Source organism: Carex rostrata, chromosome 13 (genome assembly GCF_964058835.1).
Source record: "Carex rostrata chromosome 13, lpCarRost1.2, whole genome shotgun sequence".
NCBI lineage: Eukaryota > Viridiplantae > Streptophyta > Magnoliopsida > Poales > Cyperaceae > Carex > Carex rostrata.
This window is the reverse complement of record NC_135930.1, coordinates 3,031,982-3,097,353: the sequence shown is the minus strand read 5'-3', so window position 1 is coordinate 3,097,353 and position 65,372 is coordinate 3,031,982. Positions and strand designations below refer to the sequence as shown.

General features: G+C 32.9%; 6 protein-coding genes and 2 long non-coding RNA genes across 11 annotated transcripts; 6 read left to right on the top strand and 2 right to left on the bottom strand.

Annotated features, from left to right (window-relative positions):
* Positions 1-4,758: 4,758 nt before the first annotated feature.
* Positions 4,759-5,794, top strand: LOC144564788 (polygalacturonase inhibitor 2-like). Its single transcript, XM_078314389.1, has one exon. The coding sequence runs from the start codon at positions 4,769-4,771 to the stop codon at positions 5,792-5,794; it is 1,026 nt and encodes a 341-aa protein (XP_078170515.1). The 5' UTR covers positions 4,759-4,768.
* A 6,537-nt stretch (positions 5,795-12,331) lies between these two features.
* Positions 12,332-18,867, top strand: LOC144564604 (uncharacterized). The gene is made up of 19 exons (XM_078314213.1): positions 12,332-12,383; positions 12,736-12,856; positions 13,134-13,302; positions 13,397-13,468; positions 13,550-13,621; positions 13,719-13,816; positions 14,119-14,329; positions 14,424-14,483; positions 15,132-15,232; positions 15,326-15,461; positions 16,239-16,307; positions 16,406-16,507; positions 16,610-16,732; positions 17,040-17,162; positions 17,290-17,412; positions 17,563-17,764; positions 18,253-18,335; positions 18,434-18,492; positions 18,575-18,867. The coding sequence occupies exons 2-19, from the start codon at positions 12,743-12,745 to the stop codon at positions 18,671-18,673; spliced, it is 2,016 nt and encodes a 671-aa protein (XP_078170339.1). The 5' UTR covers positions 12,332-12,383; positions 12,736-12,742; the 3' UTR covers positions 18,674-18,867.
* Positions 18,868-20,754: 1,887 nt separating this feature from the next.
* Positions 20,755-22,471, top strand: LOC144564406 (uncharacterized). Its single transcript, XR_013514622.1, has 2 exons — positions 20,755-20,867; positions 21,658-22,471. It is a non-coding gene; the product is annotated as an uncharacterized LOC144564406 (long non-coding RNA).
* Positions 22,472-25,165: 2,694 nt separating this feature from the next.
* On the bottom strand, positions 25,166-27,307 carry LOC144564614 (uncharacterized). The gene is made up of 3 exons (XM_078314220.1): positions 27,125-27,307; positions 26,067-26,246; positions 25,166-25,721 (listed from the first exon to the last, which is right to left on the bottom strand). The coding sequence occupies exons 2-3, from the start codon at positions 26,220-26,222 to the stop codon at positions 25,554-25,556; spliced, it is 324 nt and encodes a 107-aa protein (XP_078170346.1). The 5' UTR covers positions 26,223-26,246; positions 27,125-27,307; the 3' UTR covers positions 25,166-25,553.
* Positions 27,308-30,408: 3,101 nt separating this feature from the next.
* On the top strand, positions 30,409-32,859 carry LOC144564616 (uncharacterized). Its single transcript, XM_078314223.1, has 2 exons — positions 30,409-30,705; positions 32,444-32,859. Exons 1-2 carry the CDS (start codon positions 30,510-30,512, stop codon positions 32,635-32,637), a joined length of 390 nt encoding a protein of 129 aa, XP_078170349.1. The 5' UTR covers positions 30,409-30,509; the 3' UTR covers positions 32,638-32,859.
* Positions 32,860-33,954: 1,095 nt separating this feature from the next.
* On the top strand, positions 33,955-46,554 carry DWA1 (DWD (DDB1-binding WD40 protein) hypersensitive to ABA 1). 3 transcript variants are annotated; one of them, XM_078313956.1, is made up of 13 exons: positions 33,955-34,264; positions 34,627-34,670; positions 34,793-34,900; positions 36,202-36,263; positions 36,352-36,397; positions 36,522-36,582; positions 36,711-36,764; positions 37,416-37,496; positions 37,858-37,897; positions 38,023-38,132; positions 38,248-38,358; positions 38,532-38,648; positions 39,266-39,487. In XM_078313956.1, the coding sequence occupies exons 1-13, from the start codon at positions 33,989-33,991 to the stop codon at positions 39,365-39,367; spliced, it is 1,212 nt and encodes a 403-aa protein (XP_078170082.1). In that variant the 5' UTR covers positions 33,955-33,988; the 3' UTR covers positions 39,368-39,487. The 3 variants fall into 3 exon arrangements, with proteins under 3 accessions (XP_078170082.1, XP_078170081.1, XP_078170083.1); XM_078313955.1 differs by having other exon boundaries at positions 34,624-34,670; XM_078313957.1 differs by lacking the exons at positions 38,248-38,358; positions 38,532-38,648; positions 39,266-39,487 and adding exons at positions 46,071-46,181; positions 46,360-46,554 and having other exon boundaries at positions 34,624-34,670.
* Positions 46,555-47,892: 1,338 nt separating this feature from the next.
* Positions 47,893-52,463, bottom strand: LOC144563802 (uncharacterized). 2 transcript variants are annotated; one of them, XR_013514442.1, is made up of 4 exons: positions 52,016-52,463; positions 51,328-51,982; positions 49,445-51,064; positions 47,893-48,648 (listed from the first exon to the last, which is right to left on the bottom strand). It is a non-coding gene; the product is annotated as an uncharacterized LOC144563802 (long non-coding RNA). The 2 variants fall into 2 exon arrangements; XR_013514441.1 differs by having other exon boundaries at positions 51,328-52,463.
* A 6,492-nt stretch (positions 52,464-58,955) lies between these two features.
* Positions 58,956-64,156, top strand: LOC144564473 (IAA-amino acid hydrolase ILR1-like 7). The gene is made up of 6 exons (XM_078314069.1): positions 58,956-59,255; positions 60,571-60,696; positions 61,227-61,360; positions 62,413-62,614; positions 62,923-63,054; positions 63,617-64,156. Exons 1-6 carry the CDS (start codon positions 58,998-59,000, stop codon positions 63,998-64,000), a joined length of 1,236 nt encoding a protein of 411 aa, XP_078170195.1. The 5' UTR covers positions 58,956-58,997; the 3' UTR covers positions 64,001-64,156.
* The last annotated feature ends 1,216 nt before the right edge of the window (positions 64,157-65,372 follow it).

The following is a 65,372-nucleotide window of genomic DNA, read 5'->3' as shown; positions in this document are numbered from 1 at the left end:
CAAGAGTTTCTTTGGCATTAAAGTGGATAGAATTTGATGGTCCATAAATAAATAGATATACAAAATTTAATACTACACCTTTACATATATTAAATGCATATTTAATATTGCTTAATATTAAATTTCGAATTAAATATTATTTTAAAAATCGTTAAAAATAGTATAATAAATAAATAATTGTGTATTCCTTTCTTCATATTGTTTGATCATAATTTAGATCAATTCAGCTCACGCCTGTAATACACAGAGCTCCTTACAATTTTAAAATTTTAAAATTTGTGTTAATATGTAACGAAAGGAGAATTTAAGCTCAAACCATGCGTTAACGCTGAAGATATGAATTCAGCTTGAATCTAGCTGACTAAAATCTCCAGCAAAAAAACAGATCCATGGCCCATGGGCCTTAATTCTATTTTTTTTCATTCTATGTGGATTAGAGCAAATTGACACAAAGAAAGAGAGAAAAAGAATAACATTACGAGATTTTCAGGCTGTGAGAGAAACTAATTTTATTTTCATATGCATGTTTTAATATTAATCAAGTGATTTAATTTTTTTATTCATATTAAATTAATATTTTTTATATCTCGGTACCTCATCAAAGAATATTTAACTTGTATGAATTTTGATTTTTGACCTATTTGTATATTCAATTATAAACAACATACATGTAAATTTATGTTAATTTCGCAATCTTATTTGAATTAATCAATTTGAGAATATATTGTTAATACTATTAAATAAATCAGTATTAACTAATCTCTTATCTTGGGATAATATTTAAATGGTTTGAATAATATTCTTGAGATATATATTACCTTAATATGCAACATCATTTTGTTCGATTAACACAGTTGTGTGTCTTTCAGATCATATCTCATGGTTCCCAATTCGCAGCATATTTAAAGGTCGTGGTGGATCTTAATGCATGCAATGCGAATTTCAATTAAGCAAAAAAAATGCTCGTTAATTTTTATTTGTTCCTTAGTATAAAACCACTGTTTTAATATTTTAGAATCTTTGAAGATCACTGTTTTAATATTTAAAAAACAGTGATTTTAAAAATTCTAGTTAAATAAATTAAAAAAAAATGAAAACTTTTGGTCTCAAGCACATTTTAATATGGAGATTATGTTGAATGTTTCGAATTGACTATTTAAACTTTGAAAATGAGAATATGTACAAGAAGTAAAACAACATCTTTATTTTTCACAACACCATAGTCCTCTCATAATTCTAATATCATAAAAACGAATGTGAATAAATTAACTAAAGTTAAAACTAAATTCCAATCAACTAATACAAACTACTGAAATTGAATGGTAAAGATATTGACATAGCAGTTTTTGCTTGATGCAGCGCAGTAAGTCATTTGTGGTGATGTTTCGACTCTATTGTCCTGAGCGCTGCATAAACAAAACTACTCTGTCAATGAATGTCATTACCTTTCTTTATCAGCTGGGTCCTACAGAGAGATTAAGTTACTTGCGGAACCCACCTCAACCAGTAGTTCACTTCATGAAACTACCAGAAAATATGTAACAGAGAAAAAAAGCTTTCTTTTTCATTTTGTCAAAAGCAGCTGTACTGGTACATGAGGAAAAAAGCTTTCTTTATGTGAACCTACGATTGCTTGACTATAGAGTACAATAAATGTGGCAGCTGTAACTTGTACCGATATTTGTTTTATATCAATGTATATACAAACTGTATTGCAAGTTAAACTAGGTTTTATGTGATGCATACTTGTGAAATCAATTATAAAACCCTTGTCTTTTAGTAAAAAATAAATGATAAAATATTAGTCACTGAGTTCAATAATATCATCGGACAAAAATATATGTCCCTATAAATCTCTACAAAGTTTTAAGTGTTTTTCTTAACTGAACTAATTAAGTTCTCAAGCTGAAACAATAATTTGACTCAAAAGTACTCTCAAAATAATCAATACTTTGCTCAACCATTAATTGTGAGACCAAATAACTTGCAAGAAACAAAACCATTAAAAAGTTCAATTCATCTGTAATTCAAAAACAAAGAACCATAACAAGTATTGTATGTTGTGAAAATTAGAATCACAAAAAATACATGGAATTGTAATATGTATCATCCCTCTAGAAACGATGTCAATGCCAATAATTCTATTTTGCAAATTGACAACGCAATAATCTATGCCTTGAGCATTTCGTACAGATATCGTCTATTTTTTTTTTTAATTGAGAAGAACTGACTTCAAATGATGTTCTTCTCATTTCAATGCTGATCGGAATCAAGAAGCATATGATTTCAATTCAATTCAATTCAGTAAAGATTACTTCAATAGAAACAAATTAGAATTTAAATTTTCAGATTGGAAAGAATGTTTCCACTGAGAAGAATTCATTTGATGACAATAAAAATTAGTAAATATTTAAATTACTTAATTATTAACTATGCGCCAAAGAGAAAAAAATATGTTTTGTTAACATTTTAATTTTATGGAAGTGCTCAATCTAAACCAAAGAACATAAATTTGTTACGTTTTTTAAAATATTTTAACAGTTGTCTAATATTAATATTGTCAGAGACATAGAATAAGCTAGGTACGTAGGCCTGTATACAACTTTATATGATCCTTGAGTACTGGAAGCAAGACAAATTACATAATGCATGGTATATATATATATACCAAGTACATATGCAATCAATCTTACTATCTTCTTGTCCCATGTTACTATATATGTACTAGAATTTACCAAGAGGATTTGCATGCAAAATTCTTCAAAGCAAGAAGAAGAAGGTTACTTTGTTACCTGCCGATTCAGATAAGAGAGGCAAGAGATGTACTGTAAACTACTACTGCAAGAATAGAAGTACCAAGAGATGCATAGGTAAAGGTTGGTACAGATTTGCACAGATAAATGGACTGAAACAAGGGGATCTTTGCCTTTTTGAACTAAGAAAGCAAGATAAACGGGGGATTCTGACCATGATAGTTCATTTCAATCACAAGTAGGTAAGGCATAAATAGCGGTTACAGTTTGTTAATTACTTTCGAAAGTAGAAAATTAGGTGTAATTTGCAAAGGCCTCAATGCTAAATATATGCATCTGGAATGCTAGCTCATGTGTATTGTACAAATTATGTGCTGGTAATAATGCATATGCTTTTGTATTAGGTGTGAAAACAAATTTGTTGTAATTGTTAAACAAACTAGATATGGTGATGAACGGTGTTTATTGTTAGTTAACATGCCTTTGGTAGTAAATTATTAAGGCTACCAATGGATACAAATATTATTTATTAGCGTTTGTTAATATAGTTTCTGATAACATAAAAGGTTAATTAATATAATTGTCAGACAACCCATCTTCTGATTGTTCGATCAGATCGGATCCAGAATAATTAATCAGGCTCGATGAGATATCATGTATTTCATTGGGTATCACACTTTTTCTATCGTCGCATTAATAATTAAGAAGCTTGATACATATATATTTCATTTATAAATTAAACACCAATTACATTCCATATTAACTTTTATTAGACAGTTTGTACTACGGTTAATTAGTACGCTAACAAGACATGTACTCTTAATGAATACAAACTTATTATCTCTCTTTAGCCTTCACGACAATTTTTGTGCTTCTTGAATGTCTAAATATATTTATTTTTCAGTTGAGAGTTGACATTTAAGTTGTTATCTCTTTAGCCTTCATAGAACTCTGTGCTTCTTGGATCTACCAAATAGTTTTTCTTTTTTTCTTTCCAGTTTAGAGTTCACATTTAGCATTTTAAATTTGAATAGCTCTCCAGGTGTTCTTAATTATGGTATGGTAAGTCAATGATAATGACTCATAAATAACATTCAGAAACAAAATTAAAATATTTAAACTCAGTTATGGCATGAGACGTACATGGAATAAAATCTCCTCTAAATTCATCTACAAATTAGAATTTTTCTTTTTGAAAGTTAGTGACTTTTATGCATGCCTTCTAATTAATTAGTACGCTAACAAGACATGTACTCTTAAATCTTAATGATCAATACCAACTTATTATCCCTCTCTTTAGCCTTCATAACAATTTTTGTGCTTCTTGAATATTAAAATATATTTATTTTTCAGATTAGAGAGTTGACATTGAAGTTGTTATCTCTTTAATTAGCCTTCATCAAACTCTGTGCTTCTTGGATCTACCAAATATATAGTTTTTCTTTTTGACTTTCCAGTTTAGAATTGACATTAATCATTTTAAATGTGAATAGCTCTTCAGCTTTTCTTATGGCATGGTAAGTAAAAAACACAGAAATAACATATAAAAAATAAAATTAAAAATATTCAAACTCGGTTATGGCTGAAATGTACATGGAATAAAATATCTTCTAAGAGCATTTGAAGTTTCAATCGGATGTTATAGTATGGATTTGTACCTTCAGATCATATACGAAAAAAGTGAAAAACTAAACCACTTCAATTTTTTTTTTTTTTTTTTGGTTTCATAACGTACCCTATTAAATACTTCCAAATTCTAATTAACGCAAAATTTTAGAATGACACGTGAAGCAGTTTAATTAACTGCAAGTGCACTAATTGTCCTCTGAAAGTCTTCCCATCTCCTTATTACTATATTTTGTGCATTAACATTAGTACAAATTAAAAATGACAAAATTAAATGCATACTTTTTTTTAAACAAAAATTGTTTGTGATTTATATATATCTTTCACGGTTGTCCACTTCTAAAACAGCATCTATTCATAAACCCAAAAGAACAAAAAGAGATATATAAATGTCTTCAATTTTCTTCCTGCTGCTCCTCTCTTTTACTGCCTCTTCTGTGTTGTCTACTAAAGATGATGAAATTGCGCTACTCAAAATCAAGAAGCAACTAGGCAACCCCGATGGTCTCCGTTGGTGGGTCAAAGGATTCGACTTCTGTGATATCAATGCCAATGAAGTACCGCAAAACTCATTTATAACATGTACCAGCACAGGTCGTGTTAGAACTCTCCAGTTTGAAAACTTAGCCATCACCACCTCCTTTCCTGATGCCATTTGTAGCTTAACCGAAATAGATTTTTTACAGATTAGTAATATTCCTGGATTTTATGGTTCGATTCCATCATGCATTACCAAACTTTCCAATCTTCGTACTTTGAATATATTTGACACATCTCTCTCCGGCCCTGTGCCCAGTTTTTACAACCATACCAATATGATAGGCATCTATCTAGCACGTAACCATCTATCTGGTACTATTCCACCATCCCTCTCTACCTTACCAAACTTGGCTTACTTGGAACTTCCATCAAATTATCTCACAGGTACCATACCACCTGGGATTTTTCATAGGTCATCTCACACACTTGACCTTTCCAACAATAGCTTAACTGGTGAAATACCAAAATGTTACGGATTGGTAGATTTCTGGATAATTCTCTTGGCAAACAACCGACTCAGTGGTGATGCTTCTGTTTTATTTGGAAAAGATAAGATGACAGGTAAAATTGATCTGGCTAATAATGACTTGGAATTCGATTTGAGTCACGTAGAATTCTCGAATAATTTATACGAGTTTGATCTAAGCCACAATAAAATATATGGGAAAGTGCCGAACTCACTTGCTACAGCTGCTGGATTATATTTTCCAAATCTATCATTCAACAAGCTCTGTGGGGAGCTACCTCAGGGTGGTAACATGTGGCGATTTAATGCGGCGTTTTTCGCTGACAATGCATGCCTTTGTGGAAATCCACTACCATCATGCTCCATTTTAGCACCTGCACCTGCGTTCGCATCTGAACCACCATTTTGATTCAACACATTGAGTTCCTCTTCTATTTTCATTTGATCAAAGATATCAGGCATTGTCATGTCATGTTGTTTCTCTTTTATTTATAAGTAAAATTTATCTATTCATATCAGTAAAATTTATCTATTCATATAATGGGAAGTTTTGCCATGTTTGTCACATTTACCAGATTTAGTTTATTTTGTTTCATCTCTAACACTCTAATTCTAACAAGTACGCCGGTCAAACCATACATATTTTTTGTACACAGCATGCAATCTAACAGGTTCTGGAACAAGAACCTGTAATTTTATCAGTCCAGGACTCATTTGACCAGGTATAGTAATTAGGCTAAGGTATCAACGAGCTGTGAGGCCTTGTGGAAAACAACATTGGATTGAAAATTATAATTAAGTGATTGTGTTGTATTGTATTGTCGTAGAGATAAATATGTAACATTATGTCATGTAATTTGACAATGGTAGGCTGGTAGCTGTGTAAATTGAGCACATAAGCTATAGAGCTTGCATGCGATAGTACTGCAATCATCCAAGGCAGCTATAAGCTATAGAGCTTGCATGCGATAGCACACAAGGCAGCCATTTAATTGCACATGATGCATTGCAAGTGGAGGCAGTGGCCTTGAATCAGATCCTTGAACAAATAAAGAACAGGGCATACACAAGTCAGGAATGTACTTACCAGGTGATATCAGACTCCAAGATCCTGGTGAAGGCCATCTACAACAAATCGCTAGATAAGGTTCCCTCTTGGCGAAACCAAGTAAATGTCAAACACAAAGGGAGGAACTATGTGAATTGAGCAAGAATCAGGAGATTTAATTTTAATGGAAAACCGAGTTCAAGATTCATGGAAGAGCTCGGCTTGCAAGATTCATGGAGGTATGACTACTGGTACGAAATCAGAGCTTTAGGAGGGGACACCAGGGCAAAATACGGAGTTACTGGTAAGAAGGAAGCTTGTCAGATAGTTTAAAGGAAAGTTACAAGGAACCCCTCCATTTGTTTTAGTTTTACGAAAAAGGAATAGGCGGGTTAGATGAGGGGTCGCTTTTTAGTTTTTAAGTTGTCAGCTTTCTAGTTTTTTAATATCATTTGCAATTTCGATTTTTAGTTTTTATGCTATGATAATGTAATTCCGGTAAGACTTTCGTTTTTATTAATAGAGTATGTCTATGGGTTTTCATAAAAAAAAAAACAAATTCTATATATTCTATTGTACCTTATAATCACTGTCGAACTGGTACATGTTTAAATATTAATCAAGTGATTTAATTTTTTTAATGATATGAAATTAATATATTTTATTGTATCGTACCTAATCAAATAATATTTAATTTGTATGAAATTTGATTTTTGTATTATTTGTATATCCAATTATATTAATGTGAGAATATATTATTGTTAAAGTTATTAAATAAATCAGTATTAAGTAATCTATTCTCTTGGAATAATATTTAAATGGTTTGGATATTTGCCGATTTTTTTAAAAATACCCAAAAAAATAAATAAATTATTAATAATAACCAGTTTTTTGAAAAAATTTAAAAAATGCCCAAACCGCCTCAAAATTCGGCGGTCCTGAGCTTTTATTCCGAACCGCGGTCATTCCGATTTTTTTTTTTTTTTTTTTTTGTTCAAAACCACGGTTCGAGAATTTTTTTTTTTTTTTTTTTTTGCATTTTTTTGCAAATCAAATTTGCACCTCTGGTTAACATAGCAAAACACCTTCAAAAATCGTGAAAATTGACCGACATGCAGTCTTGACATCGTAGAACAGGACTGTGAAGTTTCATACAAAATCTCCAAACAAGTCGTGAGATATCAGCTCTCAAAAATTGCCCGAACTGCTGAATATTTCATTATCAGCCCAATTTTTGAGAGCTGATATCTCACGACCTGTTCGGAGATTTTGTATGAAACTTCACAGTCCTGTTCTACGATGTCAAGACTGCATGTCGGTCAATTTTCACGATTTTTGAAGGTGTTTTGCTATGTTAACCAGAGGTGCAAATTTGATTTGCAAAAAAATGCAAAAAAAAAAAAATTCTCAGACTGCCGATAAATTCGGCGGTTTTGAACAAAAAAAAAAAAAATCGGAATGACCGCGGTTCGGAATAAAACCTCAGGACTGCCGAATTTTGAGGCGGTTTGGGCAGTTTTAAAAAATTTTCAAAAAACTGGTTATTATTAATAATTTATTTATTTTTTTGGGTATTTTTAAAAAAATCGGGATATTTGTCTTGAGATATTACCTTAATATTCATCATCATTTTGTTTTATTAACACAGTTGTGTGTCTTTCAGATCATATCTGATGGTTCACAACTCGCAACATATTTAAAGGCTATGGCGGATTTTATACAATTCAAAGGTACTTAGCTATCCTTGTGGTTTTGAAATTTTTAATTATATATATTGATATTTAATTGATTTTTTTCTTTTAATTTTTTATATAGTTTAATCTCCACTAGCCTAGAATTCTACATTGTAGTTGTTAAAGACTTGAGTTCAAATCTCACATTTCACACAATCAAACGGTGTAGGCTAATTTAGATAAATCTCTTCGCATCAGTAGAATTTCTTCAGCATTAAAGGGAAAATAACTTGATGGTCCATAAATAAATAGATATACAAAATTTATTACTACACCATTACATATATTACATGCCTATTTAATATGAGGGATCCACTTACAACATTTGTAAGTTACAACATCTTATAACAATTCGATTTTGCGGTTTTCAAAGTCCAAATAGTCGATCCAAACTGTTCAACATGATCTTTATATTAAAATGTGCTTTGAGATCAAATTTTTTATTTTTATGAATTTTTTTTACTATTTATTAAGTATTTTACAAAATTGTTGTTTTTCAATGGTCCAAAATTGTTTAAAATCAATAGTTTTGTAAAATATGTAATAAATAGCAAGGTTTTACATAGCGATTATTGCGTCATAATGGAAAGGCTAAAAAAAGCTATTGTGAATGGCATAGTTATAACGAAAGCTATCATACAAATTAAGTGTTTTTTATTTAAAAATTATATTTTATATTTCTATTAATTATATTTTAGAAAATTACTTGATCTGAAAATTCTGGACCATCCAAAAACAGGGATTTTTAATAAATCTAAAAAAATAGTAAAAAAATTTCAAAAAATATATAATTGTGTCTCCAAACACATATTAATATGGAGAACAAGATGAACGGTTCGGATCGACTGTTAGGATTTTGAAAACTCGAATATTGAGCCGTAGCACGGACCAACCCGTGATATGCATAGTACCATTGACTCACTCATAAAATAATTGTAAAAGCTGACATGTTGATTATAATTTTAATTGTCTGAATACAAAATAATTATTAGTTTTGTAACTTGTTTAAGTATCATTCGACGTACAATTATAATGTAAAATTTTAAATTACAAAATTAGGACTAAATTTAAAAATAAAATCAATTGCAAAAAATAAGCATAATATAAAATTTAATTAAAAGTAATTGCTATAATAACTGCTATCACAAATTAATCATCTTTGGTAAATTTCTGAAACGAAAGTGCTCTAATCAAATCATTCATCAAGTCCCAACACATCAACTTTTACTTTTCACCACATAAACATGTTTCTTTCTTTCTTTGTATAAACCTCATTAGTATAATGTACACAATCAAGTTACTATTAAACCCTGTTCTCCACTTTGTTGTCTTACCTGCTTGTCTGCCTTTCTAAGGTAAAGATATGGACGGAGCTGATTTAACTTGATAGGAACAACATAGTCAAATGAAAATATATATTGATACGCTGCATGAAGGCAAATCTACTCTGTTGATATATTTACCTACCTTTGTATGAGTATGAATACTACGAAGCAGTGTTGTAAATAACGATATGTGGTTGTCGGACGACAAGGTACCGCTAAGCGGTTAATTAGGAATAATCGTCCGATTACTCGGAAAAATTCATGATGGTTTGGTCACTGCCAACAACTAATTGGCCGATTAATCGATCTAAAATGGACGTTTTTTACAGCACTGCTACGAAGTATCTCAAATTTTGAGTTTGGATCCGGATTGTCTAGTTAGATTCTGGACCAATTCGGCCGAGATGAAATGCACATGGTCTCTTTAAGATTCGTACCAGAGCAAATCCGATGGTCCGAAACTATACTCAAAATTTGAGCTACTTTAGGTGATATGAATTCCCTTTGTACTCTATGATGGGGCGAACCCACATTCATCCACGGAAGACAGCTGCCCCCTCTGGATTTCGACTTTTTTTTATTTTAGTGAAAAATTTTCAAAAAATTTAACGTTTGTTTTTTTTCTGAAATGGATTTGTCCCTTGTTAAACCCCTCCCTCCCGAGAGAATTAAATCCTGCATCCGCGCCTGACTTTATATAATTCTCTTCCTCCTCCCAAATCTAATTCTCTCTCCAAATTAATGTCAAATGGTTTTAATTACTCTGAAATTAGGAGATAGCTCCATCTATCAATGGTTTTAATTACTCTGAAATTAGGAGATAGCTCCATCCATTAATGGTTTTAATTACTCTGAAATTATGAGGGCAACTGGAATGATTGATACAACATCTCTTTATTAAATAAAGAAAAAAGTAGAATGGGCGTATAAGAACCAATCAATTTTTTTTATTTTTATCATTGAGCTTTGTCATAAGTTTTGTTTGAAACATTTCTTTTCTCATTAGTAAAGTAGTTGTAAAGGCTGATTAAATTATTACAATTTTAATTGTCTGGATATAGGTAAAATAATTATTAATTTTGTAACATGTTTAATTAATAATCTATATATCTAAAACTGTCATATCGATCGACTTACAATTAGTTTGTAATTGCCAATTACAATTTCGTATTTCAAATTAACAAAGTACTTAATTTATAATATTTTTTTAAAATTGTCATATCGATCGAAAATATCGGCCTTTTACTTTTTAACAACTAATTTCTTTTTTCAGATTTCATGTCCTTCAAAATTACGTTTTTTTCTCTTCTAAAATTTATAATATCATACTTATCCTTCTAAATTTAAAGAACTCACAAATTTATTCAATTTATTATATTTTTATCAAAATAATAAAAAAGATATTGCCTTTACTAAAAATTTATCCATTTCTTCTTATTTCTTTTGTTTCTCACGAACCTCATGATTACTAATTAATGTAGCGTGCGTGTCCCCTCAGATATAGAAGAGATACAATTAAAATATGGACGGACCAGATTAGTCTCAGTCAGACCAGACTTTAATCCAGTGCCTATATAAAACATGGGATTCGTTTCGAGATTCGTGTAAGGATAAATAAACGGTCCCGATCTAACTCATTGCACATCAGTTATTGCACTGGATGAGAATTTAATGATATATGTACCCATCATTGATCAGAATTCGTATCCTCTGAGATATCTCAAACTTTGCTTGACTTTGTGGAAAATCCCAATCGTTTAAATACGTTCTGCACGAATCTCAAAGCACAAATAATAAGGACCCTACATCACCCCCGAATAGGCACCGGACACATCGGTCACGCAAAAGTTGAGATATCTCAGAGGATACACACTCTCATTGATCATTCCATCTCTCTCTCTCCTTCCTTCCTCCTGAGACTGCTACTTTTGGGGGTACATTTAGGAGCTTCTCAACTGAAGGTTTCTCCTACCTTAAACAGCTTAAAATTGTTCCTTGAAATGAGGAAAAGGCAATCTCAAGTGAATTTGATCCGAAATTTTTATTAATACCTTTTCAAAAAAAAATAAACAAAAAAAATTCTTATTACAAGGTATTCGAAAAATAATCGGGCTGCAACGACAACTAGCGGTCCCATTTTTTAGAGTCGCAAATTGTCATTGCGGCCCCGCAAAAACTAAAAAATCCAGCTTATTAGGTTGAATTTTGAAATTTTTGTGGGACCGCAACGATAAATGGCAGCCCCAAGAATAGAACCACCAATTAATTATCATTGCAGTCCGAATATTTTTCGAATTCTCCAAAATAAAATGTTATTTTTTTTTACAGAGGTACATTTAAAAATTTCAGAAATTTGATAATTGTAACGTGAAAAGTTTGACGGGCTAAATAAGAGAGGTCATAATGCCTCTATTTATTATATGTCTTTGTTATTTTTGTTATGTTTTTATTTTTTGTTATGTTATTTTTTATTTTTCACAAAATGTCAGTTTGTTGTGCACCGGGTGCAGTAAAGAAAATGCATAGGCGATTTGGCAATATATAATGTGCGGAAGGCTTATATTGGGCCAAATCAGGCCCAGGAAACACTCCAACTTGATCGTTATTCACTTACAAGCTGCCAGTGAGGAATTCATTTCCTTTGAGTTAACTCATTATTTGAGTTTAGATCCGAATCATCCGATCAGATGTGGCACGGATATTAAAGAATCCTTGTACGTTCCATCTCCAATCGAATCGGTCTGGATTCTGATCGGACGGTGTATATTCAATTACCTCAGAGGATATGGATTCTTCAGGTGAGAGCGTTTTTTTTCAAAATTAAAAAACAAAATTAAGAACCGAAAGAGAAAGCGAGGGAAGAGGGTGGCGGAGCGAGGCGGCGATTGAGAGGTGAGCCTATATTAAATTCCTTTCTAATAGACGGGATCGATCGATCTCAGTGTCTCAGTTACAGCTTACTCCCTTCTTCGTAATTTCTAGTGTTACTCCATCTCTTCCTCCTCCTCTAATCGAAATCCCAGTAAAGGAGGATCGATTAATAACAAAATTGAAACGGAATGGTGGAATTTCATATAAACAAATTGACCGTATATTTCCAGAAAGCACAATGACACAAATCAAATGGTGAGATGAGGTTTTAGCGTCCTTAATTACTGTAGCAATTACTTTCTGTCAAAAATCAAATGGTATTTGTATTCATATATTTTTCTTGCACATATATGTTTGCCTGTGGTTGTTGTAGGAGGAGCATGGAAGTAGACACCAATGGACGGAGATGGAGAGTGACTTACACAAAACATTTAAAACAGAAAAGAAAGGTTTATCATGATGGTTTTCTCGAGATTAGTGCATCTGGTGACAAGGTAGGCAGTATTGCTTTCATCTACCATTTAGTATTTCCATCTAAAAAAAATAGTAAAAAAATTCTAAAAAATGTAAAATTTGATTTACAAGTACATTTTCGTATGGAGATCATGTTGAATGTCTCATATCAATTGTTTGAACTTTTAAAATGTAGATATTGATCCATAGTACGGACCAATATATGCTATGCATAGTACCATAGCCTCACTCTTCCATCTATGTATCTATGCATAGTACAGTCAATTGAGTGCTTGAATTGTGGATTCACTCATTTAGGTTCGGTTGTATGATGAGAGCGAGAACCTGATAGAGATCAAAATCCTAGGCAAGGCTGACTCAGTTGAGTGCGGCAAATCCTTCACCATGAATTCTCATCTTGTTGACATTGCCGATGCTGTCAACCTTTCATCTAATCCTACTGTTACTCCCCTTGCACAACAAAATGGTAATCTTCATTTTTTCTTCTTCGGGTTGTGTCATTCATTCTCTAAAGGTGATAACATGCTAGCGCTCACTGGTATAAAATCCAAAATTCGCAGGAAACAAGAGGAACTCTTTCCATAGGAAATCATTGCACCAGGTCTCTAACATGGTGGAAAGCAACACCAATGGTCAGTAAATATCATCACCCGTATATGTTTCTTGTTTTTTTTTTTATATATTTTTTATTTTTTTATTTTGAATATCGGCAGGAAAGAAGGCTGAACCTTGTACCACTGGTGCGCCATCAAGCAATTCATCTTTTCCACAGTTGCTTCTTGAAGGTTCTATAACTTTCTCCTTTTCTGTTTATCTTTCTTTTCCTTTAAATCATGTTCCGTTGCATTTTATTTATTCATCATGGTTTTTCATTTAATGTAGAGTGGAGCGTGTTGTATACAGCCCAACTAACACAAAAGGCAAAGAAGTACCATGACGGCACATTGCGACTTTCCCAACTTGGTTCCCACACAAAACAGGTTAAAATTTTGCTGGGCAATTTTTTTTCAAATGTGAGTTAAAACTGTGGTGGATTGTATAGTTTTTTCCATTCAATGATGCAAAATGCATACTGGTACAGTGTAGAGATACAGAGAGAAGATAAATTGACTAAATGATACTTTCGTATTTTCATTGATTGATTTCTGTTGTACAAGATACTGTCTATTTTAGACACAGGGTTACACAATTACAATAACCTAACTAACTAACTAACTTCTGTTAGGAGTCCTAATCAATCTTGTTTGATGATTCTTCTAATAAATGGGTAGCAATGGAGCAGGTGCAGCTATATGATGAAAATGAGAGGCTTCTAGAAAGCAAGGTCTTAGGAAAAGATGACGTGCTCGAGTCCGGCCAAACTCTTATCATGCAAGCTCATCTTGTCGACATCAGTCTCTCTACAATTAAAGTCGGGAAAGAGAACTGCTCAGTCTCATCCGTCAGAAAACCATTTCAGAAACCCGCTTCTCCTATCCACAGTTTTGTTGATAGTACTAATCTTTTTGTTTCATTTTTACACTATTTTTTTTTTAAGAGCTTCTTGATAAAGTTCTTCTTCTATACTGACATATGTTTACGGTGCAGCCAGGAAGGAGGCAGCCTCTGTTGAGCCTAGTAGACCAGGAACCAATTCCATTTTGAAAGGTTAATATCCCTCGTAATTTCTTGTACATCACTGCATGTGTTGTTTTGTTAGAAGTAATCAGTATCATCCAACTTCTTTCCACCCACTGACGAGTAGGGTTAATAGGCCCCATTGTTTTTGTGCCCCAATCTTGCCTTGCATCTTTATCTCCGTTTTAAAAGTCCAAACAGTGGATCTGAACTGCTGAACAAGATCTCCATACTAAAATGTGCTTGGAGATTGATTATATTTTTTTTTGTAAATTTTTTTAAATAGGTACAAATTCACTGTTTTTGAATGGTCTAGAATCTTCCGAAAAGCTGTGATTTTGTACCGTCTAAACAAATAGTAAAAAAATTACAAAAAAATATAAAATTTGGTCTCCAAGCAAATTTTAATATGGAGATCATGTTGAGCGGTTCGGACCGACTGTTCGGACTTTGAAAACAGAGATAAGGATGTGAGGCATGGGGGGCACAAAAACAATGGGGCATTTTAACCCTACTCTAACATAAATGCCTCCTACTGATTTGATGAGTTTTATGTTCCATACATACAAAAACAGATCTGTGTATTCTACTTCTGATCGCCATCTCTCATGAGGCACCCACTTTTACTGTTTCAATGGAGGATAGACTTATCACAGAATTGTACTTGAATGAGTGCAGAATGGAATGTTTTGTACACGACCCAACTAAATAAGAAGGCTAAGACATATCATGACGGCATCTTGCGACTTTCCCAAGCTACAAATTCACTCACAAAACAGGTTGCTGTTGTGAATTTAGTATGAATTAAATTCTTCTTTATGGTAAATGAATGTCTTAGTTGCCTTAAGCTATTTTAACCCTTTTCTTTTTAGATCACCTTAGCAAGTGAAGATAGTCAAATATTAGGTAGTCGACATATGAAGTCATTTGAATGTATAGAAAGCGGTGCTGAGTGCGAACTACCTGGATATATGGTTCAAGTTTATGACCTACGTGTCTGTCAAGAAGGTCATTTTTATCTCTTCATTCTATTTTCATTTGAAATATGTATCGGTCTTACTTCAAGCATACTAGAAATAAAGTATAGGTGGAAGTGTGGAACAATCATTTTAAACAGCTCATTTGTTGAATGTTAATTTGTCCCCAAGTAAAATGGGTAAAACTTCCCTTGTTTTTTTATCAAATAGGACCAAAAAAGTGATTCTGGCTTTGAAGCATAAGTAGGGGTGTAAACGGTCGGATACGGATCGGATAGTGGTCTTACCGTATCCGTATCCGTTATAATTTTTCGGATACGGATACGGATTCGGATAGTCTCGGATACGGATACGGATCGGATATTAAATGTTACGGATACGGATCGGATATCGGACGGATACGGATATTTTTCATAATTAGCTTGTTAGTTACAAAACATCTATTATATTATTAAAATATTAGTCACTAATTATGTCATAGTGTTATATTGTTCATCAAAATATATATCTATATGCAATTTAATAAATTATTCGTACAATATGCAATTTAATAAATCAATTTAAAAAACATATATCACATTTGTTGTGGTTTAAAATATAAACGGTCGGATACGGATAGTAAAATGTCTTACCGTATCCGTATCCGTTATAATTTTTCGGATACGGATACGGATACGGATAGTCTCGGATACGGATACGGATCGGATAATTTAAGTACTTTTCCGGATTCGGATTCGGACGAAATCGGATATTATCCGATCCGTTTACACCCCTAAGCATAAGTCTTTAAATGGGGTAGGATATGCAGGTTCTAATCAAAGGAGCCCTTTGAAGCAATTTGTGAAGTCAAAGACATTGATGAAAAACACATCTACAAGTGAGAAGGAAAATATATTTTTTTTTCTGTTTGATCAATCAGAAAAATTACCAAAAAGGATATTTAACAACCTTTATTGTATGCGTGTTTTTTTAAAGATGGTGTAGACTATGGAATCAAGAAAGAACAAGTAAAGGGTACAAGCACACAGACTGGTAACAGCACGGAGATGAAAAACTTGATCAAAAGCATACCTACAAGTGAGAAGTAAAATATATATTTTTTTTCTTTTTGCATGATGAGTCAGTAAAAGTCCAGAAAGGATTTTAAAGAACCTTTATTGTATGTGTTTTATTTTAAAGATGGTTTAGACTATGGAACAAAGAAAGAACAAGTAAAGAGTATGAGCACACAGACTGGTAACAGCACAGAGATGAAAAAATCAACAAACACTAAGGATTGTGTCACTGTTGCTAGACGAGATGGTGTGTTTTCTTGATCACGTGATGTTTTCATATTCTGTTAGGAGTGAGGCTATGGTACTATGCATAGCGCATATTGGTCCGTACTATGGATCAATTTGTCCATTTTCAAAGTTCAAACAGTCAATCTGAACCATTCAACATGATTTCCATATGAAAATATACTTGTTGATCAAATTTTACATTTTTACTATGCATAGGACCATAGTTTCACTCTTCTGTTAGTATCATGATGTTTTCGTATTCTGTTTGTATCAATTCGTGTCTTAAAGTTACCAAAGAGAATGTTTAAGAACCTTTTTTTTATAAGATGGTGTAGACTATGGAACAAGGAAAGAACAAGTAAACAGTACAAGCACACAGACCGGTAACAGCTCGGAGTTGAAAAAATCAACAAACATTAAGGAGTGTGTCACTGTTGCTCGACGAGATGGTGTGCTTCCTTTACTTATTTTGTCAATATCATGATGTTTCGTATACTGTTGGTATCAGTTCATTTTGGAAATAACAACTTTTGTGAAGTCATCAGGCTCACTATCCATAATTTTTTTTTTAAAAAGATGGTGTAGAGTATGGAACAAAGAAAGAACAAGTAAAGAGTATGAGCATAGAGACCAGTAACAGCATGGAGATGAAAAAATCAACGAACACTAAGGAGTGCGTCACTGTTGCTCGACGAGACGGTGTGTGCTTCCTTTACTTATCACATGACATTGTCATATTTTTTTAGGGTTTATGGGTCTGTGTGATTAGCCTATATACCAAGGATGAAACAACTACTTTGTGAAGTCTTTAGTAAATACTAAATACTGACTATTTATACACTTTTACAGCTCGTCAGATACTGTCAGTGCTAAAGAAACCAACAGCAGTGCCAAAGAGAGAGACAGTGCAAGTAGCGAAGAAGGCTCATCTCTCTTCGCACCTTATACAAATTGATTACAGTATAGGTGAAGAGAAGCGTCCAACAGTAGAAGGGTCGTATGATAAAGATCGGAATGCTTATCACCGCTCCTTGACTTCTCTACCTTTTATGTAATAAGCTTCATGTCTCTCTTTTCTATATTTGCTCATTTGAAAACTTAGCAGTTTTTGCTTCTGCCAAGGTTTAAAAAAAAACTTAGCAGTTTTATGCCATCAGGGAACAATTGAAGCATACTCAATCAGTTTTTTTGTGCAGAAGGCAGGCTGTTTTATTTGAGAAATATCATTGACACGATATTAATTGCAGGCTCCGTGAGATAAACAGAAAAAGAGTGAGGCTATGGTACTATGCATAGCACATATTAGTCCATACTATGGATCAATATCTTCATTTTCAAAGTAAAAACAATTGATGAGAACCGTTCAGCATGATTTCCATATGAAAATGTAGTTGTAGATCAAATTTTACATTTTTCAGAATTTTTGTACTATTTTTTTAGATAGGGAGAAAGGGACCAATCTGCACCATACATAGTACCATTTAGATTAGTGTAGATTACCTAACATTATGTTATGTTTTTATTTTTTGTTGGATATAGGGAATCAGGAACCCAAGCTTCAGAAATGCAAATGAGGGTCAAAGAGAATTGTACCAGTTCCGGCATGCACAACAGTTCATCAGGTTAGCATGTCGACAAATGAGATTTTGTAGTTTAATTAGCAGTAATGCCTTCAACTTTATGTTTTTCTTTATTTTCATGAATATCAAATAATTTGCAGTTTTAAGTGATATTACCATCTCAGCTTCATACGAGGGCAGATGTGAAGGCGTAAACTTGGTATGAAACCTAATATCCTAAGATAAAAATACTTTCACATTGTATCAGATTGATACATATATTATTTTGATTTTTGTTCTAGCAGGATTTGGAGAAGGCAAATGGAACAGCAGGCACTGTGGAGGTATTATTTGCTGATTCTGACAACTTTGATTTCCCTTCATTTGATCTTGGATTCTAGGTATTAATAATGTGCGATTTTATTTGAATTTTTGTAACTTGTTGAGTCTTCAGAAATGGATGAACATTTTTAATCAAAGAATTAGATAGTTAATATTGGAAATTTATAATTCTGATTTTTAGTTTAACAGAAAATTTTGTTTGATTGGCAACTCTCTGGATTTGTTGATTTAAGAACGGAATGGTTATTGAAAAGGAAAAAAAAAAAAAAAAAAAGATCTCCAGAGTAATTTGTAACCTTTTAAGAGGAAAATAGAAAAGGACAAATAGCTTTTTCAACTATTTCAATTTTTTTTAAATCTAAATCTTTTTGAAGTATTGAAGATCAAATTAAACAATTGTTTATCTTGTCGTTTCAACGCAAAGTAGAGCCAATTTGAAAACTACAGCTCTTATTAATAATTTTGGCGACTCAATAAGCTTGAAGCTTCATTTTATCTAAAAGAAATAAGAATTTGATTCTAAACTAGAGGGTGTAAAATGGAATAGATATTATTTGTAATGGATCCAACTATTATAAAAATTTTAATAAAATAAAAAACTTTATTTATCATGTATCATATTTCATTCAAATAAAAATGATATATATATATATATATATATATATATATATATGAGATGGGCTATGGTGCATTGCAATGCATGAACCCCCTTATGCATTGCACTATAATCACGGATTTAAAGTCCAAACGACCGATCCGAACCGTTAGATGTTTAATCCATATAGAAATGTGCTTGGAGACCAAATTTTACATTTTTTGGAATTTTTTTACTATTTATTAAGCATTTTTTTAAATTGCTGTTTTGCTGTGAACAGTAAAAAACAGTTAAATTTTCTGGACCATCAGATCAGCGACTTTCAAAATTGCTTAATAAATAGTAAAAAAATTCCAAAAAATGTCAAATTTGGTCCCCAAGCACATATTAATATGAAGAACAAGATGAACGGTTCGGATTGGTCGTTTGGACTTTAAATCCATGATTTAGAGTACAATGCATAAAAGGTTTCATGCATTGCAATGCACCATAGCCCATCTATATATATATATATATAGAGAGAGAGAGAGAGTGGCTAAGCTCAAATCGTTTGTTCCTGGGCTCAGGAACAAACGATTGGGTTCTCCAATTTCCGAAGTTCAAACGGTCGATCCAAACCGTTAAATGTTTAATCTATATTAAAATGTGCTTGGAGACAAAATTTCATATTTTTTGGAATTTTTTTACTATTTATTAAGAGGGTTTGAAAGTCGCTGTTTTTTTATGGTGCAGAATTTTAATAAAAACAACAACTTTCAAATCCTTTTAATAAATAGTAAAAAAAATTCCAAAAAATATGAAATTTTGTCCCCAAGCACATTTTAATATAAATTAAACATCTAACGGTTTGGATCGGCCATTTGAACTTCGGAAATTGGAGAACCCAATCGTTTGTTCCTGAGCCCAGGAACAAACGATTTGAGCTTAGCCATTCTATATATATATATATATATATATATATATATATATAATTTTATTTTTAAAATTATCTTATACGAAAATGAGTTAGTACCTAATAAGTTAACAAAAAAAATATTATTATCTATGTTTTCGAATACGATAGAGGTATCCGCATGCATGAAATTATATTTATTTTTCTAAAGAAATTTTTCCTTTAAAATTCGTGTCAATTTATAGAAAATCCTATGCGAGTCCAAATGCCATACTTGGCAAAAACCAATTGCCCTCTCCAGTCCGTACGAATCACAAAACCCGTGACGCTCTCATACACGGGTCCCGATCTCTAAAGTAAGTCAAATTTTGATAACGATTCGGACCGTCCGATCAGAACTCGGAAACTCAATATTTGTGTTATCTTAAGGACCGAATTAGGGTTTCATGATTTCGTATCCTCCGATATAACACAATTTTTGAAGTTAGATCTAAACTGTCCGATTTTAATCCACACGAATATTAAAAGGTCCTTGCGCACTACAGACGGTTGAAATCTAAACTCAAAAGGTACGTTAATGCAGGGAAAGAAGACTTATGAAACCCTGGTTTTTAGTTTTCTACAATGTATATATCTACGGCCAAAGACGCGAGATTCAAAACCCTAGCTAGGTTTTAGACGGAGGCGTCGAACACTCGGAAGGAGGAGAGGTGCGCCGTCGCTTCGGCGCCGGTGAAGTTGAGATCTGAATGCGAGCCTCGTCTGGGTATACTTTTCTTTCTTTTTATTTAAATTTCCTTTCGTTGAGGTCTGAAATCCCTCTAAAGAAATTCGAATAAGTCTAAGAAAATCCAAATCCCAGATCTGAAAATCTGTTGACTTCTTTTCTTTCATTCTGAGAGTTCCATTCCAATTTATTTATTTGTGATCTGATTGCAAAATGAAAGCAAGTAAATGCAAAAATTATTGCATTTAGTTTACACAATTTTCTGACAGGCAAAGCAATCATGAGAGATGATCTTGCAGTAAGGTTAAAAAATATTCTAGTACTTTTTTAGGTTTAAGAAAAAAAATTTAATTTAGGAGGGTTTTTGTTTGTTTTTTACTACTGGTTTTTATTGTAAGTACCTAGTTTGGACTGAAAGTAAGTTCACTTGTAGTAGAAGTTTATTTATGTGAATGTTATTGAACAATGAATGTACTTGTAACAATATTAAAAAAAAATGCATCGGAGCATTTTGTTTGCCATGCAAAACCTAGCTAGTACTAAACTGGGAAGCAAGCTTTTGATAATTTTTCTGTTATGATCTATTATTTCCTGGTGTGTACCAGTGTCCTCTTTTCCTCTTTTCTCTTTATGGCCCTTTGTAGTTTTCCTGGTTTGTTTCAATCTTTCTGGGTTAAAATTGAGTTTGAGTTAGTTTTCAATGTTGATTGCTCCATTATTATCCCTTATATAGCCCATGTTTGGTATTAGATACTGCATTTGAATCATGGCTGGTTATTTATTATCACATCAAATCTTGCTTAAAATTCATCTAATTTTTTTCTTTCAGGAATATAATTTATCAGCTGTGGCATGTTGCAGCTTGCGACTCTTTATCCAAGAGAAAAAATGGTGACAAGAATATAAGTGCTAATTTGAGAGATAGAGGAGAGGGAGAGATGCATGCTTTCGGCATGAAGTGGACTACCTTACATATGTGACATGATACTGTCCGAGTAGATGGTAGAAGTTATTTTTGGGATGCTTTCGGGCGCATCATGTATAATGCAATTAACTGGTGCCCATATTAGTATTATAACAATGATTTACCTCTCTTGAGTTTTCACGGATGAGTATCTTTCTATGACTTGTGTATACATGATTCATTTTTGGATGGTTGAGTACCATTATCCAGGCAATAATGCGGCAATTTGACCGATATCATGTGCTCCGTCTCCTGCACCTTTATTATGAGAATCATTGGTGTCATTTTTTTTTTATGTATAATGTTGGCATCTCATAATAAAGGTGCAGGAGGCGGGACCACTTGATATTGGTTGAATTGTCGCATTACTCGGTCTGGATAGTGGTGCTCTACTATCCAGAAACGAATCATATATATAAAAATATGATCATTCATGGAGACCCAGAGAGGTAGCTTATTGTAGTAATGCCTATATGGATGCTAGTTAATTGTATTATCCTAAAGGAATTAAAACAAAGAATTGGTTCCATGGGATGGAAAGATAGATGCTATCCATCTAATACCTTGTATTTTTAATTAGTTTCTATATATAATACATTTTGTCTTTGAAGGGACGGGTTTTATTTAAAGGCATGTATCAAAAATTGAATTTTAAAAGTTGTTAAATTTTTTTTGAAAATTTAACAAGCCTTGAAAATTAGGTCTTTAGCTTGTGTTTACCGTGTTGGAAATGCCGGGCACCAAAGCAAGGTTAAATTTTATATTTGGTGTCAAATTTCTTGAAAGATGCTGCTATATTATTTATTTAGCGATCTATTGTTTATGTAGCATATAGTAACCTTATGGATGCTAGTTAATTGTATTATCCTAAAGAAATTAAAACAAAGAATTGTTTCCATGGGATGGAAAAATGGATGCTATATCTAGGCCTGCAAACGAACCGAACCAAACCGAACCTACCCAAGTTCGAATTCGAAATTAATTCGAATCGAACCCAGTTCGAAATTGAAATGATTTCAAACCTTAAAAACTAGTTCGAATTCGATTCGGTATAATTCGAACTGGTTCGATTCGAATCGAAATTAATTCGAAATTAAAACCAATTCAGTTGAATTTAAATATTTTAATTAAGTTCAAATCTAAAAATTTTCAAACCCATTGTATAAGTTCGGACCTTAAAATAACCTTCAGACCCATTATTTGAGTCCGAATAGGCAGGTAAGCAATACAGCGCCCCCCTCCTCTTCTTTTATAGGAGCTTGAGCGCTATAAATTACTTGTTTGATGATTGTGGGACTTATGAACCGCTGCAGTATATTACATACCGGCTCCGAAGGCAACGGGAGCAGTAAATGGCACAGGAAATTCACGTGCACCCCATTTACGGGCTATTGGCCCAAAATAATAAAAGGCAAATTAACAAGATATTGGCTCCCGTATATTACATGTGTAGCCATTTCTATAGAACAAATAATGTATGATGGTAGGGCCTAATATTTAAATATAGATAATTTCGAACCGAACCGATTCGAACCTGCCCTGATTCGAATTCGAATTGAATTAATTTCGAATCGAACTGGTTTGAATTAATTTCGAACCGAATTAGTTTCAAATCGAATTTTTTTCGAACTTTTTCGAATCGAACTCGAATCGAATCACGAATCTCGAATTTTTTGTGCACCCCTAGCTATATCTATCACATTGTATTATTTTTAATTGGTTTCTATATACAATATATTGTCTTTGGAGGGACGGGTTTTATAATGGAATCCATAAACCATTGTGAATTCAATTATGTTGTAGTATTATACTAGTGAATAGAATCTAACACTGAATTGCTTCTGAAAGCGGCCAAGAAAATCTTTAGCAACGAAACTTTGAATCGAAATGAACGTGGGAACGATAATGAAAAGGATATGGCAAGTTATTTTCACTCAATTGAATTCATATTTCCTATATTCTGGAACTGTGACAAATAATATGAATAAAACTTAGTGATAAACCACAGAAAAAGAAAGAAAATTAAAAATTAAATACGTGTCAGATTTCCCTGAACTGGCTGAACACCAGAAAATAAATAAATACATTACCTTCCTTTTTGGGCCTATAATAGCGGGCCTTTCTCATTTATAAACAATTCTTTATTTTAATTTTCGTTTCGTTCTTCCATTTGCAAAATTGTGTAAAAGAACAGCGCAAAGTATTCTTAGTTGTGTTCAAAGAAAACGATTTAGCTAATAAATAGTCAATTTGTAGATTACTAAAGAGTAAAGAGAAGCAAATTCAGTACAGCTACCTAACTAAAGGATTTTCTCTAATACACTTTTCAATAGTAAAACAATCTCATCATGCGTCCTCATCAAAGCCTATGCAAGAATAGGTGGATAAATGGCTCCCATATTCTGAAACAAATACACAGTTGGTCAATTCGGTTAAAACCGAATTAAAATAATCAAATTAAAATTGTATTTGATTTTCAAAAATCTAACACAACTAAACTGAATTAAACTTGCAACCAAACCAAAAACAAAGTAAAATTTTGTTTGTTTGGTTGAACAGAAATAAGAGATTAAATTTCAAAAAGTTAAAACTCAATGAGTACACAAACACATTTAATAATTATAGAAATATCAAGATATTTCAGTTGAACCGAAATAAGAGACTGAAACCAAACCAAATATAAAAACCGAAGTAATTCAAGTAAATTTCGATTTGATTAGTTGAGAATCGAAATAAGAGAGATATTTGAACCAATATAAAAATCGAATAATTCAAAAATTCAACCGAACCGCATCATGTAAACCAAAATTTGTTAGTTCAGTTGATAACCGAATAAACCGGAACCAATGAACACCCCTACAAACTAATGCGATAATGTTGATTACCACCAAGAAGACAAGATTTGCGTTTCTCTAAACTATTAGTAATTTTTATGGCTGGATTTTTTGTACTTTGAGAGAAAGGGCCGGGGTTATTATGCAAAAAGTAACCAAGTAAAATTAATGTATTATCTTTTCAAAAACAAAATAAAATAAAATTAAGTATAATCATCCAGTCCTCCCTAAATATCATGTTGCTTGCACTGCCTAAAAATTTCCTTTTGGTTTTGTGCTACATGGTTAACCTTTCTATTTCTAATGACTTAAAAATGTTTTATGGTTAACCTTTCTATTTATAGTGACTTGAAAATGTTTATGGTTAGCCTTTCTATTTCAAGTGACTTAAAAAAATGTCTATGGTTAGCCTTTCTATTTCAACCATATATATATTCCCTTGTAAACACGTCAGAGGTACACAGTCATAAAATGCAACAAATAAGTAAAATAGAGGAATTTATATAATATGTATTGAATGGAAGCAAAATATGAGTTCAGATGGGTGAAGGCATTTAAATTAAAATTAATAAGTGATTGAATTACAGATAATAAAGGAATATAGAATGCTTATTTTTTTCACTACACATAAAAGAACATACAATCAACCGAACCACAAATATACACCATCCATAAATTAGATATATCCCTAGATACTAACCAAAGCAAAACTACACTTGATGTTTTTCTAACCTAGATTTTTCGAAATTTAACTTTCATACTCATTCCCACATGGTTCCCAAAATACCATATTTGCCCCTTATGAACAACCAAATAACAAACACAATTGTCAAAAAAACCATGGAGCTTTCAAATTTCAAAGGCAAATATGGGAATGCTTTCAGAGTATGTACCGCATGACAGTTGCATTGAGAAAAATGTTATAACCTAATCTCGTATAGAATCATGATCATCAACCTCAGGAATTTCATCATTTGTTACATTTTGGGAGCTTACAACCGTGTTGTTGTTACCCCGGCAATGTAATAATTGAAGCTGAAGGCTTTGCACTAAATCATTCAATTGTTGGATACTCCTCTCTTGTGATAAAATGACCTGAAATAATATATTGAAGCTTCCCAAATTAGATGCAATAACCTAGCGATAGATATGATATTCTCTTACCACGATTCACATATTTTTCATGTATTATTTTCTAAAAGTGTTTATGTGTAGACTTACTATGCTAACCCTTGACATTAAAACTAAACTTTAATCTCCATTCGGGTCCAAATATATATGCCCAAAATAACCCCAAATCTACTCTTTGGTGCATATTTATGCATAATTAAGCCTCATTCTGCAAGAAAGGCTCGGGCAAGTCTTACCAAACTATCGGCATTTCAGTTAGCAACAGTAAACTAGAACAAAACAAGTGAAGTTATTGAGAGAGAAATTTACTTTTTCTTTAACAGTTTCTTCTTTTTCTGATGTCAATTTATTCTTTGGAGAAACAACTGAATTGCCGTCAGCCTCGATCTGCTGTCTCCACTCAAACTGGGAAGTAATTATGAGAACCAATAGGAGAAAGACAAGTACTATAGGCTTGGATGTCATCCCCAGTTGTTATTTTTAGAGCACCTGCCAGTAAGCAAGCACAACTGGTTCAATTAACCCCAAAATAGCTTCTAAAATAGCAATATATATAGTAAAAACCACCTCGTGCCTAAAATTTCAAATCCTTAATTTTGGTTTCTATTTTCTTGTCCAAATTCAGAATTGTTGGGATATACCTTACCATATCAAGCCATGACCTGTTGTTGCATTGCTACTAAGGTTTCAAAAATCTATCTATCAGCACCTGAAGGTAAGTACATATAAGAGGTTCAAATAAACCCCAAAATTGCTTCAAAATAGTGATTTAGAGTACAACCACCTAAAACCTGAAATCACAATTCCTCAATTTCGGTTTCTATTTTGTTGTCCAATACCCTACTATAACTAAAAAGGGTTCTTGTACCATATCAAGACATGGCCTGTTATTGCATTGCTACTAGGGTTTCAAAATCTAACTATCAACACCTTAAGGTAAGTACGTATAAGAGGTTCAATTAACCCCAAAATAGCTTCAAATTGCAATTCCTAAATTTTGGTTTCTATATTTCAATCCAACTGGAGAAAACATTTTGCTAGGAAGAACTCTTGAATCGGAAGGAAGAGACTAACCCCAAAATAGCTTCAAAATAGTGATATATATAGTACTACCACCTACTGTTCAAATTGCAATTCCTAAATTTTGGTTTCTATTTTGTTGTCAAAAATCAAAATTGTTGAGAAAAAAAATCTCAAGTTAGAAAGGGATCTTGTACCATATCAAACCAAGGTCCGTAGTTGCATTGCTACTCTAATTTCGAAAAAACCATCTATCCGATCGATTATTGAGCGATTTTTCAAACCCACTGGAGATAAGCGATTTGCTAGGAAGAACACTTGAATCGGAAAGAAGAGAAGAGACAAACCTTATGTTTGAGTTACGCCGATTCTTGCTTCCTTCTTCCTTCTTCCTTCCTTTGCAGTTTGTTCTTCGTTGGATTGACTGATTCTTCGAAAGATTCGACCTTTTACCGATTCAATTCTTCGGAAGAGAAATGTGGAACGATGTAATTGATTGACCGACGATCGGAAAAAGAGATTTGGGGTTGGGGCTATGTTTTGTCAAAAAAATAATTAAAGAGAGCAGAGAAGTATGTCGAACCGCCTGCTGAGTGGGGCCCGATGTCAGCTAGAACGCGAGAGAAAAACATTCTTTGGGCCGGGCCGAAAGTGCAACATATCGCCGCCGCATGTAATGCAAATGCATTGTTAAAGAGAGAGGCTATGGTACTATACATTGGGACTTAAATGTGTGTTGTGTTGTGATTAAATTTGAAATAATGATCATGTTATGTGAATGATTACATATATTAATACGTTATGATCAGATATGATGATTGGCTACATTTGTTATATTTAATCACATTTATTTTATTTTTAAATTAAATTAGTTTATTTAAGATTTGTCATTTAATTAAGATCTAATCATTTTAATTATACGTGAATGACCACGTATCGTGTCATGCCATAATCAGATTTTTTACATGACGTGTTGTGTTATGTCAAAATTTGAAAAGATAATCACGTCATAGGAATGATCATGATACAAGACACGCGAGTTATGATACATTACTAACATAATTGTTGTGCCAGAACGTATCCGATCACACCATGACATTTTTAAATCCCTAACTATATATAGTGCACATCAGTTCGTAAATATAATTTAATCTTTTTTGTTTTAAAGTTCAAATAGTCAATTCAAACTAGTTATTATAATTTTTATATGAAAATTTATTTAGAAATCAAATTGTATATATTAAAAAAAAATTTAGATAGGTAGAAAATGATGGAAATGAGTGATTTTCTACTTATCTTAAAAAGAGTAAAAAAAAATTCAAAAAAAAAAAATGAAATCTAGTCACTAAATTTATTTTTATATGAAATTCATATTGAGAAGTTCCACATACAACAAGCATAAATAACAATACTAACCACAATCAACACAAAATATCTCACTCAATTTCATGCATAAATATAGATTTAAAAATGAAGAGAAATTTGTGTTCACAACTACGGCCATTTTTATTAATACTAAAAAAAAAACGTTTTTACCAAAATAACCTCAAATTTTTTTTTTTTTAAATCTAACCAGACCGCCAGGAACACTGGCGGTCCACTTCCATAGCAGACCGCCAGGGATCTGGGCGGTCCACTATGGCATTAATCCGGCGGGTAACGCAAACAGTGCTACGCCTTAGATTTTTGAATTGTATTGATTTGATGTGGGCAACCACGTGGAAAGAGAGTGATATCATGATTTTTTTTTGGACTATGCACCACCGATTTCTTTTTTTTTTTTTTTTGAAATTCTATGCACCACCGATTTCTAAAGGTCTGATATTTTAGATTTTAAAGAAAAATCAATTTCAGATTTCGAAGTCTATCCAGTGTTGTAAAAACACAGCCAGTAGTTTTGTCTGATTAATGAATTAGTCATTAGTGGTAATTAAACCGTTATAATTTCTTTTAACTAATTGATTGATTATTTTCAAATATAATCGATTATTTTTGATTAATCGTTTGACGTTATCCTATCCGACGAACATATACTATTATTTACAACACTGAGTCTATCTACTAGCTAAATTTTCATTATGATCACGTGTGAATGGTGCTAGAAAACTTTCAAAAAAACAACTCTTTTGTACATATATGTGGTAGATTGACCGATATTTTTAAAAATACTCAATTAGCAAAATATTTTAATAATAATAATCAGGTTTTAAATAGAATTTTAAAAGTACTCAAACCGTGAATTTTTTCCACGGTTTCGAAATTTAATTCGAAACTGTGGAACAAATTCACAGCTTCGAATTTTCTTTCTTTTTTTGCAAAACAGAATTAAATTTTTTTTTTTTTCGTCGGATAGGATAACGTCAAACGATTAATAAAAAATAATCGATTATATTTGAAAATAATCAATCAATTAGTTAAAGGAAATTATAACGGTTTAATTACCACTAATGACTAATTCATTAATCAGACAAAACTGCTGGCTGTGTTTTTACAACACTGGATAGACTTCGAAATCTGAAATTGATTTTTCTTTAAAATCTAAAATATCAAACCTTTAGAAATCGGTGGTGCATAGTCCAAAAAAAAATCATGATATCACTCTCTTTCCACGTGGTTGCCCACATCAAATCAATACAATTCAAAAATCTAAGGCGTAGCACTGTTTGCGTTACCGGCCGGATTAATGCATAGTGGACCGCCAGGATCCCTGGCGGTCTGCTATGGAAGTGGACCGCCAGTGATCCTGGCGGTCTGGTTAGATTTTAAAAAAAAAAAATTTGAGGTTATTTTGGTAAAAACGTTTTTTTTTTTGGGTATTAATAAAAATGGCCGTCACAACTACAACAATATCAAAATAATAATCATAATACTAAAATTATAAATTAATTAAAATAAATTATAATAAAACTTTATTTATATTATTATTAACAGCTTCGGATCGGACTACACGCTGCTGATTTTTACTTACAAACATCACATCGCATTTCCTTTATAATATTTTTTTGGACTATAATTTTTGCATTTAATAGAAAAGACAATATAAACAGTTAAATTTAACTATGTAATTATCTTCATAATTTTATATCTAACCATAACTTCATAATTAAGTTTTTGGACTATAATTTTGTACGATCAAAGTTCTCATCTTATAAATTTAACCTTCTATAATTCTATTAGTTTCTAAAACCAGTTAAATTAATTATGGAAGAGAGAACTTTGGGAAAGCATCCGATGGAATTCATAATTCAAATCACCTAATGTACCTCATACTTTTTGTTAAGATCACAACCGTTCGATCTGCTTCGTCACGATATTAAAGATATCTAATTGACCCTTATTATGATCGAACGGCTCTGGTCTAAACTCAACATTTAAGTTACTTTAGGGATTTAGAGCGGCGCATTTTCTTTTATCTCTCTGCCATTCTAATTCCATGGTTATCTGAGGAGAATGCATCCGATGGAATTCATATCACCTATGGTACCTCAATTTTTTTGTTAAGATCGTACCGTCCGATCTTCTTTGGCACGAATATTAAGGAGCTCTGGTTGACCCTGATTCTGATCGTATGGGTCGGATCTAAACTCAAAATTTGTGTTACTTCAGTGATCCTGATTTTATTCTAATTCCAAGTTTATCTGTTTAAATCAACAGAGAGCAAAATTCTTATTCCTCTCTTTTACAGAAATCAAGCGAGAAGCGAAGGGAGAGGAGGAAACGGGGAAAAAAAAAATGAATGATAGTAAAGGAGAGAGAGTGCGAATTCATGACAAGGAGACGCATGGAAGGAGTGAAGACATTGATGAGAATACATCTCCTGAGAAAGTAAAGGCGCCGAATCTGATCGAACGAGCCAAGGAAGAGGTTGAGGCTCTTGTAGGGACAATCCGTCCTCATCCTAAGAATCACCATGATCAGCAAACCCTAGGTATTGCCCCCTAATTCACTGACACAAGCCATAGCTATTTTTTACTGGTTTGCTGTAGAAACCATAAAAATATTTTACTGGTTTAATTTGTTTACTGGTATTTCCCCTGATTCACAGACACAAGCCATAACAATTTTTTTATGCTTTTAACGAAGGGTAAAATGGGTATTTTATAAATTTTAAATGAGTTTTAATACAAAAGACAGTAAAATGGGTAAATTTGTGAGTTTTGTAAGTTTAGAGGGATAAATACGTAATTTCAAATTTTAGAGGGGGAAATACGTAATTTTTGAAGTTTTTTAGGGGTCTCTGTGAAATCCCCCCTAAAATTTTAACTCTGAATCAGTGTAATGTGCATACACAGTACAGTAGAAGCCATAGCTATTTGTTTACTGGTTTACTTTGCTGTAGAAACCGTAGCTATTTGTATAAAATCAGACACCTGAATCAAACACCATTGTCACCAAACCCTAGGTATTGCTGCTGATTCACTGACTGATTGATTGATTCAATTGGAGTTGATCTCATTCAGTAATTAAAATTTTAACTCTGAAATCAGTGTAATGTGCATACACAGTACAGGAGAAGCCATAGCTATTTGTTTATTGGTTTTCTGTAGAAACCGAAGCTATTTGTATAAAATCAGACACCTGAGTCAAACACCATTGTTACCAAACCCTAGGTATTGCCGCTGATTTACTGACGGAATGATTGATTCAATAGGGGCTTATCTAATTTAAATTTTAAAATGTAATGCGCGCACACAGTACAGTAGAAGAGATGACCCTCGATCTAGGTTAGAGTTTGTGCTCTCTTCAAATAGATATATTTGTATTGTGTTTGATTCAGGTGTCTGATTGTATACTGGTATACATCCAGCCTGAATGTTGCTAATACAATTATGTTGTTGTTCAGCCAGAACGGAAAAAAAGAGAGTATATATTAAATAATCTTTATTGAAAAGAAGAAGTGATTTTTTTAGATTGATGATGCTTTGAACAAGAATTGTTGGGGTCAATATAGGTCTAAATAGCATTTTGGCTGTGTATACTTTAAATATTGTAACTTAACTACAAAATTTTTACTTTTTGTGTGTGTATCTCTTAGGGTTCATATTCGTAAGTTCGTTTGTCTTTCTATTATTAGATAGCATGTATTAGTCGTGAAATTTAAATTTAATTATTCAAATTCAATATTGGTGTAAATAGCATTGTGGCTAGACTAAATATTGTAGCTCAACTACAAATTTTTCTACTTTTCTGTGTGTATCTCTTAGGGTTCATGTTCATCTGTCTTTCTTGTATTATGATAGCATGGATTAGCCCTCAAATTGAAATTTAATTTCGAATTGGCACCCGTATATAAAGAGAGATTTTGATCGGATCCGAAACACTTGTATGAAATTTTTATTGGACTAGCCGGTTAAAATCAATCCCAATCAGTCATTATTGAATTTTCCACAGTATGGCAGTTCCATTTGATATAACATTTGTACTTCATTAAAAAAAATCGGTCATATGACAGCAATTAACATAGTAGCTATCAGTTATCATCTTCATGAAAAATAGTCTATCACATAACTAAATAAAAAACTTACTATATATTCGAAACAGAAATTGTTTAAGTATCATAGAGAACATATTCATATTTTGTTTACGCTTGCCCCTGATGCTGGAAAGTATGTCTAGATTCTTAAATTTAAGCTTGAAATTGGTGTTTTTTTTTTATTTCATTGCAGAAAAGGATGCGTCAAGCGGGAAGGATGAAAAGACGAAAACGCATAAGCAGGAGACGCATGGCACAAGCGCGGATATTGATGAAGACACCCCAATCAGCAAGGTCAAGGGCCCCAATATATTTGAACGAGCAAAAGAAGAGATCGAGGCCATTGTTGAAGCTATTCATCCCCACAAAAAAGACTCTGACCATTAAACAAAATAAATGCTGAGTAATAACAATAGAGAGCTCAAGTACCGCATGCTCGTTTTTTTTTTTTTTTTTTTTTTGGGTCTGCTGAAGGATTGAAGCTTTTTGGCATGTCTCATGGTATTTTAGTTGGTAATAATAATCAGTATTAAAGTTAACATCATTACTACTGTTGTTGTTATGATTTCTATTGAGATATATCCTGGTTGTGGCCTTGTATTGAGAAATTTTTGTCTGTTGTTTCTTAACTAGTGCAAGGATGGTAGTGCAAGCTACTGGAGAAATAGACTATGGATTTGAAGCAAGTGTTGGTAGCAATAATATGCATAGTACTTCTTAATTAGAGTGAGGCTATGATCCTATGCATAGCATAGATTGGTCCGTACTACAGATTAATATTTTTGATTTTAAAATTCGAATAGTCATTCAACGTGATTCTCATAGAAAAATATACTTGCAATTTAAATTTGACGATTTTTAGAATATTTTTCCTTTTTTTTAGATAGGTAGAATATCACTATTTTTTAATAGTCTAGATTCTTTAATTTAAGTGATTTTTATTTATCTAAACAAATAGTAAAAAATAAAAAATAATGTAAAATTTTATTTATAAGTACATTTTTATATGAAGGTCATGTTGAACATTTTATATGAGTTGTTTGAACTTTAAGATTGAGATATTAATTTATAGCACGAACCAGTATGTGATAGGAATAGTACCTTAGTATGTGATATGCATAGTGTTGTAGCCTCACTCTTATTTGTGAGAACGAGGAGGGTTCAAATGCCTTCATTTTTTGTGTCTTCACCATGACTCCATTTTTAAAAACTTTAATAACTCAAAATTTAAAACTTAGAAGTTAAAATAAAACCGTTGGGTATGATCTACATCATTTTATCTATGCACGTGTAAAAAATTATGACACTTCAATTTTGTTTTGGTTGTCATCAAGAGCTTGTAAAAAATGTACTAATGTGAATAATTTCTAGATGTTGATTTTTCAACTTATTGATTCACATAAAAAACAAAATTGAAATGTGATAATTTTTTATGAGCACATAGATAAAATAATATAGATCACATCTAACGGTTTTATTTTAATTTTTAAATTATAAATTTTGAGTTATTAAGTTTTTAAAAATGAAGTCAGGGTAGAAACACAAAAAATAGAGGCATTTGAACCACCTCCTAATAAAAATGCTAATGGAAGTATGGAACAGTAGAGGAGAACATTACTAATTAGTGGATCTGTAACTGTAGTGGTATCAAAAGCCCAAAAAGCCCAGGCCCAGTAAATTGCAATAAACTGCAGTACCACTCAGCTTCAAATCGAATCAAAGAAACACAACACAAGACATGGCGATGGAGAAGAATGGCGAAACAAAGGGAAACAAAACGTGCTCCATGGGGGATGCACGCAAGTGGGACGAGGAGGCGTACAGGCGGAGGTTGCTTTCCGAGAGGCGCCTCTCTCATCGTACCATTTTCAGAGCAGCTTTCGCTCCTTCCTTCTCTGATACCTTCAATCTCAACCTCAACCTCAACCCCGATCACCTGACACCGTTGTCGCCTCTCCCTGACACCGTCGTCACCGCCTCTAGCGATGGTTCCATCGCCGCTTATTCCCTTCAGGTACTTATAACTCACTCACTCTTCTGTGCTAGGGGGCCCCTAGCACAGAAGATCAACTAGTAGGGGCAGTATTAGTATTACTGTTGCTTTAAGATTCGTGCAGAAGATCAACTCAAATATTGAGATATCTCAGGGGATGCGAATTTCAATTCCATTCCTCGTGTTGCAATCTTGCTATGTTGATAATTCCCTAGCACAGAAGATCAACTAGTAGGGGCAGTATTAGTATTACTGTTTCTTTAAGATTCGTGCAGAAGATCAACTCAAATATTGAGATATCTCAGGCGATGCGAATTTCAATTCCATTCCTCGTGTTGCAATCTTGCTATGTTGATAATTGTGACTGATTTTTGTAACAGCAACAGCAATTGCATTTTGATAGTAGACAATCCCGATCACATGAGCTGTAAGTGTGTAATCTATCTTACTAGTATCTTTTTTTTGTTCTATTGGTTTTGGGTTGGTACAGCTGCTGTAGTATCAATACTGTATTTTTACCAATTGGGTTGAAATTTGAAATGACTCAAGGCAGGGTGAGCATCTGACAGCGGACCCGCTTTGCATCATTCAAGGACACCGAGGCCCTGCTTATGATCTTCAATTCTTTGGAGATGACACTGATGCCTTACTGTTCAGGTCTAACCGGCAAACCCCCCCCCCCCCCCCCCCCCCCCCCCCCCCCCCCAATGTTACAGTGATGCTTGCTCATAATTGCAATATGAGTGAGGCTACAGTACTATGCAATGCATAGGGCATATTGGCCCATACTATGGATCAATATTTTCATTTTTAAAGCCCAAACAGTTGATCCGAACAGTTCAACATGATCTCCCTATAAAAATGTTGTCGATCAAATTTTACATTTTTTTTTTCTATTTTTCTAGACCATTCAAAAGTAGTCATTTTCTACCTATCTTAAAAGAGGAGGGCTCAAATGCCCCATTACTTCATGCTTCAATCGTACCCAACATCTTTATCTTCGATTTCAAAGTCCAAACAAAAGATTTGAACCACTCAACATGATATCCAATTTAAAGTGTGCTTCGAGATCAAGTTTTACATTTTTTGGAACTTTTTTACTATTTTTTAAGATAGTTACAAAATCACTGTTTTTGGATGGTCCATAATTTTCTAAAAAACATTGATTTTGTACTATCTTAAAAAATAATAAAAAAGTTTCTAAAAAATGGAAAATTTGATCTCTAAGCACATTTTAACGTGGATATCATGTTGAGCGATTCGGATCTTTTCTTTGGATTTTGAAATCGAAGATAAAGATGTTGGGGTACGATTGGGGCATGAAGCGATGGAGCATTTGAGCCCTCATCTTAAAAAATAATGTAAATTTTCCTGGAAGTCACTAAACTTTGTTATCTGTCACAGATTGGTCACTCAAGTTTGATTTATTCCTCTATAGCCATTGAACTTTTAGTTTGTCCCAATCAAGTCACCCTATAACTTTTCCATTCAAAATGCTAACAGAATATTTTCATTCCATTCAAAATATGTCCATTCCGTCTAAAATTTTAAATGAATATGCTCATTCCGTCCAAAATACTAACGAAAAACTTATATTTTATTAATTTTTTGGATGAAAAGTTATAGGGTGACTTAATTGGGACAAATTAAAAGTTCAATGGCTATGAAGAGACAAATAAAACTTGAGTGACCAATTCGTGACAAAAACAAAGTTTAGTGACCTCCAGCGAAATTTGCCCTAAAAAATAGTAAAAAAAATTCTAAAAAATGTCAAAGTTAGTTTGCAAGTACATACTCATATAGAGATCATGTTGGACAGTTCACATCAATTGTTTGGACTTTGAAAACACGGGTATTGATCCATAGTATGGACCAATCTGTGCTATGCATAGCACCATAGCCTCAATCTTTTGAAGTTTTAATATTTAATTTCTTTTTGTTTCTGTTTCTTTCTACAGTGGCGGTGATGATGGTCATATTAAAGCATGGAAATGGACTAATGTGCTTAATTGCAAGCCAGGTAGTAAACCCTTAGCTCTCTATTTTTCAACAACTAAACTGCTAGGAATTGTGATATTTCTTTCTTATTCCCTTTCAAAAATTCACAGGTGACCAAATCAATCCTATTTTAGACATTGTAAACCCGCAACAGGAGTACGTCTTTGTCTTTTACTGTACATGCCCTTGCCGAATCCTTCCTCTGTCAATTATAAATGCTTCCATTTGTGTATATGTTTAAGTTGATTCGGTACTTCCATGGCAACTTTTTATGTTATAGGGATCCTTGGGGTGCCCGATCTGCAATACCTGAAACCAATGCTATTGCTGTGCACCAACAGGTCTACAAATAATTTTTACTTGTCAATTTTAGAAAATAGTTGGTTTGATTTTTTTTTTTTCTTTATTTTTGGAACAAGTCAACTTTAATTATTTTGTGCTCTTAATGAGGAGCTTGTTCATTGGATAGGAAGGTTGCATATATTCAGCTGCAGGTGATGGATGTGCATATGCTTGGGATGCGGTATGTACACCCCATTTTCTCTCTATATTATATATATCTTAACACAATGTAATTTGGTGGATGTTGTTCTGTATTATAATTAGAGTGAGAGTCTATGGTACTATGCATAACACGGATTGGTCCGTACTATGGATCAATATCTTTGTTTTCAAAGTCCAAACAGCCAATCTGAACCACTCAACATGATCTCCGTATGAAAGTAGTTGAAGACCGGATTTCACTTTTTTTTTTTTTTTTTTTACTATCTTTTTAGATAGGTTGAAAATTACTATTTTTGGATGGTCCAGAATTTTTAAATTAGGTGATTTTCTACTTATTTTAAAAAATAGTAAAAAAATTCTAAAAAATGGAGATCATATTGAACAATTTGGATTGACTGTTTGAACTTTAAAAACAAAAATATGAATCCATAGTACGGATGGATGTGCGCTTTGCAAAGTATTATAGCCTCACTCTTTTAATTATGTCTAGCATAGCCTGACATCAAAATCAGTATGTGCGGGTCCATGTCATGACACACTTAGCATATTTATAAGTACTAACAGTGTACAAGTACCTAGTAACTGTGTAAAGACTGGAATCTATTGCACTGTTAGTACAAATATGTTGAATTTGCATCTTCTCACATTACAACTATAACATGTGATTCAGGCTACTGGAAAATGTAAAATGGTATTTCGGGGCCATCAAGAATATTTACACTGTGTTGCTGTCTGTAAGCTGAGCAATCAGGTAGTCAGCTTATCCTCCTTCGATTTGTCTATTTTAATATCAAATTAGGGCTTTCATTCTTCCTTTTTTTCGGGGGAATTTCATGTATACCCCTCAAAAACTCAAAATTTACGTATTTCTCCCTCTAAAATTCAAAATATCATATTTACCCCAAGGAAAATGTTCAGGCTTCTAATTGGTCGGTTTCTGAGATTAAATGGTTCAGTTTCCCCCTAAAATCTTGAAATACGTAATTTTAAGATTTTTGAGGAGCATTATGAAATCCCCCCTTTCTTTATTTGTAGTAAATACTGCTTCTTCAGTTCCATTGAATTTGGCTGTTATTTCACCTTCTCAGGTATCAATCTGTTATTTTTTGCAGATAGTAACAGGTTCAGAGGATGGAACTGCCAGAATATGGGGTTAGTTCATTACTCTACTTGATATTGAGTCTACTTTATATGTAGTTAGTTTACAATACAAAATTTGCTATTAGTTCATTGCATAAATGGTTATGTTATTGATATGTGTTGTGCATGCTCTACAGATTGTAGAAGTGGAGAGTGCACTAAAGTCATATGTCCAAACAAGAATTACAAGTCTGTTCAAAATTCATGGATTAGTTCTGTTGCAGTTGATCCAAGCGAAAGTTGGCTGGTATATTTGAACTACTCTCTCTCTCTCTCTCTCTCTCTCGCCTAGTGATTTACTAATATTGTTCTGAGAAGCAAATCATTTAAAATACGGGTGTTTGCTATGTATCTTTTTTTAGGGCTGTGGTTCTTTCCGAGGATTGTCAGTTTGGAGCCTGGTATCAAATGAATGTATCTTCAATATTGAACGACCTTCTCCTATTCAAGATGTCGTGTTTGATAACAATGAAGTACACATTCTTTTTTCTTAATCCCCCCACCCCCACCCCCCACTTTTGTTTGTTGTTTCATTGACCTACATCTGATTTTGTTTGCTGGATGAAGTTCTTTCATCTATTTTTTTACCAGCATTGATTTAAGTGTTCAGTGCTTGATATTTGACATGGATAATTAATGGTTTCAGATCCTGGCAGTTGGGGGAGAACCTGTGCTCTCACGCTATTCTATAAATGGATCGCTTATTTCTCAAGTGAAGTGTGCTCCTAGTTCCCCATTTTCTGTATCTCTTCATCCATCTGGGGTACTTGCTCTTTAATTTCCATTCATTTCAAAATTAGCAGCCTAAAAAAAAAAAGTATTGGAATAAGTAATGTATGTTCCAGACACATTGGATTTGTAGGGTTGTTCATCGGATCTAGTTTATTTGATTTTTCAACCAAACCAACAAATTTTGTCAATTCATAGTTTCATACTCTTTTCTTGAAAACAATAGATTAAATGGTTTGGTTAGGTTGAATTTTTGGATTGCTTCAGTTTTTTATATTTGGTTTGGTTTAATCTCTCTTATTTTGGTTCAATCAAACAAATCAAAATTTACATAATATTACTTGAATTACTTCAGTTTTTATATTTTGCTCGATTTAATCTATCTTATTTCGGTTAGACTGATATTTCTTATTTCTATGATTATTAAATGTATTTGTGTATGTATTGAGTTTTGATCTTTTGAAATATAATCTCTTATTTCGATTGAATCAAACAAACCGAAATTTACTTCTATTTTTTTTGTTAGGTTGTTATTCGATGGACAAGTTTAATTTGGTTGGTTCAGATAGATTTTTGAAAACTGAAAAAAATGTTAGTCTGACTATTTTAATTCGGTTTTAACCGAATTGACCAACTGTGTATTTGTTTCAGGTGGTAGCTATTGGAGGCAATGGAGGCCTAGTTGATGTCATATCAGAATACGGGAGCCATTTATCCACCTTTTCTTGCATAGGATTTGATGAGGTCATGTGATGAAATTATTTTACTAGGGAAAAGTATATTAGAGAAAATCCTTTAGTTTGTTAACTGTATTGAATTTGCTTCTCTTTAGTAATCTACAAATGGACACTAAGAATTCCTCTGTGCTATTTTTTCCACCTCGTTGCAAGTTGGTGAAAAACTGATTCAATTCTGTAACTTTTAACCTCTGCAAATGGAAGAACGAACAAAAAAAAAATCATTAACGTCTAATAAAACATTTTGTTGAAATATAGAACTTTGTAGAGAAAGATCTAATATTGCAATGTAGCTCCCAAAGAACGATGCGGTCTTTTGCTTGTTAGACAAATGAATTGAGGTTTCTTTGGGCCCACTATTATAGGCCCAAAAGGCGGTACTTAATTTATTTATTTTCTGGTGTTCAGGGAAATCTGACACGTATTTTCTATCTAGTTCTCAAAAAAAATTTGGGAATAGAGTTCCCTGAGTCAATTGAGTTAAAATAACTGCTGTCTTTGGGCTACAAATATTGGAAAAATAATAATTTAAATGAGATATGATTTGTGGATTGCTGCTTTTCGACCAGCGGCAGCTGTTTCGCGATACAATTCAAGGTGCTCCGTACATATTTTTTTTCCTTATTCAATTCTTAGTTCACATCAATGCAATGTTTCGTATTGGGTTTTGTTTGTTTTTTTTTAATAAAATATAACTATGGGTGTCATATCATATGGATATTTTCATACCTCATAACTGCATAAAATTGCTTTTATGAGGATTAACTTGTCATTTAATTTCCACACAATATGGGTAACACTCTGCGTGCAACATAGCATCTCGATCATTTACAACAGTGTAACTGACTTATATTTCAAGCATTTGTGCTCTATTCATCTCCTTCGCGACTAAATTCAATCAAGAAATCTCTATCTTTCTCGATCAACCACATCTTTCTATTTCTCCAATTTCTCGCTCCAACGATCTTTGAATTGCTAATTAATCAACCTCTGCGTCTTGCTATCTTCGTTTCTGCCCCCATTTTCATTCAATTTATTTTATCATTGAAAGAAGCTGCCTTTTGCTATCTGCATTTCTCAATTTGTTCTCTCAACCAACAATTTGACACCATCTTACAGAAAAAAAATACTTTGTTCTTTGCCCATTCCCAAGCAACACTAGCCAAAAAAGAAACATAAAAAAACACAAAAGATAGAGAAAAAAACCAGCTGCTTTGAGGAAGCCGCAGTAAAAGAAGGACCTCCAAGATGGCTCTTTCAACCATGGCAAGCCTGGCTGGTTCTGCTCTTTCGACCATTACTAAGTGGACGGGGTCCGCTGTTGTTGGGGAACTCATAAGCACAGGTTTTTCGTACTTGAGCGACGGTAAGCTGCCAGTTGACAGCGAAGTTGAGCTAAACAGGCTACAGACAGCTCTTCCTCAGATCATAGCTGTTATAGGTATTGCTGAAGCACTCAAGATGAAGTGCCCGGATGCTCGCCAATGGGTCGAGCAGTTTAGGCAAGCTGTTGAAGCATCCGAAGACGTGCTTGATGAATTGGAGTACAAAAAGCTAGAGGATATGGTGAAAAACCGAGATGAGGTGAGTGGATCTGCTTCTAGGTCTAAGAAGAGAAAAGCATGTAATATCAATGATGATACTTTGAAGAGGTTGAAAGAGGCTGTAACATTGTTGGATCAGGCTGCTATTGGGGTGGGGCATCTCCTCCAACTTGCCACTGCTAGGTATTCATGGTCTTTCTGAATCACAGCAAGAGGTCAGTGAGATTTCAAGGAGAGAAACTACTTCCTTTTTGGCTGAAAGAGAGATGTTTGGACGGGAAGCTGAGAAGCACAAGATAATTGATTGGCTAAAGCGACCAACTGATGCTCGCCTCTCTTCCTTTGGTATTGTTGGGATGGATGGACAAGGGAAGACCACGCTTGTACAATTTGCATATCAAGAGATGCACGTGTCAAATCATTTTGACAAAACAATTTGGGTTTGTGTTTCTACTAACTTCAAAGTTGAAGATATAACACGAAAGATGCTCAGTGAACTAGGTGAAAGCAGTTGTAGTAAACCATTAAATGCACTCCAAGAGACCTTGAAGAAAACAACACATTCAAAGAAAGTCCTTCTCGTTTTAGATGATGTTTGGGACGATAAGAGGAGCGATTGGGAGCAACTAATTGCCCCTTTGAGGTTTGTACAACAAGGGAGTAAAATCTTATTTACAACTAGAATGAAATCAGTGGCAGACTTGCTTGTGAGTGTGATAAGTACAGAGCATGAATCACTAGCATTACAAGGCTTAGGAGAGCAAGACTTGCGATTGCTCTTCTATAGCTATGCTTTTCATGGTTCTAATCCTGACAATCATAGAGAATTGCAACTATATGGAGATCAAATACTAAAAATGCTCCGAGGTAGTCCATTAGCAGCAAAGGTGATCGGAAACTTATTGAATTCGCGTATGAACCACCAGTATTGGAGAAGAATTTTGAATCACGGGTCTCTATTTAAGTTAGAGGAAGCGAAGGATGTGATGGAGGTTTTGAAGTTCAGCTACTTCTATTTACCAGGAGATTTGCAGATATGCTTTAGATTTTGTAGTATATTTCCTCAAGATCACCAGTTTATTAAAGATGAATTGCTTCTGGATTTCTATCGAAACAATCAAGTCAAGAAGAAAGGCTTGAAGATATTGGAGAAAATTACTTCAATCTCCTTTTGAGGAAATCATTCTTTGAAAGGTGTGCTGTGCATGATTGGTGGTGGAAAGATGAAAGTGATGAAAGGTATGTTATGCATGATTTGCTGCATGAATTGGCCAAAAACGTTTCATACGGGGAATGTTGTACAATAGAGTCTAATAATATATCTTTTATTATACCTAGCACTCTACGACACGTGTCTATACATGATAGTGAAATTGACAGGGTATCTCATCTTGGGAATTTACGAAGCTTGATTATTTTTTCTAGTTCTAATAGGAATTCTAACCGAAGGTCCTACTAGTCGAAGGTCCACTACTGGGCAGCTTGATTATAAGCTTGATTATTTTTTATAGTTCTAGTAGGATCGCAGCGTTCACTGATGCCGATTGGGCAGGTTGTCCTACTAGTCAAAGGTCCACTACTGGATATTGTGTCTTCTTTGGTGGTAACCTTATATCCTGGAAGAGTAAGAAGCAGACAGTTATATCTCGATCCAGTGCTGAGTCAGAATACCGAGCAATGACAAACACATCTTGTGAGCTAGTTTGGACGAAGCATTTACTTAGCGAGCTAGGTGTTCGCCATGATGGTTTGATGAGGCTACACTGTGACAATCAATCCGCCATGCATATCGAATCAGGTCTTCCATGAGAGGACCAAGCACATTGAGGTGGATTGTCATCTGATTCGAGATCTTGTCATAGGAACATCCTCTTGTCCCCCATGTATTCAACTCATTCACGTTCGGACAGATCTTCAGCTCGCCGACATTCTAACCAAGCCTCTTCGCAAAGCCCCAATTAATACTATATGTAACAAGTTGGGCATGTTAGACATATACGCTCCAACTTGAGGAGGAGTGTTAAAGATAGAAAGTCAGAGGTGTATTAGCTGTACGGATTTAGGATTAGCTGTGTGAATATTTGTAGTTATTACTTTCCTAATTTTATTGTTTTGTCTTTGATTATATGTATGTAACGTTGATTAGATGAATATACAGAAATTATAATCTTTCCAGAACTTACAGACACCAAAAATTTGCAAAAAAGAATTGTAAAAACTAAAACTAAACAACATAAAACTTGCAAGAATTTTAGATAAAAAGCAAAAGTTCCACTCTATCAGGGACTAGTCTAAATTCCCAGTTGAAGTGTCAGATGTTGTCAGCCAAAGTTATATTTAGCTGTTTTTTATCTTTTTTTTTTTTTTTTTTGAAGTAGTGCAGGTGGGCGTACCTGCTTTGGTGACCTTTGGTACCAGTTGAGGCAGCTTTGTTTCTCTTAAGTTATCATCTGTCTTTAATTGGATTAGAAAGTTTATTGTCCCAATTCAGTCTTTGAGCTAAACTGCATCTGTAAACATACTGGTACAGTACCTGTATCAGATGATACAATAGTTTTATTGAGATGGGGCTAAATGTCAACTTTCCTACCTAATCAATTTTTTGCTGATTATGGGGACCATACTACACTGGAATTTCAGATGTGTTTTGGGAATAATTAAGGATGCCGACATATAGATCAACTTTGTTTTTTCTGATGAATTGTAAACTGATTGCATTCACCATGTTTCTGGGTGGTTGGGTTTCAATCCTGGATTTTCACGATGTAGGATAGGTTCATCTGGCTCATTTCCGTGACATCAGGTCGGCTGGGCTGATTATGTAGTGATACAATTAGTATTACATATGATTGAGGAAGCATTTGCTAGTTAAACCATACTTTCATCAGGGTTGTTTCATAGTATTTGTTACTTGGTTGCACTTATTTCTTGAGGAACATGCTAGTGAAAACCTTGTTGCTAATCAGTTTAAATTATAAAAAACATTACAACTTAATCTTCGATGAACTAGTTGAGATTTTCACCTATCTTTGAGGGCTCTTAATGTATTTCCTTCATTGATAGGTGATGACCAATTGGAACAGTGCTCAAACTGCAGCTGGAAAAGTTCAAGGTTGCATTTTTCCACCAAGTTCAAAGGAAAGAAGTGCAAAATTGCCAAAGGGAGGCTGCAATGCAATTTTAGTCAAAGCTGAGGAGATCAATTAGGGGAGCAATTTTAGAAGTTGAAGATTTGTATTTTTGACTGATATCATTAGGCTGTACAAATCTTTAAATTTGTAAATCCAGGTCTAATTTCAGATTTAGGAAGAAAGATGCCTTACCAGCTAAGTCAGATTGGTTCACTGTTCTGGTTGAGTGACTTGTACTGGCATAGTACCAGTTCAGCAAGGTGCTCAATTTCTACTTAAGGGTCTGTGTTCATTTACAATGCCTCTTTAACTAATCACTAGGACCTTGCCTCTTTAACAGAGTTGCCTGAGGTTTGTTCATTTCATAGAAACTGATAATCTGTCAAATGACCTTTCATCAATGAATGAGATTTGAGATCCACCAGAGGTCTTTGATTTCGTTTGATAGGAAGGGTGCATATTTTTCTCCTTCTAAATTATATATATGTTAACACAATGTAATTTGGTGGATGTTGTTCTGTGTTATAATTAGAGTAAGAGTCTATGGTACTATGCATAGCGCGGATTGCTCCGTACTATTGATCAATATCTTTATTTTCAAAGTCTAAACAGTTGATCTGAATCACTCAACATGATCTCCGTATGGAAATGTAGTTGAAGACTGGATTTTACATTTTTTAGATTTTTTTACTATTTTTTTAGATAGGTTAAAAATGACTCAAAATAGGTGATTTTCTACATTTTTTTAAAAATAGTAAAAAAATCTAAAAAAAATGTAAATTTCGATCTCCAAGTACATTGTCATATGAAGATCATGTTGAACGATTTGGATCGACTGTTTGGACTTGAAACGAAAATATGAATCCATAGTACAGATCAATGTGTGCTTTGCAAAGTACCATAGCCTCACTCTTATAATTATGTGCAGCATAGTCTAACATCAAAACCAGTATGCACTGGTCCATGCCATGACATATAGATCGTAAACGTAAAAGTACCTGTTGTGTAAAGACTGGAACCTATTGCACTATCAGTACAAATATTTTGAATTTACATCTTCTCACATTACAACTATAACATGTGATTCAGGCTACTGGTAAATGTAAAATGGTATTTCAGGGGCATCGAGATTATTTACACTATGTTGCTCTCTCTAAGTGAGCAATCAGGTAGTCAGCTTATCCTCCTTCGAATTGTTCTATTTTAATATCAAATTAGGGCCTTCATTCTTCAATTTTTTGGGGTCAATTTCATTTATACTCCTCAAAAACCTCAAAATTATGTACTTCCCCCTCTAAAATTCATAAAATCATATTTACCCCTCAAAATTTTCAAAAATTCACAAATTTACCCAATTCATTGCCTTTACTATTAAAACTCATTTTTAGATTTGTAAACTTCCCATATTACCCTTATTTAGAAAATAATTATGTAATTTGCGTAAGGAAAATGTTCAGGTTTCTAATTGGTCATTTTTCGAGATTAAATGGTCCATTTTTCCCCTAAAATCTTGAAATACGTAATTTTAAGATTTTTTAGGAACATTATGAAATTCCCCCTTTTTTGTTTGTAGTAAATACTGCTTCTTCAGTTCCACTGAATTTGGTTGTTATTTCACCTTCTCAGGTATCAATTTGTCATTTTTTGCAGATAGTAACAGGTTCAGAGGATGGAACTGCCAGAATATGGGGTTAGTTCATTACTCTACTTGATACGAGTCTACTTCATATGTATTTAGTTTACAATAAAAAATTTGCTATTAGTTTGTTGCATAAATGTTATGTTATTGATATATGTGTTGTGCATGCTCTACAGATTGTAGAAGTTGAGAGTGCACTAAAGTCATATGTCGAAACAAGAATTACAAGTCTGTTCAAAATTCATGGATTAGTTCTGTCGTGGTTGATCTAAGCGAAAGTTGGCTGGTATATTTGAACTACTCTCTCTCTCTCTCTCTCTCTCTCTCTCGTCTAGTGATTTACTAATATTGTTCTGAGAAGCAAATCATTTAAAATACGGGTGTTTTCTATGTATCTTTTTTTAGGGCTGTGGTTCTTTTCGAGGGTTGTCAGTTTGGAGCCTGGTATCAAATGAATGTATCTTCAATATCAAACGCCCTTCTCCTATTCAAGATGTCGTGTTTGATAACAATGAAGTACACATTTTTTTTTTTCTTAATCCCCCCAACCCGAACCCCACCCCACAGTTCTGTTTGCTGTTTCATGACCTACATTCTGATTTTGTTTGCTTGATGAAGTACTTTCATCTTTTTTACCAGCATTGATTTAAGTTTTCAGTGCTTGAGATTTGACATGGATAATTAATGGTTTCAGATACTGGCAGTTGTGGGAGAACCTGTGCTCTCACGCTATTCTATAAATGGATTGCTTATTTCTCAAGTGAAGTGTGCTCCTAGTTTCCCATTTTCTGTGACTCTTCATCCATCTGGGGTACTTGCTCTTTTAATTTCCATTAATTTTCCAAATAAACAGCCTACTATCTTAAAAAAATAAATATTGGAACATGTATGTTCCAAACATTATCGCATTTGTTTGCAGGGGTGTTCATTCGATCTGATTTATCTGGTTTTCAACCAAACTGACAAATTCTGGATTAAATGGTTTGGTCTTTCGGTTTAAATTGTTTGGTTCGGTTGAATTTTTGGATTAGTTCGGTTTTTAATATTTGGTTTGGTTTAGTCTCTTTTATTTCGATTCAATCAAACAAATCAAAATTTACTTAATATTACAAGAACTACTTTGGTTTTTATATGTTGTTCGGTCTAGTCTCTCTTATTCTGGTTCGGTTGTTATTCGGTTGACAAGTATAATCTGGTTGGTTATGTTAGATTTTCAAAACCGAATAAATTTTGGTTTGACTATTTTAGTTCAGTTATAATCGAATTGACAAACGGTGTATTTGTTTCAGGTGGTTTTGATGTCATATCAGAATACGGGAGCCATTATCCATCTTTTCTTGCATAGGTTTTTATGAGGCCGCATGATGAAATTGTTTTACTATTGGAAGTATATTAGAGAAAATCCTAAGGTAGCTGTATTGAATTTGTTTCTCTTTAGTAATCTACAAATTGACTATTTATTAGATAGATTGGTTTCTTTGAACACTAACTAAGAATTCTTTATGCTATTTTTTTTTCCCATCTTTTCAAGTTGGTGAAAGTCAATGGATCAACATTTAACCAGTGTTGTAAATAAATATGCGCTCGTCGAACAGACATGATACTGCCAAGCGTTTAATTGAGAATAATTGACTGATTAGTTGGAAAGATCCGTGACAGTTTGATCACCGTCAATGTCTAAACGGACACATTTTACAATACTGCATTTAACCTCTGCAAATGGAAGAAGGAACAATAAAAAATGATTAACCTATAATAAAATATTTTTTTCAATTAAAGAACTGCGTATAAATGAGAAATGCCTAGTGTTGCAATGTTGCTTCAAAGAAAGGTGCGGTCTTTTTGCTTGTTAGACAAATGAATTGAGGTTTCTTTCGGGCAGCTGTTATAGGCCTAAAAGGAAGGGTATTAAATTTTTTAATTTCATTTTTTATTCCGTGGTTTATCACAAAGTTTGGATTTATATTATTTGTCGTTGCTCTAGAATATAGGAAGTATGAATTTAATTGACTGAAAATAACTTGAGAATTGAGTTCCCTGGAGTGAGTGAAATTAGTACAAATATTGAATTCGTAATGTTTTATGGATTCCAATATAGGACCAACAGTATGAATCATGCAAAAATAATAGATCACTAAATAATAAATAGAGCAGCATTTTTCAAGATATTTGACAGCAAATATGAAATCTAACCCTGCCCAGCATTTCCAACAAGGTAAACAAAAGCAAAACAACTAATTCTCAATTCTTGTTAGATATTGAAATATTTTCAATCGGTAGCATTCAATTCCATTTACATGCCTTTAAATTAAACCCGTTCCTCCATAGACAAAATTTCTTATTTACAAAAACTGATAAACAATAATACAAAGCATTAGATGGATTGCATCCATGTTTCCATCACATGGAAGCAATTCTTTGTTTTGATTCCTTTAGAATAATGCAATTAACTAGAATCCATTTAGGCTTTGCTACAACGATACCCCTCCGGGTCTTCACGAATGATCATATTTTTATGACTCATGTATATATATGGTTCGTTTTTGGATCGTGGAGCACCACTATTCAAACAAGAGTAATGCGACAACTCAACCAGTATCAAGTGGTCCCGCCTCCTGCACTTTCACTATGAGATGCCGATGATATACATCAAAGACGATAACAATGACTCTCATGGTAGAGGTGCAGGAGGCGGAGCACATGATATCGGTCAAATTGACGCATGTTTGGATAATGGTACTCAACCATCCAAAAATGAATCATGTACACACAGTCATAAAGAGATACTCATCCATGAAGACTCAAGAGAGGTAGAATATTGTCATAACACTAATATTGGCGCCAGTTGCATTTTCCGAGATGTGCTCAAAATCATCCCAACCCTCTCTTCTCTCTCTCAAATTAGCACTTATTTTCCTTTCACCATTTTCTCTTGGATAAAGAGTCATAAGCTGCAACATGGCACATCTGATAAATTATATTCCTGAAAAAAAAATTAGATGAAGTTAAAAGTTAGATTTGATGTGATAATAAATAACCAGCCATAATTCAATTCCAATATCTGATACCAAACATGGGCTGTATAATGGATAAGAATGGTGCAATCAACAATCAATTTAGACCAACTTAAACTCACCTTTAACCCAAAAAGATTGAAACAAACCAGGAAAAATACAAAATGCTATAAAGAGTACACTGGTACAACTAGTAAATATTAGTTCATAACAGAAGGATATCCTTGCTTCCAATTTTAGTACTAGCTAGGTTTTGTATTGCAATTTAGTTATTTGCTTTGCTTTCTTTTTGTAGGAAGCAAGGCAAGTAAGTTCTCAACCAAAAACAAACAAACAAATTAATAAATATGAAAATAATTTTCAGAATCAAAGAAGAGTTCAAGAGATCACCAACACAGATCCACGATATAGATTTTCTTAAACGTAAGAATAGTAGAATTTTTTTAATCTTACTGCAAGAACATCTCTGATGATTGCTTGCCTGTCTGAAAATTTGTAAACTAATTTGCATATATTTATTTCTTTGCTTGCTTTCATTTTGCAATTAGATCACAAAAGTAAACATACAAACAATTAAATACGAATGGAACTCTGAGAATCAAAGAAAAGGGTTTGTGAGATCACGAAAAGAAGTCAACAGATTTTCAGATCTAGGATTTGCATTTGGATTTTCTTAAGACTTAAGAAACGAATTCAAATTTATTCTCAGGGATTTCAGACCTTAATAAAACGAAATAAAAAGAGAAAAAAAAAAAAAAAATATACCCAAACGAGGCTCGCATTCAGATCTCGACTTCACCGGCGCCAACGCGGCGGCGCACCTCTCCTCCTTCCGAGGGTTGGAAGCCTCCGTCAAAGCCCTAGGGTTTTGAATCTTTCGTCTTCAGCCGTAGATATATATTGTACATTTAGCCAAAAAAAAAAAGATATACATTGTACAAACCAAGGGTTTCACGAGTATATATTGCATTCAACCGTCTGATCAGAATTCAATCCAATCCAACACACGTCTGTAATGCGCAGAAACCTTTCCGAAATTTTTATTAATAGATAATTATTTAAATAAATATCAATAATGAAGAACAGATTTGAGTTTTTTCGAGATACAGAGAAAACGTGATAATTTATAATGTCCTCTGAACGTTATAGATTATCACGGCTAGAAAAGTCTATTTCGGTCTCTTTTTTTTTTTTCAGAAACAGAACTTGTTTTGATAGAAATTGGCATTATTTTGATCAGAAATTGGCACTGTTGCAGACCATGATAGTCTATAACGTCAAGATAACGTTATAAATTATCACGCTTTCCCTATATCTCGAAAAAACTCAGATTCGTTCTCCATTATCGATATTTAATTAATTAATTTTCTATTAATAAAAAATTTCGGAAAACCTTTAATATCGTGCGGAAAACCTTTAATTAATTCATTCTGATCGGACGGTTGAAGAAACATTTGAAATAATAAAAATCGGCACGATGTTAACATTTGATATTATATCCTTGCTAATACGAATCTATGATAAATATGAATGTGGGCATAGATACAGAAAATCATTTGAAGGAGCTATAAATTTTATATATTTCATCTTCATCATCTTTACCTTGCCTAATAATTTGAATTAATATATATATTTATATTCATATGGTGTTGATTTTACAAATAATATATATTCCATTTTACACCCTCTAATTCGAAAAGCTATTTGTCCTTTTCTATTTTGCTCTTAAGCAGTTACAAATTATTCTGGAGATCTTGTTTTTTATTTTTCAATAACCATTCCGTTCTTCAATCAACAAATCCATAGAGTTGCCAATCAAACAACATTTTCTGTTAAAATAAAAATCAGAATTATACTTGGATCAAAAAAAAAAAAATTGTATTTCTCTAGTCTAGTCTAGTTGTAAAGCTCTCTTTTGGAAAATGAACAAGTCATGGCAACAAATGATTTTCGCCTCCCAAAAAACCAAATAAATTTAGAGTTAATTTGATCATGTTCAGGCGTTCGGCCACTGCACAAATTACTATATTTTATTTCTACATAAATATCATATGATCAAAACTCTCCGGTCTAACATTTTTGCAATGTGCGTGCCCTTTATTATTGATCTATTCAGGGAAATTGGATTATGCATGATTGAATGGTTAAATTGTTATCTTTTAGTTTGTTCATGTTAGTCCTCGCAATATCAAATTTGATCATGTTGTAACACAGCGTTTTCCGTCAAGAGCATGCAATTAATTTTAGTCACAGAGAGTAATAAACTGTAATTTCAAGTTACAGAAGCAAATACACATTTCTAGCAGTAAATGATCACAAATTTGAATCAATACCAGTAAGTAATTGAGGAGAATTGACATGAGCTCATAGCAGTTGGGTTTAAACCTGAAACAAAAAGGCAGCATGCTTTTATTGAATATTGATCCAATAGTGAAGTTATTGGATTCCAAAATTAGTATATCTATAGTTAGTACATCTATAATTTGCATCTTCAGTGTACTGCACAGCAGGGGTATTTTAGGAAATATAGATGTTATATTTAGATTAAATTGTATTTTTGGGAAGTAGTGGGTGGTAATTGTTAGGTATAGAGTAGTCCTTTAAAATGTATTTTTCTGTTTTCAGCATTTCTCTGTACCAGTACGTACCAGAAAAGTCTGCCGTATACAGCCCCGTTTCCAACAGCTTTGCTAGGATTCAATTAAAAAACTGCATAAACCAAAAGAAAGTGCACGAAACATGAATGAGAGAAAATTCAAATGTCATTTAACTCATGTCAAATAGGTGACTTGTTATCTGAACAATATAATGCTCACTTTAAGATGCTTTCTTCTGTCTACAATGTGTCTTTCTAGTAATTCTATTTGTGCAATTATTGATAATTGTATGAGGTTCTTAACTTCTTTATGGCCAAGAATTTGAGCCAACTGAAATTCCAATACTCTGTAATCTAGGTGATGTACCAGTAGCTCACTGAAACAGAAATTCCAATACTCTGAAAGAGATGCTTAAATATAAAAAAATTGAATAATTTATCAAATTGTTTGAATTGACAGTACTAAGAGATGCATGATTATGGTTCTCCCTTCCAGAATTTCCGGTTTTACAATCAGATGGTATTACCAATGTTAGGTCTATTTGGAACTGGTAGCTGAGTTTTAATCAATTTAATTCCTCTTAAGGATAGGTTGCTAGTTGAATTAAATAGAGGAGCTGTCTTATGATTAGTTTGGTTGGCTAGATATAAACTTTGTTTTCAAGGGATACAATCTACTCCTATATCTGTAGGTGCTCATATTATATCTTTTGCCAATTTTTGGGTTGAGGCTAAAGGACTACACAGCAGTGAAGCCTGACTGGTACAGAGGGTACTGATTTAGGGTTGGGCAGTACCAGTACCAGGTTTTTGTAAGTGTTTGTTGATGGTTCTGTTTGTAAGTGATTCTGGTATTATATTGCAGTGTTTGTGTAGTGTTTTTAGTTTGTAAACTCTGATTAGATGCTGTAGTAGGTAACGAAAAGAGTTGATTTACTGAGAGAAAAATCTGATGATGAGATGACTGTAGCTCCTGTGTTGTCGTCAAACAGCATAAGCTGAGATTGAAAGGAAAAGAAAGGCCAACAATGAAGGATGACCTCTAGCTTTACCTCCATTTCCTTCATTGTTGCCTTTCTTCTCCTTTCAATCTCTAAGGCACATTTCTGCAAGGCCTCGTCTGGGTACATTTCAGAGGAGTTTTATGAGAGGGATTTCAGATCTCGACTTACACCAGCGCCGACGGGATGGCGCACCTATCCTTTCGATGTTATTATAGAAAGCAAGGGTTTCATAATTCCGAAACCTTAAAGTAACGCACTGTTTAGAGTTTAGATTTCAACCGTCCGATCAGAATTCAATCCAATCCAACTCACGTCTGTAACGCGCAAGAACCCTTAATATTCGTGCGGATTTAAATCGGGACGGTCTACATCTAAACATAAAATTTGGAGTGAACTCAGAGGATAGGAAATCATGAAACCCTAATTTGGATCTCCTAAATTAACCCAGATTTTGAGTTTGGATCCGATCCCTTCGATCTGCTCTGGCCTGAACCGGATTGATCAGAATTCTGATAAGACGGTCCGAATCGATACTCAAAATTTGAGCTACTTTAGAGTTTAGAGATCTGGACCCGTGTATGAGAGCGTCACGGGTTTTGTGACTCGAACAGAATTGGTTTTTGCATAGGATTCTCTATAAATTGGCACAAATCTTAAAGTAAATCTATGAAATTTTAAATTAATCAAATTTTACTCTAATTCTGATCGGACGGTCTGAATTTTCAAATTCAAAATTTACCTTTTTTTTTTTTTTTTTTTTTTAAGTCAACCTTGTAGTTGCCAGAACTCAAATTTTGAAGAATAAAAAGAGAAAAGAAAAGGTAAATTTTATATACAAATTATCAAATTTTGTAACCATTAAATCGCAATGGAAAGGACGTAAAACGCTAAACAACAACTGTATCACTATTACATATCCACAAGCCACAAACTATATGTACATCTCTAAACTATCTAATTCTTTGATGAAAACATGCTAATCCGATAGCAAAGTTACAAAAATTCAATTAAAATCCAACATTATTAATACCTAGAATCAAAGTTGTCAGCATCAGCAAATAATATATCAGCAGTGCCTGCTGTCCCGTCTGCCTTCTCCAAATCCTGCTAGAACGAAAATCAAAATTATATATGCATCAATCTGATACAATGTGAAAGTATTTATTATCGAGGAGGGTTCAAATGCCTCCATGTTTTTGTGCCTTCATCATGCCTCAATCTTTCTCCATCATTTTTAAAGTTCAAACAGTCGATCCGAACCGCTCAATCTAATCTTCATACTAAAATATGTTTGGAGACCAAATTTTATATTTTTAGGAATTTTTTTACTATTTTTTTAGATAGGTACAAAAATACTGTTTTTAGATGGTTCAGATTTACTGATTTTGTACCTATCTAAAAAAATAGTAAAAAAATATCTAAAAATATAAAATTTGGTCTCCAAACATATTTTAGTATGGAGGTTAGGTTCAACAGTTCGGATCGACTGTTTCAACTTTGAAAATAATAGAGAGAGATGAAGGCATGATGGAAACACAAAAACATGGAGGCATTTGAACCCTCCTCATTTATTATCTTAGGATATATATAAGGTTTCATACCAAGCTTACGCCTTCGCATCTGCCCTCGTATGAAGCTGCAATTAATTAATTGTCAATCCTATCGAATAAAATATGACACATGAAAATTAATTAATTGTCAATCCTGTCGGTTATTAAAATGTAATTAATATGGAATATAGCGATACATGTCATTGTCAATCTCATCGGTTATAATATGAAAGATGTATAGGGATACATGTCATTGTGATCAAATTTATGGGTGATTAATATATATCAAAGATATATATAGTGCATGATACATGTCATTGTATCAATCTTATTTGTGATTAATGGTTCGTGAAAAAATTCAAATAAAAAGTTTGGATTATACAAACAATGAACGAGTTTATGGAAGAAACTTCAAAAGGTAATAAGTGAGTAAGTGACAGAGAAAAAAATAAAAAATAAAGCTTTATCCAAAAAGGATTAAAGATTTTAACAGAGCAGTTTTGACTTTATGCAGTGCATAAGCTACATGAATCAAACCAGCGGTGCATAGAGTTTGTGCATTGCATGAAGTCCAAACATATCTCTAAAATTTGTGTTACCCAAAAAAGAAATAATTTTATGTCATTAATGAGAATAAAACTTTTGGAATTTGTGTTACCCAAAAAAGTTTATTCCTTATTCCATTATATTTCTGGATTTGTTTATTTTTTCATTTCAATTATTAATTTTTCAAATTTTTTTTTTGTTTTGTAAATCTCTCTCTTTTTTTTTTTTTTTTTAAAAAGGAAAAATAATCCTCTGCTAAGTTGCTAAGTTCTAAAAAAATAATACATTTGCGGAAGAAACTTTAAAAGGTAATAAGTGACACAACAAAACAAAGTAGTTTTGGCTTTTCATGCAACACACGAAGACATCGTTGGATATGGTTTGTGCACTACATAAAGTCAAAATTGCTTTGTTCAAATTATTACAAAAAAGGAGAGACTGTTAGAATAGTACAGTGTGGCTCGTTGTTGAATATAACTTTTGGAATGAATAAATTTATGCCTGAAATCATAACAGTGCATTCTCTAATTGCAGTTGTAATGAGTAAACATTTTCTGGAATTTTTTTTTCATTTTAGTTATTAATTTTTCAAAACATTTTGTAAAACTTTTTTTTTTGTTAAAAATAATAATAATGCAAATCCTTCAGTTGACAATTAGTTCCTTGAACACCATGAACTCAAATATATATATATATATAGAGTTAGGCTGGGGTGCTATGGAAAGCATAGTGGCCTCTATGCTACGGCTCAATATTCGAGTTTTCAAAATCCAAACGGTCGATCCGAACCGTTCATCTTATTCTCCATATTAATATCTGCTTGGAGACCAAATTTTACATTTTTCTGAATTTTTTTACTATTTATTAAGTATTTTACAAATTTGTTGATTCAACGGTGGCTGCACAAAACAGTAAAACCGTTGGATTAGCGATTTTCAAAGTGGCTTAATAAATAGTAAAAAAATTCATAAAATTATAAAATTTGGTCTCCAAGCAGATATTAATATGGAGAATAAGATGAATGGTTCGGATCGACCGTTTGGATTTTGAAAACTCGAATATTGAGCCGTAGCATAGAGGCCACTATGCTATCCATAGCACCCCAGCCTAACTCTATATATATATATATATATATATACAAAACCCAAGATAATCATACTAAAACAAATTGATGATGGAAGCACATAAACATAGAGAAAAAAAAGGAGACTTGCCGCCCTGATCTAAATTATCTGTCAAACTATATTTTTTTTAGAGGAGGGTTCAAATGCACCCAAATGCACCTTATCTTTTATCTCCGTTTTCAAAATCAAAACAGTCAATCCGAACCGTTAGATGTGATTTATATATTAAGATGTGCTTGGAGACCAAATTTTACAATTTTTGAAATTTTTTTACTATTTATTAAGCCACTTTGAAAATTGCTGATCCAATGGTCCAGAAAATGTAAAATCAGCGATTTTCAATGTGGCTTAATAAATAGTAAAAAAAATTCAAAAAATGTAAAATTTGGTCTCCAAGCACATCTTAATAAACAGATCACATCTAAAGGTTCGGATTGACTATTCGGACTTTGAAAATGAAGAAAAACGATTTGAAATATAGGGTGCATTTGGGTGCACAAAAATTTGGGTGCATTTGAACCCTCCTCTTTTTTTAAATAATTATAAAATTAAGATCCAATCTGTTGACCTCATCCTATCCCATTAAGACATATTAATTTGATTGCCAGGAGATTATAATGGATGAAAGTTTACGGGTATGAAAACGACAAATTAATTTATGAGCATTAAAATGATTATGAAAATATGATAAAATGAATGTTGGTTGTACGTACGTACCGCGCGTGGATACAGTTGTGAGAAGTCATAATATTTTTTCTTCTAAGTTGCTTGCTATCAATATAATTATACATATTAATTATTATTAGTATAATTAAATAAAGTATATATATTAAACAATAACATAACAATACTTATTTTTATTAATGATTATTTCATAACGGGCTTTTGCTCGTAAACTTGTTATCGAATCACCCGAGCTCGTCCCCGAACTGGTTTAACTGGGTTTAACTGTCCGCTAATAATGAAAATTTGTTAATTTTCCATTAATTAACGTATCGATGTTTTAACGCATTGCTATTTTACATTGATTGCTTTAAATGTTAGCTTTGCACGGTTTTGTCTTGTGCTTTAATTTCGTGGACAGTCTGTTAAGAGGAGTTGTAATCACTAATCTCTGAGTTAGTCCCCCAGCTTATTAACAGTCATGTAATCATTAATTAACTACTTACTTGAACGTACTTTAAAGTACTTTAAAGTACAATTTAAATCCAGTTAGCTCGGGGACGCGATGGGGGATTGGTTCTAATTTTAAATATGCAAATTAACAGCTTTTGATATTTAATAACTAAAAATACAGTCTCCATTTTGAACAAGTAATCCATTAAATGAAGATTTTTCAATGTTTGTAAACACAGGTTTATATGCTTTAAAATGTGTTTGAAGAATAAGCTTTGAAATGTGTTTGTAAACACAGGTTTATATGTTTGTAACACATATTTTTTAATTTTTGTAAACACAGGTTTATATGCTTTAAAATGTGTTTGTAAACACAAGTTTATATGTTTGTAATAAATTTTTCAATGTTTGTAAACACAGGTTTATATGCTTTAAAATGTGTTTGAAGAATAAGTTTTAAAATGTGTTTATAAACACATGTTTATATGTTTGTAACACATATTTTTTAATTTTTGTAAACACAGGTTTATATACTTTAAAATGTGTTTGTAAACACAGGTTTATATGTTTGTAACAAATTTTTCAATGTTTGTAAACACATGTTTATATGCTTTAAAATGTGTTTGTAAACACATGTTTATATACACAAATTTTCATTACTTTGTTTATGTTGTTGTCTTGCCAGTATATATTGGTTTACTTACTTTATACACAGGTTTATATGCTTTAAAATGTGTTTGAAGAATAAGTTTTAAAATGTGTTTGTAAACACAGGTTTATATGTTTGTAAACACAGATTTTTCAATATTTGTAAACACATGTTTATATGCTTTAAAATGTGTTTGTAAACACAAGTTTATATGCACAAATTTTTAATGCTTTGTTTATGTTGTTTGCTTGCCAGTACATATTGGTTTACATGCTTTACTTGTTCACATGTACTGTTCTTAGCACATTCTGCACAAATGAAGAAAATTTGTGCTAGGGGACGCCATCGGGGATTAGTACAAATTTAGATGTGTAAATTTCGTGCTCGGGGACGCGCTTGGGGGTTGGTTCCAGTTTAGATCTGTAAATTTTTGCTCGGGGACAAATTTGGAGATTCGTTTTTGTTTTTAAAAATAAAAATTTAACTCATTTACAATGAAAGTTAAACACTTGAACGCAGTAAATTAAACTCTTTTCTTTATATGTTTAAATTATACAATTGTTTCGCTGCATTTGGCGGTGCTTTTGTTAAATTTGTTTAACAGAGCGTTTTTCTCTTCATGCAGCGAAATTCTATACAATAAAGAAAGATTGGTACTGTTATTGCGCTGTATGAAGTAAAACTTAATCTTTTTGTCGCTGATATTCTAGAAGGTTGGGGGACGTGCACGAGTACTTTGTTTGAGGTATAATTATCGGCTTCTAATTATTAAATGACAATGGTTGGAAGAAGAAAAAAAACACTAATGGTAGTGGTTGGATTTAATGAGATGGATGTTTTCTTGTTATTCCCCAATTTTGTTATACATGGAATTACGTGCTAATTAATGTTGTAGACCTCATTGAGTAGTTGTTGGGAAGAAATAAAAATGGTAGTGGTTGTATTTAATGAGATGAATATTTTCTTGTTCTTTTTTCCTTGAAGTAGGCTGTTGCATTTAATAAAATGGATGATATTAAGTTACTGATAAATAATGGTGTGCTTAAGATGTATTTATTAATTAATCTAGCTATTGACAAGGAATTAAAAAATACCAATTTTGTACATACAACGTGGAGCATTCAAATATCTTAACTTTTTATCTCCATCACGCCTTCATTTTAAAAAATATAATAACTTAAAATTTAAAATAAAATGATCACTAGATAGATCTATATTATTTTCTCTATGTTTAGAGGTGAAGTGTATATTTTCTTTTTCTCTATGCTCATGGTTATCCGCTTTGTTATATAAGAAGCTACGTATATGAATACATGATAAGCACTAGTTGCACATAGTTTAATTCAAAGTACATAAACAATGAAAAAGAAAATTATTAATAAAATTGCACAACAATTATCCATATACTAAAAAAAGGTACTCTTAGAAAGGTTTCATCTGCTATCCTCATAAATCATGACAAGTGAGCAAAATATGCCATGTCATCAAACAAAGTGAATAGTTGTAAATTAATACGGTGAAAGAAAAATAACTAAAATAATCTCTTGTACCCACTAAGAATATGTCAGCGTTAAACACAATAATTCATTTTTTTACTACAACGTTTACTTTTTTTCTCTTCCTTTTGCAAGCTACAAAACCTTCTCCTATAAAAACCCTCTATTGTATTTTTATAAAGCATTCAGTAGAGTCTCTCTCTCTCTCTCTTCTCCCCTCCTCTTCTCTACAAAGCAATGTTGCAATCTTTGTTAGACAAAGCAAATGACACCGAATTCACCGATTGGTTAGTGTCGGTTCGACGAAGAATCCATCAATGGCCAGAGTTGGCATTTCATGAAGTGAGAACTAATGAATTGATCAGGTTCGAGTTAGATCAGCTCGGGATCAAGTACACCACGCCCATTGCTCAAACGGGTCTTGTGGCTACAATCGGGTCGGGATCAGGTCTGGTTTTCGGCCTCAGAGCAGATATGGATGCTCTTCCTTTACAGGTATATAAATACATAATAATGTTTTGACTTTGTGAAATACTGTAATAAAATCAAGGATAAGATAAATTTTTTTTGGCTGGTTGGCAATTAAGAACAAGATTCTCACACAAGAAAATCTTAGAAAAAGGGGATGCATAATTACCAGCCGATGCACGCTATGCAAGGCCAATGATGAGACAGTCAGACATCTATTCCGAGACTATACTTTTGCAAGAACGGTATATGGCAAAATCAGGGTATTATGGCCCTCACAGGTATGGCCGTTGCGACCAACAATCAATATAACGAGCAGAATCATAAGGGGTACGCTTACTGATGCGCAAAGGGCACAAATGCTAATTATGAATTTCGTGGTTTGGAGAGAGCGCTGTGCGAGGTGCTTCACAGACAAGGAGAAACGGCTGGAAGAAATTGCCGAAGAGGTCAAATGGCAGTGGGAGATATTGCAGAAAGCACAACCAGATCAGTAATCGGGAGAGTGAAAACGGTACTAGTAAGGTACGACAACGGTACGTACCAGTGAAGATCGCAATATTTTTGGCAATATCGGCTTTCTGCTTCGATTTTTTTATTTTCTTTTGGATACCACCGGGTCTTTCAATTAGGATTTTTACATTCTGCACCTTTTAACTAGAAGTTTTATATTTAGAACCTTATTATTTTTATTTTCATTCAAACTCAAAACTCTTGAGTTGAACTTCTCTGTAATTTTCAATGTTACAAACCTTGTAACATATTTAATGAAATTAAATAGAGGTTTGACCTCTATTTTTCCTAAAAAAAAATCAAGCAACTTATTATACCATTTTTCTCTTGAAATTCTTTCAATATGCATGAATTGAACTGTTTGATTACAATTTTACAAATCAAATGTATAATGATATGTCTGATACTATTATTTATATAAAGGCAGACATGTAGATCACTAAAGTTATTCTAAAATAAAATATATTCAGAAGAGTAGCAAGGGGTTGGAAAATGAGGCAACTTTTGTAGATGTGAAAAAAACTAAAAATAATAAAAATAAATAATCAATAATGCTCTTAATTAAATCTCAAACTTTTGACTTATCATGACAAGCAATCTCCTAATTAAATATTTATTGATAACTGATCAGAACTTTTGACTTATGGCAATTATGTCAGTGTACCAACTAAATAATACAGCATTTATTGGGAAATTGACTCTCCAAGCAATAACATTATAGGAATTAACTAGGAAGGTTCTCTTTGCCAATTTTAGTTATACTAGCTTGCACAAAAAGAATATAAATTATGATACAATTAGTTAATGTGCATTTTCTTTTCTTTTTAAGGAAATGGTTGAATGGGAGTATAAAAGCAAGGTGGATGGAAAAATGCATGCATGTGGCCATGATTTACATGTCACCATGCTTCTAGGTGCTGCTAAACTTCTCCAACAACACAAGGATCAATTGAAGGTAAGATGTATAACAAATTAACTTTAATTTTCTTTGGGAAATTTAGAGAATTTATCAGTTGAGATAAAAAATCTTGCTGAACTTTTATTAAAAAATTCAAAAGTTTAGAGAGATTTATTCAGTAATGGTGTCAAACAAACAAGTGCCATTAATTGGGATAAATTTGTCACTATTTTTTTTGAAAGATTCTCACTAATATTTTTCAAAAGAAAATTCTTAAGATTGCTTAAAATTTCAACTTTATTGAACAAATTTAAACAATCTTCTACATTTGCACCATTCCAAATAAGATCCATTAATTGGGATCAATTTCTCACTATTTAAAAAAAAAGATTCTCGCCAATATAAAAAATAACTAAATATCTTAAGATTTTTTAAAATTTCAACTTCATTGAACAAATTTAAATAGTCTTCTACATTGGCACCATCACAAATAAGCTCCTTTATTAATTGGGTTCAATTTCTCACTACTTTGTTTGTAAGAAAAAATAATTCATTAAGATTGTTGAAAATTTGAACTATTTTTAAAGGGTAGTGTAAAACTTATATTTCAACCGGGTGAAGAAGGCCATGCCGGTGCATATCACATGATAAAAGAAGGCATCCTTCAGGACGTGCAAGCCGCATTCGCCATGCATGTGAATTCATTACTCCCTGTTCACTAGTGGAGAACATACAATTAGTGTCGCCTTAAAAAACCGACACTAATACTTTAGTATCGGTCGTTTACAAAAACCCGACACTAATAATATTAGTGTCGGCTATTTATATGTAGGCGACACTAATAATTGAGAATTAGTGTCGGCTGTTTATAAAAAGGCGACACTAATACATTAGTGTCGCCTTTTTATAAACAGCCGACACTAATTCTCAGTTATTAGTGTCGCCTATTTATAAACAGCCGACACTAAAGCTAAAAAAATTTCATTTTAAGTCCCGCGCACCTCTTTCAAACGCACGCCTAGGGTTTAAAACATCTCCTTCACTTCGCTTCACGCTTCTCTCCGATCTGATCTTCTCAAACCGAGCCGCTTCTAGGCGAATACCAGAAGATGTAATGCAATATGGTCCTGCGCATGCTTCACGAAAAGGGACGTAATTTTTGATCCGTCCGTCGGATCGGGCTGAAATTTTGACAGGAACTCCACAGCCCAAAACCGGATTAGAAACGAATCTATGATTCGTTTTATCATTTTGCGGGCTCAGATTCGCGATCCGAGTCTTCCTTCATGGACTTTTGGTATAGTCTTTATAATTTTAGAGTTTTTAGGGTGTTTTATGTATCTTTTATGTATTTTCTGTTTTAGGGTTTGTATGATATTTTATTTAGGGTCTTTTATGTATCTTTTATGTATTTTCTGTTTTAGGATTTGTATGATAACAATAAATGAGCAATTTGGATGATATTTTATTTAGTGAGTGTTATTTGTAAATTATGATGAATTATTTGATATCTTTGTTTTATATATAGTTCAGCAAAAATATATGAGCATTCCAGAACAAAAATTTTCATTTTTAGAATTTTTTATGATTTATAGTGAATTTTTGAAATTTATTTTTTTAAAAAAAAAAACATTAGTGTCGGCTATTTATTACATGGCCGACACTAATGCCTTACTTTTAGTGTCGTCTATTTACAAAGTATTAGTATCAGCCCGATTAGTGTCGCCTAATGTCCGACACTAATACCCATAAACAGCCGACACTAATTCCAAGTTCTCCACTAGTGGTTGGTCACCTTAGCGCGAAGCCGGGACCCCTTCTGGCAGCTTCCGGAAGGTTCCACGCAACTATAACGGGTAAAGGTGGCCATGGGGCTATGCCACATGAAGCTATCGATCCGGTTGTCCCCATGGCCTTCACCGTTCTCGCACCTCAACCTCTGGTGTCTCGTGAAATAAACCCGCTCGACAGTAGCGTAAGTTTTTTCTTTTTTTATTCGTTTAAATTACTTCATAATAACAACACTAATAATAAAATAACTTAAACAGTATTTTCAATTCTAGAAATGTATTAAATATTTTGTAAAGAATTAGAAACTATAAAGCCGTTGATTCGGTTGCTTCCAGTACATCGAAAAAAAATCATCTTTGTTCTTTCCAATAAAATATTTAATATAATTCTAAAAAAAGGGCTTTGAGAGCCAAAAGGAAAGAAAAAAAATAAAATATTTTTCTTATTCTCATTGTTTCTTATCTAAACAACTATAATTTTTTGAGTTGATAGGTGGTATCAGTAGGGTTTGTAAAAGCTGGGGAAGGTGCATACAACATACTACCAGAATCTGTAACTTTTGGTGGTACTTTTAGGAGCCTCACAAATGAAGGATCTTCTCATCTTCAAAAAAGGATCACAGAGGTATCTTATATTTATATATGATTAAAATACACTTAATTAATTTGGTTAAGACAAGTTGCAATATTCATTAAATTAAGAGTAAGGATTTAAATGTTCCATTATTTTTATGTCCTAATTATACTCACTATTTTTTTTTTTTTTCAAAAGTCGATACAATCGACATGAATCATTCAACATGATTTTCATATTAAAATGTGTTTGGAGACCAAATTTAATATTATTTTAGAGAACACTTTTACTATTTTTTTTTAAATATGTACAAATTATTATTTTTCAAAAGATTATGAATCATCCAAAAACAATGATTTACCCATCCCAAAAAATAGTAAAAAAACTACCAAAAAAAAGAAATTTTAGCCTCCAAGCACACATTTTAATATGGAGATCATGTTATGTGATTCTCATTGACTATTAATTTTAACTTTAAAAATGAATATAGATATGCGATACATGAGTGGGATACGAAAACAACGAGCCATTTTAACCCCACCTACATTAATTAATATGGTGCAAATTACAAATTCACCAATTATATTTGAAATCGTTACTCTATTTGACTCAGATCATAGAGACACAAGCAACTATACACCGGTGCACTGCTATTGTAGAATTTAGTTTACGAACATATCCTCCGATGGTCAATGACGAATCGGTATACGAGCATGTCAAATCTGTCGGTGAGAGACTGCTCGGTGGGTCCGAGTATGTGCATTTGGCGGAGCCAGGAATGGGCGCAGAAGACTTCAGTTTCATGGCACAAGAGATCCCAGCAGCCATGTTTTATATTGGTGTTGCACCTGAATCTATGCACCAGGTCCATTCACTTCACTCCCCACACTTCTTTGCTAATGAAAAAGCTTTGCCAATTGGTGCTGCATTGCATGCTGGTGTTGCAATTGAATATTTGGAGAAAAATTATATGAGTCTATCCAATGGTCACTTGTAATTTATATTGTAAATTTTATGTAAATTTTTGTTATTTCTGATAAATTTATTATAGTTTGTTCCTCCACTAATGAGGAATTTATTTAATTAAAATAACAAATACGTTTCGTTTCAAAACATATCTCGCTCAATATTATTCTTTATTAAATTCAGCTTCTACTATATATAATAAATTTCCAATTCCGCTATTTTAGAAACACCAATGCTGATATATATATATATATATATATATATATATTTCTCGAGTAGAGTGTAAATGCATCATGTATTTTATATCTCATTCGTGACTCATATTTTTATCTTTGTTTTTAAAGGACAGTACTAGAAATGCAATAAGGGGTTCTAAAATTTAAAAGGAAAATGCTTGGCCAGTGATTGAAATCAACTCCACAACAACAAATTGACACTCTAACTACTAGGTTAGAAGCACACATGTGACAATTTATAAAGGAGATTAAACTATATAAAATTAAAAAAAAAATCAATAACTTTCAATGTACATGATTAGATTTTATTGAAATAACCAAGATGACTAGCAAAACATAGATCCGCCTCTATCATTTTCAAAGTTCAAACAGTTAATCCGAATTGCTCAACATGATCTCCATATTAAAATATGTTTGGAGAGCAAACTTCATATTTTTTGTTGAAAATTCTTTACTATTTTTACAAATCTCTGTTTTGTGAAGATTCCAGCCCATCCAAAAGTAACTATATATCTAATCCTTTTTAGAAAAACAGAATTAAAAAAAATATAAAATTTGGTCTCCAAGCATATTTTAATACGGAGATCATAATGAACCATTCATATCAATTTTCTTTACTATTTTTTTTTTTTTTACAATATACATTGGAGGTTGCATGTTTAGATCAACGCTCTCGAGACAACAAAATTAAGCAAGACCAGAACATCAAAGAGCAGCACCGCGTAATCCCCATCCCCTCAAATATAACACTGTTCACATCAAAGAGCAACACCTTCGCTCCAATATCCGTGACAGATGGCTACAAGCTCTCGAACACAGCGATCACCTTGCTAGCATCTAGCTTGCTATCAGGGGTAGATTCAAGATTTTTGTCAAGGGGTGGTGGTGGTGGGGGGAGAGGGCCAAAAATATAACGATTTGAATTTAAATAACTAATCGGATTTAAACTCATTAACTAATTGAATACTCGATAGATTTTAACTCATTAACTAATCGGATTCAATAAATTTATTTTAATTTTAACTCTAAATTTAAATCAAATTATAAGTTAGAAAATCAGAGAGTGGCAACTAAATTTTCAGGAGAGAGTGGCAAAGTCAGTCGGGAGGTAGTACCGATAGATCTCCACCTTAATTTATTTCCTTATCATTTGAGTGTCTAATTTAA

What these genes read in the sequence shown, in the direction of transcription:
- LOC144564616 (XM_078314223.1), top strand. Translation starts at nt 30,510, where the DNA reads ATGAATGATAGTAAAGGAGAGAGAGTGCGAATTCATGACAAGGAGACG. An exon ending in CCATGATCAGCAAACCCTAG is followed by an intron (nt 30,706 to 32,443) that starts GTATTGCCCCCT and finishes ATTTCATTGCAG; the next exon opens with AAAAGGATGCGTCAAGCGGG.
- LOC144564473 (XM_078314069.1), top strand. Translation starts at nt 58,998, where the DNA reads ATGTTGCAATCTTTGTTAGACAAAGCAAATGACACCGAATTCACCGAT. An exon ending in TGGATGCTCTTCCTTTACAG is followed by an intron (nt 59,256 to 60,570) that starts GTATATAAATAC and finishes TTTCTTTTTAAG; the next exon opens with GAAATGGTTGAATGGGAGTA. An exon ending in AACACAAGGATCAATTGAAG is followed by an intron (nt 60,697 to 61,226) that starts GTAAGATGTATA and finishes CTATTTTTAAAG; the next exon opens with GGTAGTGTAAAACTTATATT.
- LOC144564614 (XM_078314220.1), bottom strand. Translation starts at nt 26,222, where the DNA reads ATGACATCCAAGCCTATAGTACTTGTCTTTCTCCTATTGGTTCTCATA. An exon ending in AAGAAACTGTTAAAGAAAAA is followed by an intron (nt 25,722 to 26,066) that starts GTAAATTTCTCT and finishes ATATTATTTCAG; the next exon opens with GTCATTTTATCACAAGAGAG.
- LOC144564604 (XM_078314213.1), top strand. Translation starts at nt 12,743, where the DNA reads ATGGAAGTAGACACCAATGGACGGAGATGGAGAGTGACTTACACAAAA. An exon ending in TTAGTGCATCTGGTGACAAG is followed by an intron (nt 12,857 to 13,133) that starts GTAGGCAGTATT and finishes TCACTCATTTAG; the next exon opens with GTTCGGTTGTATGATGAGAG. An exon ending in TTGGTTCCCACACAAAACAG is followed by an intron (nt 13,817 to 14,118) that starts GTTAAAATTTTG and finishes GCAATGGAGCAG; the next exon opens with GTGCAGCTATATGATGAAAA.
- DWA1 (XM_078313955.1), top strand. Translation starts at nt 33,989, where the DNA reads ATGGCGATGGAGAAGAATGGCGAAACAAAGGGAAACAAAACGTGCTCC. An exon ending in CAATCCCGATCACATGAGCT is followed by an intron (nt 34,671 to 34,792) that starts GTAAGTGTGTAA and finishes AAATGACTCAAG; the next exon opens with GCAGGGTGAGCATCTGACAG. An exon ending in ACTGATGCCTTACTGTTCAG is followed by an intron (nt 34,901 to 36,201) that starts GTCTAACCGGCA and finishes TTCTTTCTACAG; the next exon opens with TGGCGGTGATGATGGTCATA.
- LOC144564788 (XM_078314389.1), top strand. Translation starts at nt 4,769, where the DNA reads ATGTCTTCAATTTTCTTCCTGCTGCTCCTCTCTTTTACTGCCTCTTCT.